The sequence below is a fragment of the Oncorhynchus masou genome, chromosome 32 (genome assembly GCF_036934945.1).
Source record: "Oncorhynchus masou masou isolate Uvic2021 chromosome 32, UVic_Omas_1.1, whole genome shotgun sequence".
Lineage (NCBI taxonomy): Eukaryota > Metazoa > Chordata > Actinopteri > Salmoniformes > Salmonidae > Oncorhynchus > Oncorhynchus masou.
Genome location: NC_088243.1, coordinates 29,876,602 through 29,948,690, shown reverse-complemented (window position 1 = coordinate 29,948,690; position 72,089 = coordinate 29,876,602). Strand labels below are relative to the sequence as shown.

At 41.4% G+C, this 72,089-nt stretch overlaps 3 protein-coding genes and 1 pseudogene across 3 annotated transcripts; all 4 read right to left on the bottom strand.

Moving 5' to 3' along the window:
• LOC135527190 (zinc finger FYVE domain-containing protein 1-like) overlaps positions 1 to 580 on the bottom strand; it is a 10,056-nt pseudogene extending 9,476 nt beyond the window's left edge.
• A 2,583-nt stretch (positions 581 to 3,163) lies between these two features.
• Positions 3,164 to 4,072, bottom strand: LOC135527189 (rho-related GTP-binding protein RhoV-like). Its single transcript, XM_064955811.1, has 3 exons — positions 3,910 to 4,072; positions 3,729 to 3,787; positions 3,164 to 3,610 (listed from the first exon to the last, which is right to left on the bottom strand). The coding sequence occupies exons 1-3, from the start codon at positions 4,070 to 4,072 to the stop codon at positions 3,164 to 3,166; spliced, it is 669 nt and encodes a 222-aa protein (XP_064811883.1).
• A 21,578-nt stretch (positions 4,073 to 25,650) lies between these two features.
• On the bottom strand, positions 25,651 to 26,834 carry LOC135526967 (glutathione-specific gamma-glutamylcyclotransferase 1-like). The gene is made up of 3 exons (XM_064955639.1): positions 26,481 to 26,834; positions 26,211 to 26,246; positions 25,651 to 26,022 (listed from the first exon to the last, which is right to left on the bottom strand). The coding sequence occupies exons 1-3, from the start codon at positions 26,652 to 26,654 to the stop codon at positions 25,657 to 25,659; spliced, it is 576 nt and encodes a 191-aa protein (XP_064811711.1). The 5' UTR covers positions 26,655 to 26,834; the 3' UTR covers positions 25,651 to 25,656.
• A 3,100-nt stretch (positions 26,835 to 29,934) lies between these two features.
• Positions 29,935 to 39,100, bottom strand: LOC135525890 (delta-like protein 4). Its single transcript, XM_064953849.1, has 11 exons — positions 38,623 to 39,100; positions 38,188 to 38,451; positions 37,815 to 37,872; positions 35,374 to 35,637; positions 34,654 to 34,714; positions 34,287 to 34,417; positions 33,333 to 33,502; positions 32,786 to 33,002; positions 31,848 to 32,598; positions 31,509 to 31,617; positions 29,935 to 31,359 (listed from the first exon to the last, which is right to left on the bottom strand). The coding sequence occupies exons 1-11, from the start codon at positions 38,674 to 38,676 to the stop codon at positions 31,354 to 31,356; spliced, it is 2,085 nt and encodes a 694-aa protein (XP_064809921.1). The 5' UTR covers positions 38,677 to 39,100; the 3' UTR covers positions 29,935 to 31,353.
• Between the last annotated feature and the right edge of the window lie 32,989 nt (positions 39,101 to 72,089).

The window sequence follows — 72,089 nt, the reverse complement described above, 5'->3', positions numbered from 1 at the left end:
GGTTTGAACATGTCCATAAGGTAATTCTGGCACAACGAACACACATGCACAGTTTAGTGAATTATACACTGTCAAATAGATTATGCAAATTCTGATATATACACGCTTTACAAATTGGTCTTTTGACCAATCAGATCAGCTCTGAAAGAGATATTTTGTGATTGGTCAAAATACCAATGTGGAAAAATGGAATAGGGCTGCCTGTGTAAACGTAGCCATATTTCTTAACCTTAGTAGCTGTGGTTCCCCTCCAAAATAAAGTAGGCTATGATTAACCCCAAAAAGTGTGTGTGTTCTCTTTTTCATATGGAGGCATCATCTGATTCGCAGACATTTCTAAGATGATTAACTTGTCCTAGATTTTACCACTCCTTCATTCCAAGTCAATTCCACCAGAATCATTTGGATTTGTGCGCAACACAGCCTAAGGGAAACAAAACTGTCAGGAGTATCTCCCATAATCAAATATATATTTACTGATAACTAATATTCCAAAATAATTGTTTTTCCTTTTGCAGATACAGTTTCTAGTCACCACATTATGTTTTATACTAGAGAAGCCTTTGAGTGAGGAAACCATTGTTATCAGAATGCTAATTACTACCTAGGAGAGAAAGCAGTGATTCACTCCACTATACATGTTAATGGTCTCCTTGACGATGTTAAGGAATTGACAGATTGATTGATCCAACAGAAAACATTGGAGATTCATCAAGGGTGTATTCATTACGCCGATTCTGTTGCAAAACATTTTGCCACAGAAAGTTTTCTCCAAACAGAAAATGTTATACAACGAAAACGAGAGTTTGCATTGGACAAATTCAGGTAGGTCCCTCCCAGTTGCGTTTTGTTTTCTCTGTTTGCTTCCGTTTGGTTCTTCAGCAGTAAATGGTTTCAGTTACAAGGCATAATGAATACACCCCAGATCTCAGCAGTGTGCTAGAATAGCAGGCATGTATCTAGTTTGACAGGCTCCAGAGATTGGATATATGAGGTGTCTCGTTAACACAGCAGGCTGAGGAAACACAGAATTCAGAGAAATTACAACTTCAGGCAGCGGCATTACGTCTTTGGTATAATGGCATTCTCACATTTTGTTCGTGCATGCCGCCACCTACTGTGCAGTAGTGTGTGTTCGATCACTTTACAGTTGTTATATAAACATTTTAAAAAGGCAGGGGGATACAAATTTGCACCACACACACGCTATTTCACAAAAATAAAAATCTCAAAACATAACTTCCGCAGTAAAATCTCTTACACCCAGGTACTTATCTGCAGCTGCCACCTATACTCATTAACAACCCACTTCTCCATTCCACTACTTTGATCCTATCTGCTCCTGCCCAAGCAAACGGCCTGGGAGGACAGGAGACACCCCTACTCAACACACCCTGTAACTCTTCTGAAGTCAAATCACATAAACCCAAAATCTTCTCTGCAGCTACCTCCACAACTTCCATGTTATTTATGTTCCATTTCTGCGGTACAGTTGATAACCATTGCTATAAAATGCTAAGAAATCAAACCTAATGAAGAATATACACTATCACTCTTTGGGCTAACCCCCTCTGTGCTGGCACAAATCTACTACTCACTTAGATCCTCTCAGGATCCCTCACCCTTGACCCCTCCTCAAATTTCTTCACTGCCTCAGCATAGGACACCTTCTGCACTACTCTGACCACTTCAACCTGCCTCTCTCGCACCGGACACTGCCGATCCCCAGGAACACAGCCACCCTTACATGACACACAACTTTATCCAGTAGACACATTAGGCCTTGTATGCAGGCTATATAGTATAATCACTCAGTAGTTCAATTGTTAACTCCTTTATAGTACATTCATTTTACCACTTATCATACAAATAAAAAAGATGTTCTGTCTTAAGCAAAGCACTTTGGACTTTTTTCCAGTGCTGTAATCATTACGCCGACTCCGTTGCAAAATGTTTTGCAACAGAAGTTTACTCCAAACGTAAAAGTTTCTATTGGACAAATTCAGGTCGTTCCCTCCATGTTTCCGTTTGGTTCTTAAAGTTTCCATAATGAATACGCACAAGGTTTCTAATACCCAACAACTGTGCACGTTGAGTACTCAGCAATCGATTATATATCTATTATGACTTTCCTCTTTCCAAGGCTTAAACCAATTAACTGTATTACAAAGGCAAAGGGAACAGCTTTAATGGAGAGGCTTTGTCTTGTAAATTGGATCCTCAATGTGACAGCAGGTGACCGTAGTCCCTTGTCGGTGAGCTGGGTAACAAAACCCTGTGGTGAGAATATTCTCAACTCTGTCTTTCCCTCTGTTTTCAATAGACTGTGATCAATAGACCGTACCATAAAATGGAGCTCACATGTTAACAGTAAATTAAAATAAGGTCCAAGGCATTAGTGAATATAATTTTCTACAACTACTCTAATGAGGGCTGATCTACATTATCTTTATATTTGTAAATTGAACCTTCATTTAACTAGGCAAGTCAGTTAAGAATAAATTCTTATTTACAATGGCGGCCTCCCGGGGGACATTGGGTTAACAGCCTTGTTCAGGGGCAGAAAGACAGATTTCTTTACCTTGTCAGCTTGGGGATTCGATCCAGCAACCTTTTGGTTACTGGCCCAACGCTCTAACCACGAGGCTACCTGCTGACACATTCTTGATTTTATATTTTCACATTTACAAACTCCTAATTTCTTAAAATAAACAAAAAATGAACACTTAAAAGTGAAATGTGTAATGAGACAAGTAAACGTGACATAAAACGACAAAGCAAACATTGTTTGAAACGTGGCTTCCACAAGAAGCGTATATGGCTAGACGATATTCACATTTTATAAAGCCGACAAAATACTTGACTATGCAGTATATGCGCTAGAAAAGTGATAATCAGGTCGCAAATAGGCCGTGACACCAACTGCAATACAATGCTGTCTGAATCCTGTGAATAAGAAAGACTTTCCACAGTGCATACAATGGTGAAAGGCTATCACGGGTTGCTGGGGGATCTTTTGGCTTTTGAGCTGCAATAAGCACAACATATGACAACTTTTGTCCAGAATAACTAACTCAGTAATCCAGCCAACTGCTACTGCCACCCCCTAGTATTCAACACCAGAGGGTTTTGTGTCCTGTATTGAGGTAGTGATGCCATTGGATCACATGAAGCAGAAGAACTTCTTCCACCCCCCACTAGAAAAAGTCTTTGCACGACCAAATAGTTTGAGCTTCTTTGCTTTCTCACAGGCCTTGTGCTTGACGGCAGCAAAGATAGCAGAGTCAAATGCTTCTTTTAGATTATTCTGGGTCAGTGCAGAACACTCCACATAGTCGTGAGCTCTGATCTTCTCTGCCAGACGCCTGGCCTGGGAGTTCACCACTGGCTTGACCCTCAGCTGGTCCAGATGGATAAGGATGCCAACATCATGCCGGAGGTCAGACTGGGTCCCCACTAAAATTATGGGTGAAGCAGAATTGAAGGTGCGGATCTGTGGGATCCATTTTGAAGTGATGTTGTGGAAAGACACTGGGTTGACAACACTGAAGCAAATGATGAAGACATCTATTTGATTGTAAAACATGGAGCGAAAATTATCAAACTCCTCCTGCAGAAAATAAGGAAGTGGCAGATTAATTCATGGTATAAATATATTTTCACTGTAGCCAACATTTAGTGTTGCCATAATGCATTTGGTAGGCCTACTCATGCATTGGCCTAGTTACCTGTCCTGCAGTGTCCATCAACTGGATTTGTACTGGAATCCCATCTACTCTAACCAATCCTGTAGAATAGAGCACATTTCACCACATGCATTCTCGAACCCTCTTTCACTCAGCCCAAATTACTGCCAAATGAAAATTGTTAAGGTACAGTATTTAAAGGATGCAAAAAAATGCAACTCACCGGTGAAGACGTCAAATGCCGTCTGACGGTATTCGTTTGGGTATCCATTTGAGATGTAACTTATAATCATGCTGGTTTTCCCCACAGCACCATCCCCAACCAACATACAACTAATGATTGGCTCATTGTGCTTTTCTTGGAAATCATCAGGGGCCTGCATCATCATCTGGTGGAATTTCAGCAAAAGTTTAAATTCTTATCCAACAGAACTATCACTGTCTCATCTTACATCAAAGCGCACATGGTGGAAACAAATGTAGCGGATACTTTGCCACCTCCAGTTTGAACGAACAATGCCGCCCAATCAAGTTACAGCCCTCAATTCAACGCAAATGTATTTCACACGCTTGATTTGCATAGTCACTCCTACAGCAGCCATCGGCCACTTGACAAAATATGGGCCATTGTGGATCGATGGCCTGGATACTGTATGAATTTCAGGGCGAAAGGCTACCTAAATCAAATCAACCTCTCCGACCAAGGTGCAGGAGTTGAGACAAACTTAAGTGAAAAGGTAATTTAGCAACTCTTAGTGGTCAGTGGAAGCTGATGATGGTTTCTTTATTGTTTCGGCTATTTTTAGAAGTTTACAGAGAAAAATTAAGGAGGCTTTTATATATTGCAGAAATAGCCTATGGGTTTAGGGACCAATTATAATCGCAAAACAAAATTATGGTAAATTAGTTACAAGGTCAGGTGAACAAATCAAATTACTGAGAGAGTTCTATTGTATTCTAAAATAAATATGGGTATGTGACCAATACCATTTGATTAATACCTGATACTGATGGTTTTGTCGGGACTGATGGTTTGTTTACATTGCAGGTTAGAAGAATGAACGTAGCCAAAGATGATCTATTATATAAGATAGGCGACTGACCGTTCTAACCATGGAAATACATGTCTGCAAAGGCGGAAGGCAAGCGGGAGGACGCGGATTCATTATAGCCAATAGAGTGGTGAGGAGTAGTTTAGTGTCCGGAAATAATTTAGCCATTCATTGAAGTCGATCTGCGATCTGTAAAGTTTCTATTTTTTCGTGTCATTCCTGGACTACTCATAATTAACAAAGTCAAATTTAATCAACAAGTACGATAGTCAGTTGGGGAAAAAATAAGGGTACAAGACTGTACATATATGGCTGTGTTAGCAAAATCACTACATATCCCATCGAACGAAGCGGGGGAGAGGCTCACAGTTCAAAGACCAGTCAGAAACGTCCTGACGCTAACGTAGAGGCGCAATGACGCAATGATGTCCTTCGCCACCGTTGTCTTACGATAGATACCTCGAATACCTCGAATTAGGCAAGGTTGTCCTATCTCTCCGTACCTGTTTTTATTAATCACCCAACTTCTTGAAAATTCTTTAAATAATAGTCCTGTACAAGGTATTTCCATAGCTGGTAAAGAAATTATTATAAGCCAGCTGGCTGATGATACTACACTTTTTCTGAAAGATCAATGTGATTACAATCCTTTTCCAAAGCGTCTGGTCTATATCTTGACATTAATAAATGTGAACTCCTAGCTGTCAAAGACTGTGTGACACCTTCATATTATGGTATTTCAGTAAAATATTTACATATTTAGGCATGACCATTACAAAGGATTAGAAGTCTAGAGGCGTACTAAATTTTAACCCTCTTAATAAAAAAACCCAGAAGAAGCTAAATCAATGGCTACAAAGGGACTTAACTTTAAAAGGTAGAGTCCTAATAACCAAGGCCGAAGGTATCTCTAGACTAACATATGGTGTTCTATCTTTATATCTTGACAGTAAAATAAGCAAGGAGATAGACCAGATGCTTTTCAACTTTCTTTGGAGAAACCGTACCCATTACATTAGGAAAACTGTTGTAATGAACACTTATGAGAATGGTGGACTGAATTCTCTGGACTTTACTACTTTAAATAATACTTTTAAGATCAATTGGATAAAAAATTCCAAAGAAGACCCACTTCTATCTGTAATTTTATTCCTCATCATGTCTTCTCTACTTTTTGTTGCCTTAATTTCATGTTGTTTTGCAATTATAATATTGACACAGTTCCAGTGAAACTTTCTGCTTTTCATCGGCAGGTTTTCTTGTCATGGTCCTTAATTTCTAAACACAATTTTTCTCCACACAGATATTATATATGGAATAATCGGGATATATTGTATACAAATACTTCTTTGTTTTTAGAATATTGGTTCCGAAATAGAATCCTATTGGTGAGCCAACTGGTAAATGCAGAGGTTATTTTACTCAGTTATAAAGAATTCTTATCACTTTACAAGGTCCCTGTAACACCTAAAGATTTTGCAATTGTTTTAGATGCCATTCCCTCAGGTGTTGCTTTATTATTCAGGAACGTGACCCTCAGAGCCTACCTCAGAGCCTACCTTCTATTGACCCTTTTGACTCATCAGTAGGAAAGATTTATTTCTCTTTTGGTCCATTCAACAACAGAGCGATACGAACCTTGTTTCAGCAGGATGTTGTATTTATGTTGCCTTATTGGAATGGATTTATTGATAATATCTGTTGGAAAAAAGTTTGGATGTTAAGTGTATTTCCAGCGAATTTATTGTTTACATTATTGTTTAACTAACAAAGGCGTTTGACGTTGAGAGTGCAGTATTTATTAAGTTTGACAATAAGCACGAAAACTAGCATAGTTCAGCTAGCCAGCTAGTTTAGCCATGGAAAGATGAGAACGAGTTAGAACATAAATGCGCATGTGGGCCATCACTAGGCTAATTCAGGAGACCGATTGTAGTTTCTATGCCCTGATCTCAGGACCTGGCGGAGAAAAGTTTGATGAAACAATTCAGAGACTGAAACGAATAAATCAGATTACTTCTATTTAAGTAGATAAAATCGATATACATCCCCAAAATCAGCTATAACTGTCAATAGTAAAACAAAGCTTAAAACGATGTTTGAGTACGACCAAAGGGTTTTCTAACTAAACCAAGATAGACAATAGCTTGCCGTTTCAAATGGGAACAAATGAGTCAAAGAGGGCAGAACAAGCAAGGAGATGGGCAGAGCCAAGCACGCTAGAGATATCCTATTGGTGCGTTCTAGTAGATATCTGCATATTTCAACCATCTAGCTACAACCTATGATACTGATGGTTTGTTGGGACAGATGGTTTGTTTACATTTCTATGGTCAACATCCATTGTGCTCTAGTTGCTGAAGTCCTAATAGAACAAACTATAAAAACAACAACCTTTAAAGCTGCAATATGTAACCTTTTGGGTGGCCTGGTCATTCTCATTGAAAGCAAGTCTAAGAAGTGGTAGATCTGTTCTATGTGCGCTATTTCTATGCTTTCCAAGTTTCATTTTTACTTTCGGTTTTGTACACCAGCTTCAAACAGCTGAAAATACAATATTTTTGGTTATGGACAATATATTTCACAGCGCTTTATATTGTACAATTATTCTCTGCACTATACTTGCTTGTTTTGTCACATAAACTGAAATTAGGTGAACTATTTGAATTATATAGCCGGAGCGATTTCCTCATAGGGCATCTTTTAAACAGATATCCCACAGTTATTAAACCAGGCCTACATATTTCACCTTTTAGGTGACCTGTGAATGCAGTTTAAAAGTTTACTGGAAAGGTGCTCGCATGACTCGATGTGCATACTGTCCTGTTACCAGATAATAATGTCAACTGATTTACTTATTGTAGTTTGACTGTGTACTGTGCCATGTAGTCCTATAATGTGTGCCTGTCACCCGTCTCTGTAAAAAGGCAGTGTTGTTCTACTGTCAGACATAATCTGTGCATCTCCAACCCTGTTTGTGTGGCCTGCTCCCTCTGTTCCAGACCTGTTTGTGGTTCCTCTCCTCTCCCAGGTCTGATTGTCCACTGAAAAAAATAGCTCAGTTGTGTGGACATTGTGGCTCTGTCAACAGCTGGACAGTTGCTTTTTGCTCAGCACAGCTGCCAGATGCAGGCGCAGGATCCTCTGCTACAGCAGCATGTGCCAAGTTCCACTGTGGTGGTGGAATTGTCTCTGTTGTGATTGTCTAGTCTGACAGATACATAGAGGGTCACCTGTGTTAGCCTCCACGAATGCCTTCACACTTGTCTCTAACATATACATGCCCGATTCCAGAATGCCGAACAGTCCCTTTACAAGTCAGAACTTCATTTGTACTTACTCTGCTGGGGTTCTACTGAGTCCATCCTTATGCCGTTGGAAATTTGAGACAAAATAGCCACAGGAAAATATTATTAAACAGACTTCAAAATGCTGGTCTCTGTGTGTGACTCTCACGGCCTGTTTGTTCATCACTTGATCCAGGCAAACGCACACAACGTAAATACATGCACCAGATGTACACATAAACCAAGCTCTTGCAGGTGTTTACATGGTCTTGCACTTGCGCCTGGTGATAGAAATGTGTTAGAGCCCTCATGGTTGTGTATGCAATCATGATGAGATGAAAGACTACAATTACAACTTCTTAGTATTTTGATTGACCTGATTCACATCATTTGATGATAAATTAATAAGATTAATGAATAAGATGTATTTTTAATGCACATATTTGATTGAATCTCTACGATGGCTTTTCAGTCTGTGAGGGACACAGTTATGTATTTATGAAGTTGTTTTACCACAATGTCCTAGTATATGCCTACTGTGCAGAAAGCACAATATGTGACTTGGGACAGTAGGGATATATTTAAGGGGGAAATATAGAATTTGATGGACTTCCTTATCTATTGAAGCCTGCAGGAAATTCTGGGAGCATTGTGTTGTAAGTTCTCTATTTCCTGTTTGACATTGTTCCTCACTCTCTCCCCCTCTCTTTCTCCCACCTGCAGTGTGAGTGATAGGGATTGTATTCCCCTCCGTAGCAGGTCAACATCTCTTCATGGTATCACCAGTCTCCTAATCTCAGTTAGCCAGTCTCCATGCTGCACTTTGCCACCAATGACAGGGTCATTCCCACATCCAAGGTAACACTGCCATACACAGGAAACAGACCGTTATCATTGAATTTCCAATTTCCCTTTTCTGAAATAGCTGCTCTTAACATTTTTGACCTGCCCGCAAGTTTAGTGTGATTATATAGCTTGCATGAAGTTGGTGACGAAGAATAGTTTTTGTATAAATGGAGTACACTTATTTATTGCTATTTGCTGCATATACTGACATGTGCTGTAGGGGTCAGCAGCACTCTGTTTTCAGGATGATTTGACAGTTAGGCTTCATTGTACTGCACAGTGTAGAGCTGCTTAGTGTTTATAGTTCCCACGCCTCAGTCACTGTAAACATGTTTTTGATACACAGTACTGACCTTTTCTGTATTCCTCCTGTGTGGTTTAAATTGTTAACTTAATCTATATGTGGATGATACTGCAGAGACTGTATGCTACTGTTGATCTGGCTGTGTAAAAACTACAGTCAGTTTTATAGCTATGCAGGAATCCTTTGCTGATTTAAAACTTGTGCTTAGTTAAATAAAGGTAAAATAAAAAATTAGATGGTTCTCAGATTGAAGTTTTCCCGCATATAAATACTTAGGCATGTTAATTGATGTGGATTTGATGTTTAAAAAACATACAGATGAGCTGGATAAGAATTTAAGATTTAAAGTTGGCTTTTTCTACAGAAACAAATCTTGCCTTTCTCTAAGCGGCAGGAAATGTAGCTGCCTGCTGCTGCTCTTAAACCTTTGGATGCCATCTACCATAGTGCCCTTCGTTTTGTTACCGGCGGCAGCTCCGATACTCATCAATGCATACTGTATCAAAAGGTTGATTGAACTTCGCTAAGGATTTGTAGATCTCTTTGCTGTTGAAGTATAGATATCTGAGTTGCCTAATCCGTTCACAGGATTGGTTCTCCTGAGGTTCCTAGGATCTCCACCAAGCTAGGTAAATCTGCTTTTAGTTTTAATGCATTATATTGCTGGAATAAAATTCAAAATATATTTCATATTTTTATTCTGGTGCTGTTGAGGCAATTTAAAGTATTGATTGGGGATATATTTATTGATGAATGTAACTGTTTTTCTGGGTGATATGTGATGCATTATTTGTGCTTACCATGACTGTGCTTTTGTATTCTTATATGTATATATACAGTATATATTTTGTGTTTAATATGTATTTTATATTGTATTATATAGGGCACATTTGGAAAAGAGACCTAGGTCTTAATATTCCACAGCTCTGTATCAGCATCACCAGACATGAGAACTATGTCCTGACACAGATTTCAAGAAGTAATCTGCTTAGTAATGGTCTCTGAATGGATATCTGCAGGTCACCATAACAGAGTCTACAGTGCAGTAGTGTACAGGGCTCCATTCTCAGGGCTATCCAAGCTGTGGTCTGTGAAGCAGCTTTAGAAAATATATACAACAGTCAGCCAACCTAAATACATTTGAACCAATTCTTTACAATCTGTTAAAGAGTGAACACAGTAACGGAAGTTCACGTCTTAGACCGAATTGGAGCACAATAGAATATCTGTCAGAAAGGTGTTAAAAGATTACATATCGTAAAATGGAGATTAAACATGCCACTGGCATAGATAGGGTCAAATGGGGTAGAAAACAAGCTCTTTGAATATGTGGGGTACATTATCCTGAATAATCTATCAGTGAAAGCAACTGTTCCCTTCAAGCCTGTGCTATGTTGAGTATTTGCAGAGCACACCCCCATCAAATGAGATAGGTTACCATTACAGCTTTTTCTGGGACCCCCTGTGATGATGTTTTTGCGAATCCTCTTTCCGTTTGGGTCCAGTGGCATCCATCTTGTGTCTCTCTAACTAGAGGGGGTGAGTGGAGGAGTGTCGTAGTCTATAGCACTCCTCCAGGGGTGTGTGATCGTGGCAGAACTTTTCATGACCAAATCCAAGGTAGACTTTACACTTGAATAGTCAAAAATTCAAATTTAATTCAGAATATTTCGAGCCAGACTAAATTGTCAGTTAGGGTCTATATCGGTATGTTACTCAGGCCCATTACATCCTGTGTATGGTTAGGCAGAGAGGTACCAGATGTTGACAGTGCCAGAGTGGCTTAGTCTGCCTCTGCACTCTCACTGGAGCCAGGATACAGCCCTTTCCCAGGTCACCTCCCTGGCTCCTTCAATAACGGGTCTGATTCATGGGAATGAAGACCTTTGTGAATCTCCCCTGTTGCTCACATTCTTCACATGTCGCCAGTAATAGCAGAGATGGCAGAAATTATTCATAGTAAATCCCACACACTAGAGTATGATTCCTCCTGGTTTGTTGGCCCAGTTTAAGTAAAGTCCAAGTGTTGATTTGGGGGTCACCCGAGCTTGTGTGTATCTCCATTAAGCCTTGGCAAGGGTCCAAGAGGAGGGGGGTCCCCTAATCCCACTTTGCCCTCAAGAGAAAGCCACAGGGGTCTGTCCCCGAATACAATCCCCTAATCCAAAAAAAACAGTCAAAAAACGAATAGTAAGGTTAATGTTCATCACTCTGCCTGCTGGATGGCCATAGGAGATTTAGGAGGTTGGTAAATGAATGCCTCATTTGCCTACATGCTTGGTCCATATCATAGGTAGCTTCATCCTTAATGTATTAAGGCTGGTGGAGTTAGGTTTCAGATGGGAATATATTGGATCACTTGCTTAATATATCTACAAGCAGTTCGCTACACTCGCATTAACATCTGCTAACCATGTGTATGTGACAAATACGATTTGATTTGATTTGATTTGATATGCTTAGTGAGGGATCATGAAAAACAACTCATCCATCATATTATACTGTACAGAATAAACTGTATCTGAACAAATGAAACAAAACCACAGTAGGCATAAAGTATCTCTGGACCGCAACATTGTCAGTACTCTGTCAGCACTTTGGGAGTTGAGGAGTGTCTTGCTCAGTGGGTCCTGGGGGCTGGTTCCCCTTGTGGGTGCGTCTCCCAGCTCAAGCCTAGCATATCCTAGAACATGACACTCTAGAGCGTCTCTCCTGTCGGACTCTGGGCCCATGAGTCAGCTGGATCTGCTGGAGCAATCCTCTCTTAGCTGAGGGAAGTTGAATCTCTTCCCTCTGTCTGTCAGCACCTCTATGACCACAAGTCTAACAGTGTGAGCTCTGTCTGCTGCACGAGTCATATTAAATGGTGTTGCGCTAGTCAGCTGATTTTGTGTGGTAAAGCCCATTGTGAAATGTAATGTAGTTCTTTCAACAACACCAAAGAGGAAGCAGTTTCATACATGTAAGCACATATAGTCCTTACCTGTCATCACCACAGCATTTGTCCCCATCATGCATGTTCCCTAACATACCTCACCATGTAATTCCATTAGATTCTTCCTATGTTGGGAAATCCTGATTGTTTGGTTTTATCCCTGTCTCCCAGTGGGTCAGATGTCCAGCTCTCTGTGATCCCCCAGTAATCCCCTATCCCACCCCTGTCTGTCTGCCTGTCAGCTCTGGAGAGGAGAGGGACCCTGGTGGCAGGGGGCTGTCTTCAGTCTTCCCCTTCCCTCTATGTACCTATGCAATATGTGTAGAATTGCAGGAAATTAGCTTAAAAATTCAGGATTACTATGGAAAGGCTGTCGGCTATGAAGGAATAAACTGTCATGACTGGTGAAGTGCAGAAATGTTTCAACATTAAATATCTGCAAAGATGAGCCTGGTTTAAATCTAAGAAACTCCATTAATAGTCTGATGTGCCTTGCCTATGCCTAGCTGACAATAAGCTACATTTCCTGGCCTATCCTTTTTTTTTTTTGCATGAGAGGAATTCTGGCCAATATCAAATCTACTGTCTAACCACACCACTTGCAAATTGCAGTGGTTTGACTTTCTATGCTTCCAATGATGTGAGGCTTCATGCTAGATAAATATAAAATGTGCTGTTGAAGAACTGAACCCATGGTATGAATGAAACAATCTGCAGACATAGTGACAGTTAAAGGGCTTTTGTGTTCCTTACCTGTAATTAGGAGGTCAAGAAACCCCGGCACAGAGTCCCTCTCACAATAGATTAGCTTCTCCTTTGTTGTCCTCTGTAAGTACAACATAGAACCGCTGTGGAACGGCATTGAGATCCAACCTCTGCTGGTCTGTGGGAAAACTAGGCTCTGCTTCCTGTTCTTTGAGAGAAAATGGCAGGAAACATCCAGGGCCTTTTGATATTTGCTAAGTAAGTTTTGTACATAAGTGTTTACAGTGTGCATATGTCAGGGACATCTCTATCTATACCAAGAATCTTTGCCCTTTGGTGAACATAATTCAAGGGAAGTCAAACCACATGGATATGAGTTATTACATGTTATTTATTGCTTGTAAATATTACATAGAAGTACAATGTATGTTGCATTTCTCCAAGTTTGAGATTGCCCTTGAAAGGGGAAATGTTCCAGACCTTGTATGTGGCCAGAAAGACCACTGAAGGTAATACTATTTCCTCTCCCAGCGTTCAGTTCTGCTGTGGGATTCGAAGTGGGCAGTGGTCCTCAAAGGGTTGGTACCCAGGAATGTCAGAATGGAGATAGAATGTTCTTGACTTTCAGGAAAGGTCACCCATAATCTGCCCTCTCTTCAATGTACTCTGACAACGTACTATGTCAACCTCTCCTCTTTTTCCATCCTCTTTTCTCTTATTCATCCCTCTTATATCACACAGCCAACAGGGGGAGCTGTTAGCTCATCCTCCCCCAGTTTCAAGTTTTATTAGTCATACAGTATGTACAGGATACACATGGTATACACCTTCCAACCAAATGCTTACTTGCAGCTTCCTTCTCGACAATGCAACAACGAAAATAAATTCTAAAAGATAACAATATGAACATAAAGTAAATGGCTCAGTAGAATAGAATAAACATTTTAGCATAAGTATAATACAGGAAGGCACAATTTATAGTCCAATATTTGCACGTTTTGGGGGGCAATTGTTTAAATTGTGCAGTGTTTAGCAATAATTATAAGAGTATAGTAGCAGCATTTGTGATGTGTGTGTGAGTAACATGAATGTACAGTATATGTGTGTGTGTCTGTGCTACATTTTCCGATGTCTACAATTACAACTCTCAAACCAGCTGTTGTATGGAAAAGCAGACTCAAACTTTTTCCATGCCAGCACTCTGCGGTTTTCTTTGTGTTGACAACCAACATTGCAATATTGATGATAGGGCATCACTCAGTGAGTACCAAATGGTCCAGTAGTCTTTGTAATGTTTACCAACACACAATCAGCCCTCTCTCCAGACTGTTCGATTACTACACATTGATTTGACCCCCCCCCCCATCTATCAGTGAAAGCTAGAAGGCCTCCCAGAGATGATCTCACAATGCTATTTACTAGAAGGCCCCCAAAACACCCCTCAACCAGACGCGGTGATCATGGTGCCCCGGAGTGAAAATTTGATTTGGGGAAATGAAATTAAGAGCAGTAAAAGTGCCATTCCACAGAGGTGGGTCGGGATAATGAAGCAGGGGGAGGCTCTCTGGCTGGTAGGCTAATCAGGTCATTCCTGGTACAGGCCCCAGCCCCCAGAGCCCTGGTCCCCACAGATTGGATTATAACAGCCAGAGGTTGTGCTGTGCTCTGTATGAAGGTGTGATGGATGGGATGGATTGAAGTTTGGGTTTTATCATGTGATGATGGATGATTGTTATTAGGTTGTTGTTTCTGTTTGCAGAATCAGGCATCAATCAGGCATCAACCATCAACAACAACACGTAGGCCTACTGTAAGTTCTGACTCAGACCCTGTTACAAAGGAGAGCTGGACTTTTTTCTGGTGTGCTTGGGCATGTTGTGTACTGTTAGCTAAAAGGTTGATATAGCTTTTCAGTAAGAATGAACACATTAGCTTTGATATGGTGGTTGCATATTTTCTGCCAACCATTAGCCATCATTGTAAGTGTTAGATTAGTCTTTTTTTCTCTCTCATGTCCTGTGGAACCAGGCTGTGGTGTGGTCAGTTGATCCTCAGTGGACACTAGTCTGGACCTTGGGGTTTGGGGTTACCCCAGTATTTGGGGACCAGTAGCTCTTAAGTGCCCAGACTCTATTAGTGCCCTAATCACTTTCTCTTTAAAGCACTCTCAGGGTGACCTTCAATATCCTGCTGACCACAGAAGGTCAAGGCTCAGGGTTCAGCCAGAGTACACATTTGCATGCAGGTGGTGGCAGAGGGGATGATTGGCAAGGAACAATGTTTCTGGAGCATGCCTCCTATCCTGCTTGTTGAGAGACAATGAACCCAACAGACTGTTTTTATCGTCAGTATGTGACCTCGCTCTTTGTTCCTCCTCAGCATTTTTAATGCACACTCTTTGTAATCAACGCACACGCAGGTCAGAGCACGTGTGACATATTTTTCTACGTCAGATGACCATAAAATGGAAAACAGGAGTCATTGGGTGTGAGAGGGGAAACAATTGAACATCAAGCTAGACAAAAAAGGGATTTCAGAACTAGAAATGTCTGCCCCTCATTAAACAATTATTTTTGTATTTTATTTGATTAGGTTTTCACTTTGTCTTAAATGACCACTTACAGTGAGCTAGGGCCATGTGGTTATGTAATGGAGATGGTCAGGGATGATGACATGGCCTGTGCCTGATCCCTATGTTCTAATTGAGTGACCCCTGGGTCATGTTTTCACTCCTTTACCCCTCCAAGTAACCCTCATGGAGGTTTTGTAAGAGCTCTATCGATTGGTAATCCCTTATTATCAGGTCTTCTAAGAGCTGTTAGCTTGACAGCTCAATCAATTCTGGAAAACCAACTGGTCATCATGTAAAGATTCATCAGTGATCTAACAGAGCAATTGCTCTCTGTTTACTGTCCATGAGAATGTACACATTCATGTTGTACTGTATTCCTGTTGTACTAGCCCTTTTAGTGTCCTGTTTTGACTAGAACAGATGCATAAAGGTACTAAATACTAGGAAAAAACTCTCATATTTTAGTGTAGTGCATTTATTTTGCCTTTAGTAGGTACATTTAGCAATGTTGTAAAGTACTGAAGTAGAAATACTTCGAAGTATTACTTAAGTAGATTTTTGTCGTATCTGTATTTTACTTTACTATTTATATTTTTGACAATTTTTACTGTTACTTCACTACATTCCTAATGAAAGTAATGTACTTTTTACTCCTTACATTTACCTTTTCACCCAAAAGTTACAAGTTGAATGCTTAGCAGGACAGGAAAATGGTCAAATTCATGCACTTATCAAGATAATATGTGGTCATCCCTACTGCTTCTGATCTGGCAGACTCACTAAACACACATGCATTGTTTGTAAATTATGTCTGAATATTGGAGTGGGCCTCTGGCTATCCATACATTTTAAAAACAAGAAAATGGTGCCATCTGCTTTGCTTAATATAAGGAATTTGAAATGATTTATACTTTTACTTTTGATACTTGAGTATATTTAGAACTAAATACTTTTAGACTTTTACTCAAGAAGTATTTTAATAATTTATTTTATTTTTTCTTACCTTTTTTTGTGGTATCCAACTGGTAGTTACAGTCTTGTCTCATTGCTGCCAGTCCCGTACGGACTTGGGAGAGGCGAAGGTCAAGAGCCGTGCGTCCTCCAAAACACAACCCAACCAAGCCGCACTGCTTCTTGACACAATGCCCACTTAACCCAGCCGCACAAATGTGTCGGAGGAAACACCGTACACTTGGCTACTGTGTCAGCGTGCACTGTGCCTGGCTTATGCACTAGTTTCTAGTGCACGATGGGACAAGGACATCGCTGCCAGCCAAACCCTCCCCTACCCCGGACAACGCTGGGCTAATTGTGCATCACCCCATGGGTCACCCGGTCGTGGAAGGCTACAACAGAGCCTGGACTCAAACCCAGAATCAATAGGGTACTCTTTTCACCACTGCATATTAGTAAATCATGAGTAGGTTATTGAGTACACAAGTAGGTTATTGAGGACACATTATATTTTACAATAGCAACATGGAAGTATCACATACATCCAGGTTTTCAAACTGATTATTTTATTTCCAAAGCCAATTGAAGTGTTTTGACTACAGAGGATATTTTCAAAACAGTTTAGAACTATGGTGGGGATTTACGCGTCAACTCGACTGCATTTTGCACTTAGTAAATGGAGCCCAAATGGTTTTCATGTCATGCTTTGTTGTTTCCTGAGTCATCTGATAGATATGCCTTATGATTGAAAATAGTGCAGAGGATTTCATACTCTGATATGAATACGCTGTTGGCCTCTGTTTTGAAGTGTGTCGGCCTATTGGTACGCAGAGGGGTCCAGTCACATAAGGTTCTTATCAGACGCTGCTGCTGACTGAGTTTCCATTTGTCCAATTCTTCATACAGGCCTATACTTAAGCAATAAGGTCCAAGGGGGTGTGGTGTATGGCCAATATAACACGGCTAAGGGCTGTTCTTATGCACGACACAATGTGGAGTGCCTGGATACAGTCCATAACCGTGGTATATTGGCCATGTACCACAGAGGTGCCTTATTGCTATTATAAACTGGTTACCAATGTAATTAGAGCAGTAAAAATGAATGTTTTGTCATACCCGTGGTATACGGTTTGATATATCACGGCTGTAAGCCAATCAGCATTCAGCGCTCGAACCACCCAGTTTATAATTCCCAGTTTATAATTCCATTTATACTATCTTAACTGCCTTTGCCTTTCCTAAAAGAGAGCACATTTTTTTACGGCTCTATAACCTTTCTCCCAGTTAGTGAGGGCTTTCTTGGAATCTGGACCAGAGTGCCACTGAAGGCGCTCAGCCCAAAATATATATGTACTGCCGAGACCTCTCTCTGTTGGTTGTGCACGTGTTCTAACAACATGATCAAACTGAACATGCAGGGAAAGGGAACCCATCTGCCCCCTGTGTCTCACTTTCAACACACAGACAGCACTTCTCGAGTGAGTGTAGTGGCTCTCCCAGGAACAGAATGTACTGACTAACACTGCCGGCATGGTGTGTATTTGTATAGCACCCTGGTAGCCACTGACACCTCACAAAGCTAGAGCATATGAAAAAGGGCAGGTCTGTTTTGGTAACTGTAATGCTGTGCTCCAAATGTTAAAGCTACAGTCTGTGATCTGGGAATCTGTACAGTGGTCTTTGCAATTCTTGATATACACACTGATTCTTGAAGAATATACTGTAACTTATAAATCCCTCATGCGCTAACCCTATTATATTACTCTGTTGTTCAAAAAGACTTTTAACAAACAATATCTTCATGTGGCATGTGGACATCACTCTCAGTCCTTGCATCTGGAGTGCTGTCTGAATTTGAGAAGGGTTACATTTCCGTAGCCCCATCTGCCTTGTCGTTGTTTTTCGTCGCTTTAAGACCATGTTTACATACTGTGCAAGACTGGTTAGTGTGCCATGTAGATCTTAGTATTCTTGCCAACCCCGGTACTCTGGGCATCCATTTAACGGCTGATTAATGGACCTACAATACGACACCTACATTTAACCTATTACATAACCTTGAGTATGCTGTTGAAGTTAATGGTTCAGGTCACAAGACAGAGTGATCTAAGCTGCAACTCCATTAAACCTGCACTGCAGGATTGTCAGGATGTGCATTCACATAACAAAATACATGGTTTCTGGACCAAAAATGACAACAATATGTGACTGACAGAACATGTTCTGTGGATGAAACTAATATAGATTTTTTTGTGAAAATGTGCTTTTCCTCCATGCAGTTTGACTTTGTTGTGCATTGTGGGTTTGATTGAATGAAGTCCAAAGGCACTCTAATGGACCTGTGAGCTGACTATTTCCTGGAATAATAGAAATAAAGAATACCTCACATTTCTCTCCTTTCCTACAGAATGGTCTAGACCAGGGCTCTCCAAGCCTGTCCCTGGAGTGCCCCCCTCCTGTAGGTTTTCAATCCAACCCCAATTGTAACTAACCTGATTCACCTTATCAATTAGCTAATTATTAGAATCAGATGCACTGCATCACGGTTGGAGTGAAAACCTACAGGGCGGTAGCTCTCCAGGAACAGGGTTGGAGAGCCCTGGTCTAGACCATTGACAACTATGTGTATATCTGCATATGGCCAAGTTATATAAAAGTGTGCTAGGGTAAAAAAGTTTATGAGCTTTGGCACATGACCAGGAAACATACTCTTGAGGAATTCATAAACCTTCAGGCATTGGGGTGTCTTTATATATTGAAAATCAGGAGAGAAAAAGGGATTATTTGTAACCCAACCCACTATCCTTTAACAGCACATGATCTACATAGTTGGAATAGATTTTGAATAAGCAGCCTTTACCATTAGAATGAAACACGTGAGACACAATCACATACTCATACTGAATTGGAAAGAACCAGGGTGTCTTGGTAAGAATTCAAGTTAAATGCTATTTAGTTCAGTTGATTAAAAAAGCAAAAGCATTAAAAATCCCTGCTCCTTCAACAACAAAGGCAAATAGACTTCATATAGAAATAGAAAGGATATAGTATATCCATGACTCAGACCAGAAACAGGTAAAGGTTAAATATTCTGTTTTTTATTCATATTTTCTTCAATCAGCCAGCCTCTGTCTTCATAGTAAGAAGCCCTAGGAGTAACATTATCTACTTTGTAATCAAAGTATACATTAAAGCTGCAACATGTAGCTTTTTGGGTGACCCAACCAAATTCACATAGAAATGTGACTTATAGATACGTAATTCTCCTTGAAAGAAAGTCTAAGAAGCGGTAGATCTTTTCTATGTGCGCAATTTCTATGCTTCCCGATCTTAAGTTGAGTTTTTGCGTCTTGTACTTTAGGTTTTGGACACCAGCTTCAAACAGCTGAAAATACCATATTTTTGGTTAATGAAAAGATATTTCACAGTAGCTTAGATGGTACAATGATTCTCTACACTATACTGTACATTGCTTGCTTTGTCACCTAAACTAAAAATAGGCAAACTGAAAAATAAGGGTAGGGTTGTAAAGAATCGAAGGACCATGAATGTAATAAGAAATCTTAGATGCTGGCTTATTAAGGCCGGGAGCAATCACTACAGAATGTCCGGTCACGACAAGGTTGAGATGGATATCCAGGTTAAGGTGAATTTAATGGAAGAAGATGTCCACATTCACACACACATCTGACCACTCACAGTTCAGATAACTGAGAATCATGTCCAGTGAGAACTGACATTAACTATGTGGTCCTGAAAGGAAAGAGGATTAAAAAAAATATATGAATGACATGGCTATATAAGCGAGCACAGGTCAGTATATAACAAATGTGCTCAAATAGACATTACAGTAATGTTGAAATGTATACATGTATATAATTACAATGAGCATGAGTGATATACAGTACCAGTCAAAAGTTTGGACAGCCCTATTCATTCAATGGTTATTCTTTATTTGTCAAACCTATGAAATAGCATATGGAATCATGTAGTAACCAAAAAAGTGTTAAACAAATCAAAATATATTTTATATTTGAGATTCTTCAAAGTAGCCACCCTTTGCCTTGATGACAACTTTTTACATTCTTGGCATTCTCTCAACCAGCTAATCTTGGAATTATTTTCCAACCATCTTGAAGGAGTTCCCACATATACTGAGCACTTGTTGGCTGCGTTTCCTTCACTCTGCGGTTCAACTCATCCCAAACCATCTCAATCGGGTTGAGTTCGGGTGATTAAGGCTAGGTAATCTGATGCAGCACTCCATCACTCTCATTCTAAGTCAAATAGCCCATACAAAGCCTGAAGGTGTTTTGGGTCATTGTCCTGTTGAAAAACAAATGATAGTCCCACGAAGCGCAATCCAGATGGGATGGCGTAATGCTACAGAATGCTGTGTTTATTAAGCCATGTTTACTAAGTGTGCCTTGAATTCTAAATAAATCACTGACAGTGTCACCAGAAAAGCACCCCCACACCATCACACCTCCTCCTCCATGCTTCACGGTGTGAATGGACTAAACATTCGTTCACCCACACCGCGTTTCACAAAGGCACAGAGGTTGGAAACAAAAATCTCCAATTTGGACTCCAGACCAAAGGACAAATTTCCACCGGTCTAAAGTCCATTGCTCTTGTTTCTTGGCCCAAGGAAGTCTCTTCTTATTATTGATGTCCTTTAGTAGTGGTTTCTTTGCAGCAATTTGACCATGAATGCCTGATTCATGCAGTCTTCTCTGAACAGTTGATGTTGAGATGTGTCTGTTACTTGAACTCTGTGAAGCATATATTTGGGCTGCAAATTCTGAGGCTGGTAACTCTAATGAACTTATCCTCTGCAGCAGAGGTAACTCTGGGTCTTCCTTTCCTGTGGCGGTCCTCATGAGAGCCAGTTTCATCATAGCGCTTGATGGTATGTATTTATATAGCCCTTCATACATCAGCTGATATCTCAAAGTGTTGTACAGAAACCCAGCCTAAAACCCTAAACAGCAAGCAATGCAGGTGTAAAAGATCTTGAAATGTTCCATATTGACTGATCTTCATGTCTTAAAGTAATGATGGACTATCATTTCTCTTTGCTTATATGAGCTGTTCTTGCCATAATATGGACTTGGTCTTTTACCAAATAGGGCTATCTTCTGTATACCACCCCTACCTTGTCATAACCCAACTGACTGGATCAAACGCATTATGAAGGAAAACATTTCCACAAATTAACCTTTAACAAGGATCACCTGTTAATTGAAATGCATTCCAAGTGACTACCTCATGAAGCTGTTTGTTAGAATGCCAGTGTGTGCAAAGCTGTCATCATGTCAAAGGATGGCTACTTTGAAGAATCTCAAATATAAAATATATTTTGATTTGATTAACACTTTTTAGGTTACTACATGATTCCATATGTGTTATTTCAAAGTGTTGATGTCTTCACTATTATTTGACAATCTAGAAAATAGTAAAAATACAGAAAAACCCTAGACTGAGTAGGTGTGTCCAAACTTTTGACTGGTACTGTGTGTTGAATAGAAAATAGCCTAGCACCATAAATTAGCAATGGTATTAAATGGCTAATCACTAACAGTCATGCTTCAGGAAACAGCAGAGGGAGCACCCCCCTATCCACATCGATGGGACCGCAGTGGAGAAGGTGGAAAGCTTCAAGTTCCTCGGCGTACACATCACGCCTCTTCAACTTTGGGAGGCTGAAGAAATTTGGCTTGGCACCGAAAACCCTCACACATTTTACAGATGCACAATTGAGAGCATTCTGTCGGAATGTATCACTGCCTGGTACGGCAACTGCACCGCCCGCAACCGCAGGGCTCTGCAGAGGATGGTGCGGTCTGCCCAACACATCACCGTGGGCAAACTACCTACCCTCCAGGACACCTACAGCACCCGCTGTCACAGAAAGGCCAAACAGATCATCAAGGACAACAACCACCCGAGCCACTGCATGTTCACCCCACTATCATCCAGAAAGCGAGGTCAGTACAGGTACATCAAAGCTGGGACCGAGAGACTGAAAAACAGCTTCTATCTCAAGGTCATCAAGCTGCTAAATAGCCTATGTATGTAGATGCCCTATATACATAGACTTGAAATCACTGGACACCTTATTAATGGAACTCTAGTCACTTTAATAATGTTTTGCATTACTCATCTCAGATGTACAGTGCCTTGCGAAAGTATTCGGCCCCCTTGAACTTTGCGACCTTTTGCCACATTTCAGGCTTCAAACATAAAGATATAAAACTGTATTTTTTTGTGAAGAATCAACAACAAGTGGGACACAATCATGAAGTGGAACGACATTTATTGGATATTTCAAACTTTTTTAACAAATCAAAAACTGAAAAATTGGGCGTGCAAAATTATTCAGCCCCCTTAAGTTAATACTTTGTAGTGCCACCTTTTGCTGCGATTACAGCTGTAAGTCGCTTGGGGTATGTCTCTATCAGTTTTGCACATCGAGAGACTGACATTTTTTCCCATTCCTCCTTGCAAAACAGCTCGAGCTCAGTGAGGTTGGATGGAGAGCATTTGTGAACAGTAGTTTTCAGTTCTTTCCACAGAAACTCGATTGGATTCAGGTCTGGACTTTGACTTGGCCATTCTAACACCTGGATATGTTTATTTTTGAACCATTCCATTGTAGATTTTGCTTTATGTTTTGGATCATTGTCTTGTTGGAAGACAAATCTCCGTCCCAGTCTCAGGTCTTTTGCAGACTCCATCAGGTTTTCTTCCAGAATGGTCCTGTATTTGGCTCCATCCATCTTCCCATCAATTTTAACCATCTTCCCTGTCCCTGCTGAAGAAAAGCGGGCCCAAACCATGATGCTGCCACCACCATGTTTGACAGTGGGGATGGTGTGGTCAGGGTGATGAGCTGTGTTGCTTTTACGCCAAACATAACATTTTGCATTGTTGCCAAAAAGTTCAATTTTGGTTTAATCTGACCAGAGCACCTTCTTCCACATGTTTGGTGTGTCTCCCAGGTGGCTTGTGGCAAACTTTAAACGACACTTTTTATGGATATCTTTAAGAAATGGCGTTCTTCTTGCCACTCTTCCATAAAGGCCAGATTTGTGCAATATACGACTGATTGTTGTCCTATGGACAGAGTCTCCCACCTCAGCTGTAGATCTCTGCAGTTCATCCAGAGTGATCATGGGCCTCTTGGCTGCATCTCTGATCAATCTTCTCCTTGTATGAGCTGAAAGTTTAGAGGGACGGCCATGTCTTGGTAGATTTGCAGTGGTCTGATACTCCTTCCATTTCAATATTATCGCTTGCACAGTGCTCCTTGGGATGTTTAAAGCTTGGGAAATCTTTTTGTATCCAAATCCGGCTTTAAACTTCTTCACAACAGTATCTCGACCTGCCTGGTGTGTTCCTTGTTCTTCATGATGCTCTCAGCGCTTTTAACGGACCTCTGAGACTATCACAGTGCAGGTGCATTTATACGGAGACTTGATTACACACAGGTGGATTGTATTTATCATCATTAGTCATTTAGGTCAACATTGGATCATTCAGAGATCCTCACTGAACTTCTGGAGAGAGTTTGCTGCACTGAAAGTAAAGCGGCTGAATAATTTTGCTCGCCCAATTTTTCAGTTTTTGATTTGTTAAAAAAGTTTGAAATATCCAATAAATGTCGTTCCACTTCATGATTGTGTCCCACTTGTTGTTGATTCTTCACAAAAAAATACAGTTTTATATCTTTATGTTTGAAGCCTGAAATGTGGCAAAAGGTCGCAAAGTTCAAGCGGGCCGAATACTTTCGCAAGGCACTGTAGGTCAACATAGGATCATTCAGAGATCCTCACTGAACTTCTGGAGAGAATTTGCTGCACTGAAAGTAAAGGGGCTGAATAATTTTGCACGCCCAATTTTTCAGTTTTTGATTTGTTAAAAAAGTTTGAAATATCCAATAAATTTCGTTCCACTTCATGATTGTGTCCCACTTGTTGTTGATTCTTCACAAAAAATACAGTTTTATATCTTTATGTTTGAAGCCTGAAATGTGTCAAAAGTTCGCAAAGTTCAAGGGGGCCGAATACTTTCACAAGGCACTGTATATACTGTATTCTATGCTATTCTACTGTATCTTAGTCTATGGCACGTCCAAATGTCTATGGCTCGTCCATATATTTATATATTCTTAATTCCTTTACTTTACATGTGTGTGTATTGTGTGTATTGTGAATTGTTAGATATTACTTGTTAGATATTATTGCACTGTTGGATCTAGAAACACAAGCATTTTGCTACATCCACAGTAACATCCACTAAACACGTATATGTGACAAATAAAATGTGATTTGATTTAAAATGTCATGCATTCCAATGCAAAATGCTAACGGTAGTGCTAACGCTAGCAGGAGCACGAGCTAGCACACAAGCTCAACACAGAGTAAATTATAAACAACAAGGCCACAAAACCTCAAATCCTCCTACAGCGTCACATGCAGGTAAGAGCACATTATGAGGTTTCCAATGCCAAATAACACTTCAAATTTAAGAGATGCACTCTATTTCAAATTGTAAACTGGGTGGTTTGAGCCCTGAATGCTGATTGGCTGACAGCCGTGGTATATCAGACCGTATACCACGGGTCTGAAAAAACATTTATTTTTACTGTTCTAATTACATTGGCAACCAGATTATAATAGCAATAAGGCACCTCGGTGGTTTGTGGTATATGGCCAATATAACACAGCTAAGGACTGTATCCAGGCCTTAAGAACAGCCCTTAGGCATGGTATATTGGCCATATACCACAACCACTCGGGCCTTATTGCATAAATAACCACTGTTTCATGAGCGCCACACTTGAGCATGAGGCAACAGATAGCCTACAGTAACACAAACTAATTTAAATGCTATTTTGTTATTTTATATAATGACTTTTTCATATTCTAATGTTACCCAGGACCTTCATAAACACAACGAAAATATTATTTATTCATCTGATACCATATATGAAATATATTTATTGGACAGTTAGAGTGTTTACACACCTTGCAGAGAAGCATACTGCACCTTGATTCTAATCACATTGCCCTTTCAGCTTAAAAAAATGTCAATGTCATGGGCGTTTACTGACAATTGACAACTAAAACAGTGATCATGACATGTTGACCCTTTTTATGAGGTGGAGTGACTCTCACTGTCTTCACATTGTCAGTGTATTCACATTGTCATTGTCTTCACGTTGTTCACATTAGCAAGTAACGTAGCGAGTGTCGTAAGAATTTAGTGTCGTACCGGTGGTCAGATGTGAGTATCCCTGGCCCTGGTAGTTCAGATGACCAGAGCCAGGGCGGCTGCCTCTATGGAGAAGAGATGGTCGTCCTCTACCTCGGGACAGTACAGCCTCATGAACTCAGCCAGGCGGAGGAGGTACTCTATGTTGTGGCCCGTGTTGCCTCTGCAGATGGTAATCTGAGCAGCTATCTCTGTGGAAGTGGCAGGCCCGAGGTATATGGGGTTGTCAGAGGTGGCAATGTAGACCAGGGCGAGCAGGGACCCTTGGTACTTCTCTCTGGGAATGAACTCCACCATCTTGGTGACGTAGCCCCCCAGCACAGCCTCTCTCACATTCAGGTACTGCAGAGACTCCTCCAACTGGGAGTCAGTGACCTCGTAGGCTACCCCCCAAGTGCAAGCCTGCAGCGAGAAGAAGAGGTGGATGTTAGACTGGGACAGGATTTCAAGTTCTGTTTATCAACATGATGGACTATGCCAGTGTCAATATATTTTGCAACATACAGTACAGGACTTATTCGTGGTAGACAGGATCAAATCAAATGTAAGCTGTAGGTGTGTTGTGGGTTGTTTGAAATAAGGCCACTCACATCTTGATCTTCCACCAAAGTTACCACTCTACCTGGCTGTGGACATGAGGATAAATGCAGTCAGCATTTTTAACCATTTCATTTCCAGTTAGACTACACTGACATTTCCATATCCAAAATGTTTGACTTACAAATCAAACTTTTTTATTTGACTTTCATTGGACTTCCCACTTTCTGAAGCACCACAGTTTGATCTGAGATAAGATCATATTTTGTCAATCTACAGCAGCAGCAAATACATTAATTGCATTTCTGAAGGAAAAGGCTTACCACGTCTTTGTCTCCTCGATGGAAATTGTCCCCATGCCAGAAGCGTCGACTATATCCATCAATATAACCGACTTTGCTCCTCTTGTATTTGAAGTCTGGTTTCCAGACTAAGGAGCCATAGCCAAATATCCACAGGTTGGGTTTTTCTGATGTGGTAATAGCCAGAAGCTTCATTATGGTTCGTTAGAATTGAGGTACGATGTAGATGTAAAGTGTTGTCTATATTCTTCTGTCAATAAATAACTGTTCTAAGATGTTACCGATGCAGCTCATAGGTTTTGCAGATGCATTCTGAAGCATGAGACTTTTCAAACCTATTCGCTATAAAAGCCTATCATCGCCTTTGACGTTTCTTCTTAGGAGTCTTGACTAGTCTTGCTGATGCGTAATAAGCCTATTATAGCCTACCCCTAGGTGTCGATAACATGTGAAAAAAGTGATGCATAGGCCTACAATACGTTTTGGTGTGTCGGACAATGTAACGTTAAAGTACTAGCCTACTGCTACATTATCTTGGTTTACTGACACGTGTATTTGTTGTGTCCGGACGTCAGACCAAGACGTTTCTGACCAATGATATCATATAATAGATCGTACTATAAGTACAAGCCGACCAAATCCGAATCCTTTACGGGAGCAAAACATTTATAGGAATCCAACTTTCGAATTAATGTTACAATGTTGCGACATTGTATCTCACGATTGAACAGACTCTGACAACCACAACCACCACTTGAAGTAATATACAATATGAGAGCTCTGTACTGTCTGAACATATGCCAACTTTGATTTTGAGCATCAACTGTTCTAACAAGAAAGGGGATTTATTAAGTGTGTAATTTAGTCTTCACTTGAGGTGCCACTTGAAGTAATGTACAATGTACTGTAAATGCAATCTTGAAGGTATTTGATTTACTGAAAATGGTGTCTAATAATAATGAGTCACATAAAAGAAACAGAAAAATAGATTAGTTAATTCATTCATCCCTTCTTCCATCCATTCATTGTATGTCAGAAGATATTGTATGTACCACATTATCACAAATGACAAGTTATTTTTGCCCCATTCACAGGATTTTGAAACCTTATGTTTGAACATTATGCTCGCTGGTTAGACGTAGATTGACAGTTTCACTGGCTGTCCAATGTCCAAACCTGTGAGTTGAAATAAGTATATCCTTTAAAAATGCTTTGCTTGAGATCTTGCAATTCCTCCATGGACGTTGTTGGTGATAGTAGTAGTGTATGTGAAAAATCAGTGTTTACTCACTTTGAAGTACTGGTGGTATATCCTTTCTTGCCTTGTTGCTCTGCACAGTCAGGAAAGTAAGGAAAGCAGCAATCCTGTCTATTTTTAATCCTGTGTGAAAATTGATCTCCCTTTATTTCAATTAGAGTCATATAGTCTGATATTGCAGCAGCAGCTAACGAAATTGGATATACATAGAAGCATTAGTTTTCAGAATAAGATCCAAGCATTGTATTTTTTTAAATCATATTTTTATTCATTTTTATTCTTACTCCACATACAAATGTATACACATACTAGCAACAATTTACAGACGCACACACAATGACTACCTCTCATCTGCCCAGACCCGCATATGCTCACCCCCCCCCAACCTTAGTGCCTGCATCATTGCTTTCCACTTGGCCTTAAATTGTGTCAATTAGTTTTTCTCAGTCTTTATTTTGTTATGTAACTTTTATTACATTTAATGATTGAACCTTTATTTAACTAGGCCGCCCATTGCTATTTCAATAATAAATCATTTGATTTTTCCATTATGTTTATTGATTTCCACGTTTTTAGTGTACGTTTTCTCAAGATGAGAAGAGAACCGTCCAGCCCATCGGGTATCTCACTACACCACCATATGCCTTGAAATGTGCAGACAGACGGATTAAAGGTACATTTACATTGTTATACTTCTGACAGCCAATTGTATTGCTCCGCCCACAGATGACGGGCTTTATAGTGCCCCCATGTGGACTGTATAGGGTTGCCATAAAGATCCAAGCATCGTAAAGCCCACTAAATGTCTGTTCTCTTCATAGGTGCCTCTCTTGCACCATATACATTTGTATCAAACATGGTCAATGAATGACTCTTAAGCAGGCGATTTACCTTCAGTCTCATTGGCCTCTGGCTAGGACAATTATGTTTTGGTCCTTTGGTCCAATGACAACACAGTCTGATAATGGTATTCAATGTACTATATTTGATATCATCACAAAATATAGAATACTTCCTTCTCATGCTTTGCAGATGCCATTATTATTTGACAAAATTGTTTGTTATGACATTGTGATTCTTAAAGTCTCTAGTTATCAATTGTCATTGTAAGTATTTAAAGACATTTTGGAAGTAACTTTAAATGTTTTGTTAAGTGTGTAAAAATTTAAATTTCAGTCTGTCTCATTTTGAATTTCCTTCCATGTATGCTGTAATGCCCCCAAGTGTTAATTAAGAACATTACAAAGGGAAAGGAAACTGGCATGTATTTTTTTACACAATTCAAGGTATAATTTAGATTTCATTCTCATTGCTTGAGCTTTGTAAAGCAGTCATTCACTATGTTTGTTCTTTATAGACCTTCTAAGATTTTTTTGATGAATAAATACCTTTTACAGTCAAGCATCGGATACTTGTGAAATACATAGCAATTGATCATGTTTGTAACCGTGAAGACTTTTCATAACAGATGCGTGAGACAAGTTTGCCGTTATCCTGTGCATTATAATCCGACGGGAAGCAGGAAATGATGTCACTTGGCCACAAACAGGATGCTTTTATTATAACACAATGAAAATACATGACTATGTGGTAGATGTCTGAAAAGGTTGTAAAATGGGACAGAATATGTGGAAAAGACAAACGTGTGGGTGTTAGTTGTTGTGACAAAATAATGAATCAAACTAATAAATACAATACTAGAAATGGATAATCAGGTGGTTTTCCAGTAGATATGTTATAGTCATTTAATGTGTGTGTGTGTGTGTGTGTGTGTGTGTGTGTGTGTGTGTGTGTGTGTGTGTGTGTGTGTGTGTGTGTGTGTGTGTGTGTGTGTGTGTGTGTGTGTGTATAAAAGCAAGCATGTGATAGCCCACATGTCTTGTTGGGGAGATCAGGACTGGCCAAGGTGTTGTGTTGGCTTTAACACCCCTTCAAGGCTGCTGGTAACTTGCCACTGGACTCTTGGGGCCTTATTTTCTGCATTCATGCTTACAGTAGTTAGAGAGGAGGCATATGATGATTTTCCCAGTGGTGTAGGGTCACACCCTAAAGTATCTGCCTGGTTGGTTAAGTAGCCTCTTTTCTAGATTGTGCCTCCTCCTTGTCTCAGTATTGTAGCTTATGGGGCAGACATCAAAGGAAACAGCTTGAAATGTGAAGTCAGTTGAAAGCGACATGGATGCTTAATGACAAGGGGCATAGTGCGATTGGTGTTCTTTTTGAGGAAAAACTTGCATACAAATACTGACCAATCTGTGTACCGTACTTTAACATGACATGTTTTAATATATAACTTTGTCCATATTTCTCACATTGCTGTCACATACAAAACTGTCCACTGAATGATTGTGAGCACATTGATTTAACATCACATTGACACGTATGCCTCTCACTACTGCGATTGTTATAACTGCTACAAGGTCATACATCATCTAGACAATGAAGCCATTTCCACAACAGGTGGTGGATTTCAACTGAAGGTTCTTGATCATTCCAACATCTAGGCAAATTTATAGCTTTATAGTTGACCAATTATACTCAACATGAAACCAACAAACAACAGTGTACCAGATATTTTTTCATTGTTTTAAAAAACAACAATCACAACAACATTAAAAAATAAATTCTACTTTTTGGGCATCAAATAAAAAAACAGTTGTACAGAGACTTCTACATTTATAAATATACACTATATACAAAATAATCTTATAAAACATAGAAAGACCAGTGCTTCAAAATATTTAAATAACTAGTGAAATACTCATCTTAAAAATAACATTATTGGTTCAGTGAAGTCAATTCTAATTAAAGGCGTCCTTGGTATGATAGTCACTTTTGTTTTTCTTTGTCTTAATTTCTGGGCAATGCTGCATAATAACAAGTAAATATTGCTTCTTCTTGAATACCCCTGGCACTGCATCGTGTATCGCATCAGTTTTTTTCTCGTAAATTTTCCCTTCATTTTTTTGTTGTGCACTGGATCCAAGAAGAAGCTGGGCACCAATTTAGCTCTTTAACCCATACTTACGGCTCTATGATTCGGGATGCATACATTATTTATCAACGTTTTTATTTATTTTTTCAAACAATTCATTTACAAAATTGGCATTGGCCTTGGGTCTCAAATATTCTCATAAAATGAACCGTTTCCAGACGTTTTTATTCTCTCCTTGAAAGTTTATGAAACAAAGTCTGCCTTATTATATAGCACTTCACCAGGGTAGAGAAATGGAAGTAGCTGGCTCCTTCCATAGGCTTGTTGGCAGTAAGTTGATTGGGTGGTTGCTGATTATCACAATAAGTTGGAGTATCTCCAGACAGAGCCCTCTCATCCTGCAGATGGGCATGCTGGTATTAACACAGGCCTGTTTCCCATGGATATAGTGGGACGTTCTGTCAACGGGCTGAATCTGTCAGTACACACTGAGGGTGAAATGTCCAAAAGCCCACATTATTTCTCTATTACAGTGTGTTCAGTCCTTACATTTTATTGCATTCATAGAGCACACAGGATCGGTCCAGTTGTCAAGTTTTCAAGAGCAGCAATTTGCAGTTAAATTAAATCCCATCTATTTCTACACCTGTAAACAGTCCAGAAGATATCCATTCTTCAGAATGTCTGATACCATCCATGTATTATACCTAGGAGAAGAAAAAAAGGAAACCAGTTGAATCATTGAAGCAATGTAATGGAAACCTCAACTTTTGCATTGCTGATTGATGACTGTTAATGACATGGTGTCAAGAGTTGCAGGAACATGTTCAGACGAAATGTGAAAATAAAAGCTTACCTCAGTTGCTATGACGCATTCATTCTTCTCCTCTGCTATCACAAACACAGACTGGTACATTGAATCTCTTGGAGAACATATCGTTGATATCCTACACTCTGGCCTTTCGCTGTAAATGAAAAGTAAAACATGTCAACACTCAAGCACAAATCCAAACCACTGTCATTTATCAAACACTGGAGAATAGGAAGTAGGACCAAATCTATCCAGGTTGTCATCTGCATGCAGCATTTCAACCCACTAGGCACATACTGGTTTGAATCAACGTTGTTTCCATGTCATTTCAGTACAAACTTGGAATAGACGTTGAATTGTCGTCTGTCCCCAATGGGAACTTACCTGTACTTTCTAGTCAATGGCATTTTCTCCTCTATCATCTTTTTACAGTTCTCATCTTTATCCTCTTCTGATGGTTCATCCTTGTACTCCTTGGAGGTTTTGTAGTCCAAGTGGTAGTTGATGTGTTTATGGTTTTGGGACTTCTCCCTGAGACAATCCACCTCCACCTCCAGGTCCACCTTTTTGTTGGTGTTCTTCAGCTGCAGGTCAGATATGAGGTTCTCCTTCTGGACGTCTGATAGGTTGTTCATGGACTCTGAGTCCTTCTTCCTCTTCCTCTGCTGCTGGATGTGGCGCAGGACCATGGCCACCATGCAGATCAGCACCAGGAGCACCACCATGCCCACACCCAGACAGATGGCTGCCCAGTGGAGCCTGTCCAGGGGCTCTCTGACGCGGCTGGGGCTGGGGCTCGGGGGGATGAGTAAAGGCACATCGTAGTACTGGCACTGGGGGCCACTGAAGTGGGCTGGGCAGATGCAGGCAGCAGGCTGGCCTTTGGCCCCGTCGGTACAGGTCCCACTGTTCAGGCAGGGTTTGGGGGCACAGCGGTCAGTGGGCTTGTCACAGTTGCGGCCGGTGTAGCCCAGGGGGCAGATACAGGTGTAGTCGTTGATGCGGTCCATGCAGCTGGCTCCGTTGGCGCAGGGGTTCATGGAACACTCGTTGATGTTGATCTCACAGCGTGGGCCAGTGAAGCCTGAGCGGCAGCTGCACCAGCGGGTGGTGCCGTGGATAACACAACGTCCACCTGAATAGAGCAGACCAGTGTTATCAGCGCACATCACAACCACTTTAAGTTAGCTCTAATGTAGATGTCTCTAGAGAGAACATTCCAAATGGATCTGTTTGAGTAAGTGCTCTTAACTGACAGTGTACAAAATAAATCAAAGACAGTTCTTGTTATTGAGATACAGAGAGTGGAAACTATCACATACCATTTGTACAGGGCAGGGAGGTGCATTTGTCCACTTTCTTCTCACAATTGAGTCCAGTGAAGCCCCCTGGGCACTCGCACATGTAGCTCCGCCCGTTGTCCCTTTCTCTGCAATTCCCATGGAAGCAGGGTGAATCGGCACAAGTTAGCATTCTGTGCTCGCAGTGCGTCCCCTCGTACCCCTGCGTGCATGCACACCTATAGCCGTTCTCAAGGTCCTGTGGGCCACAGAGAGTCAGAGGTTATCACAGCCCACTGTCATAGGAAACAATTCCAGCAAAGATCACTGTACTGTAGGTTTGTTGCTGTGCTTCTCATTTCGATGCCTTTGCGACTCCACGTTATTATCTCATCATGCCACCTTTGCCCCAGTTTGAATGACATTCATTAACAGAAGAGAGAGTATGAACTGGGTCAACGATCTGGCTATTGCTCTGTCTGTTGCATTTTTCTATACTGGCCCAGAGACATGGATAGAGGAAAAACAAAAACAGGAAAGCCTGTGTGTGCTGTATGTTGTGGGAAACGGATAGGCTTTCCGGGCTTACCAAGCACAGGCCTCCATTCCGACAAGGCTGGCTGTCGCACTCCCTGACCTCCCTGTCACACGTGTCCCCTGTGAAGCCCGGCTGGCAGGTACAGGTGTAGCTCCCCTGGCCCGTGTTCATACAGGTGGCCCCGTTACGACACGGCTTGTGATGGGTACAATAGTTCAGATCTGTGGACAAATGCAGTGATGGAAAAAGGACCCAATTGTCATACTTGAGTAAAAGTAAAGATACCTTAATAAAAAATTACTGAAGTAAAAGTGAGTCACCCAGCAAAATACTACTTGGTTTTAAATATACTTAAGTATCACAAGTAAATGGAATTGCTAAAATGTGCTTATGTATCAAAAGTAAACATAAAAGTATAAACCATTTCAAATTCCTTATATTAAGCAAGCCAGACAGCACATTTAAAAAAAATGTATTGGCGGATAGCCAGGGGTACACTCCAACACTCAGACATAATTTACAAATGACGCATTTGTGTTTAGTGAGTCCGCCAGATCAGGGGCAGTAGGGATGACCAGGGATGTTCTCTTGATAAGTGTATGAAATTGACAATTTTCCTGTCAAAATGTAACAAGTACTTTTGGGTGTCAGGAAAAATGTATGGAGTAAAAAGTACATTCTTTTCTTTAGGAATGTTGTGAAGTAAAAGTAAAAGTTGTAAAAATATAAATAGTAAAGTAAAGTACAGATACCCCAAAGAAGTACTTAAATAGTACTTCAAAGTATTTTTACTTAAGTACTTTACACCACTGGACAAATGTTTATATGAAAAACAGTTACTCCCCGCCACTCTTCTCCATTCATAATCAGAATGCCTGATGACTCTTGTTCTTGCAATATCATAGGAACATGTCATATTTCTACCGTCATAAAGGATGTCCTGTGTTTTCTGCTGTACTTCTGTATTGTTTCACGGCAGAACCCAGAGGAGCCTGAGACACTGACCTTGGTCACAGAGGAGGCCCCCCCAGCCCTCTTTGCAGGTGCACTGCCAGGGCTGCTGACAGGTGCCGTGTTTACAGGACGGATGTCTCTTACACTCATCGCAGAAGGTTCCCTGCCAGCCCTCTCTGCATCTGTCACAGAAAAAACACAATACTTTCAGCACTGTGTGCATACACACATGCAGGCATATACACATGCAGGCAAGCATGCATGTAAACACACACACACACACACACACACACACACACACACACACACACACACACACACACACACACACACACACACACACACACACACACACACACACACACACACACACACACACACACACACACACACACTAAAATGACTATTGTATACTTACACACAGTCTCCTGGCCTTGAGCAATTTCCATTGTTTTTGCTGCACCCTTTGAGGCAAATTGCTGCATATAAAATTGAGACAAAACATGAACTTCATTTTTTTGTCAACTCATTCAACAATACATCAAAAACTTCTGGTTTGGATTAGGAATTACATGTCCACTGTTGTAGCATCAAACCTGTTACCTGTCTATTTATAAAGAAACCTTAATTTGCTACTTCTGTGTTGTGTTGTATGTGACATTGATTTTGCATGGTTACAAGACTAGTGTTTAATGGCTGGTTAAGCCTGAGCAGATGCTTGCTCTCAAAAGAGGACAGCTGCCCCATTGTTGTCCGTAGGCTGTTAGAACCCTGTTTGCAGCTGCTGCCCTCCCGCTCAACAAAATAGACCTCAATTTAGTGGCGCGTGGCAGATAATAATGCTGCGATTAACTCGGCGCGTGCTGCTCTTCCAGAACGCTACCCAGGATTATTCTACCCACGTGGCCAAAATGGTAAGATATCTAGGGATGAAGGGGTTGGGTTGGGAGGGAGCTAGTTTTTATTCGCTCATCCTTGCCACTCCAAAATACAAATATGATCCAAGCCTTTCTACAGCAGCAGCATCTTGACACGATAGAACCCATTTTGCAAATAGGTCTAATTTGAGAAATATAATTTTACTACATAATGTGAAAACTCTTCAGAAACCCAGAACATTTCACTCTTGATTGCTTACGTTCTTCGCAGTATTCTCCCTTCCAGCCCGGTAGACATGATATTTGCCCTTCAGGGTTGCAGGTGTAGTGTCCAAAGCGGTCATCTCTTGGAGCACATATTTTGGAACAACTGTCCCCGTAGTAATTTTCAATGCAGATGAACCGGTATGAGTACCTTAACTCCGTCTGACCCCCACTCTGCACATCCTGGGACCACTCATTCCCTACTTCCAACTTTCTTTGGATGGAAAAATAACTAATCAATAAGGCAGGGTTGTTTGTATCTGCGGGATAGAGAACAAAACAAATCCGTCAAGATAGTGTGGCCTAACGTTCTTTTTTCATTGCCTTATCAAATAGGTATCATTGCATGCATACAGTCTATGCTTGTTAAAAAGGTCTAAACTAACAATGCACATTGTTGTCTTGAATTATTTATCTCTATAAGATATACAGAAAGTAAATTTAATGCAAGTTTTCAGTTTATGATATACACTACATGACCAAAAGTATGTGGACACCTGTTCCTCAAACATCGCATTACAAAATCATGGGCCTTGATATGGAGTTGGTCCCCTCTTTGCTGCTATAACAACCTCCACTCTTCTGGGAAGGACTTCCACTAGATGTTGGAACATTGCTGTGTGGACTTACTTCCATTAAGCCACGAGATTTACTGAGGTCGAGCACTGATGTTGGGCGATTAGGCCTGGCTCGCAGTCAGCGTTCCAATTCATCCCAAAGGTGCTAGATGGGGTTGAGGTCAGGGCTCTGGGCAGGCCAGTCAAGTTCTTCCACACCGATCTCAACAAACCATTTCTGTATGGACCTCGCTTTGTGCACGGGGGCATTGTCATGCTGGAACAGGAAAGGGCCTTCCCCAAGCTGTACCACAGAGCTGGAAGCACAGCATCGTCTAGAATGTCATTGTATGCTGTAGCGTTAAGATTTCCCTTCACTGGAACTAAGGGGCCTAGACAAAACCATGAAAAACAGCCCCCGACCATTATTCCTCCTCCATCACTTTACAGTTGGCATTATGCATTGGTGCAGGTAGCGTTCTAATGGCATGCACCAAACCCAGATTCATCCGTCGGACTGCCAGGTCCAGAGAACAGGTTTCCACTGCTCCAGAGTCCAATGGCGGCGAACATTACACCACTACAGCCGATGCTTGGCATTGCGCATGGTGATCTCAGGCTTGTGTTCGGCTGCTCAGCCATGGAAACCCATTCCATGAAGCTCCTGACGAACAGTTCTTGTGCTGACATTGCTTCCAGAGGCAGTTTGGGACTCAGTAGTGAGTGTTGCAACCGAGGACAAGTGGTCCCGTTCTGTGAGCTTGTGTGACCTACCATTTCGCAGCTGAGCCATTGTTGCTTCTCAATGATTCCACTTCACAATAACAGCACTTGCAGTTGACCGGGGTAACTCTAGCAGGGCAGAAATTTGACGAACTGACTTGTTGGAAAGGTGGCATCCCATGACGATGCCATGTTGAAAGTCACTGAGCTCTTCAGTAAGGCCATTCTTCTGTCAATGTTTGTCTATGGAGACTGCATGGCTGTGTGCTTGATTGTATACAACTGTCAGCAACGGGTGTGGCTGAAATAGCCGAATCCACTAATTTGAAGGTGTGTCCACATACTTTGTATATATGGTTCATCAAGGCCTGTGCGCTATTCTTCCAAATGGTTTAAGTGTACTGTGATTGAAATGTCCTATTCCTTTTTGTCAGCAAAACATTTTCAACCCATTATTCCCCTTCCAAAGGGAGCAAAAAGGTGTAAAATACAGGAAAGGCCGTCAGAGGCTTTTGGCAAGGTTTAGATATCCTCACTTAAGACTTGCACACTTTCCCACGCTTAAAATAAACCAAAGGAAGTGCGATTGTGTTGAAGACAGAGCATAAAAGAAGTGCTCTGTTGCACGTAACTCATCCTGACACATGGACATCAACACGTTCACATTTCCAAGTTTTATGTAACTGCAAAATGTCTGTATAAATTGCATGTATTTATACTACTTAATTATATAATTCTAGTGCGTAGGGCAGGGGTAGGCAACTAGATCCAGCCGTGGGGCGATTTTTGTCGGTCTCAGCCCAAAAAGAGATTGTATTTAAAAATAACAATCATTTTATACCTTGATTACATTGAGACACTTTCACATATGTCTCTTTTTTTATTTGTAGGAACACTTGGGAACATATTTCCTAAATTAAACTAATTCTAGCTGAATTCCTGGTGATTTTACAGTATTTGTTTTACCAAAAACTAAAATAATAGTCCTATTTTAATTTTTTTTTTTTACAAAGAACTTTGGGGAGCAAAACAAATTGATTAGCGGGCTGGTTTTGGCACGAAGGTCGCCTGTTGTCGACCCATGGCATAAAGAGCATTTTTCAAACATCTGTAACAGTGCTTCCTAGCGGTGGTCATGTATGGCGCGCACTACTCACCTTCAGGTAGATCCGCTGAAGGAGAATACCATGCTTCAATGATTAGAGAAAACGAACCCTAGAAGGACATGTGGAAAAAAATAAGGGTCTACCTTTTAAACTATTTAATGTGTACAGATGCACATCTTTTTGTTACTTAAAAAATATATCAATTGAACGATATGTGTAGACTAGGCTAATAACATGTTATGAAATCTAATATACTCTTGTTTCATATTATACACATCCATATCGGATAGTGCAGTCCTTGGATTTATGCTTATGGACGCTCTTCACCACCTATCTCATTGCAAACACCGTTGTTCCATGCATCAATAGGCAGATACTGTATATTCTCAACCACTTCAATTATAGGCAGTGCATAACGTCTTACCGGCCATGCAAAGTGGGTGAGTGGCAGGCGAATAGGTTTAGTGAACGTGCCGTCCTCCATGACGCTGAACGAGTTGTTGCCTAGTACAGGTGTAACGACACTGCCGAAGTAGCAGTCACCTGGTGACACTACGGTCTGGTAGTTCTTCAAGCAAACTCGGAAAAAAGTTCTACAGGCTGGACTGCAAGCTACGCCGTTTGCCAGCAAACTTCTATTATTCTGAAACTGATGAAGATCAAGCTCGAATACACCAGATCCCAGAACCTAAAGGAGGATAATCAATTAATGCATATAAAACAATATTACTTTGCAAACATTTAAATTATTAATTATTCTAGGCGTATTATATGATATTGTATTGTGCATTTACAACCCTATTGCTGTGTCAACATTCAGGCATGAACGATTCCAAAAATAGTTTAACTGTAAAATTACCTGCGTAAAAATCGTTATAACAATTGCGATGATAAAGGTAAACCAAGTTGCCATTCTTTTCCACAGATCGGTTCGTATCCTTTGAAAAATAACCTGTTCTCATCAGAGAGCTGCTATTCCAAGCAGTGATGGGATGATGAGGAAATATTAAATTAGGAAAAGGGAAATAAATCCTTCTTCAAAACCCTTTTGGACTAAACCCAGCTCCGCAATCCAATACGCGCAGAAGTTGAGAAACCTTTTCATCCAGACAGTGAGATGCAGGTTAAACGCATAACAGTAACGTCAATATCCACAGTTTAGTCATCCTTCTGTCTTTACCATGACCTTCCATCATGATCCTGCTGAAAAAGTGCTTTCTCTTGGCGTGTTGATGCAACTCTTGCGCTTTGCTTATACAGAAACACGCTTCTGGTGGCGCCAATATTGTTGTGAAAATGTGGCAGTACATCAGTCACAAAGCAGACTGTTTCTTAATGAAGGGTGTTTGATGTCTCGCTTACATTATATACTTGTGTACTTATTATGAATACTGTTAATCAATAAACGCCGCCCCTTTCCTTCCGAGCCTATTGCAAACCAACCCTCATGTCACATTTTGCAACATCATATCATAGGAAAACGTCATCATGACACGTTTTTCCAAAATATATTTCAATTGGTCATGCTCCCAGCAGGCTTTGTGGTGCCAATGGGAAGAGATGAGCATCTACCAATTGATACTTATTTCAATACATGGAATTCAATGGGAAAAGCTGTGTCACATGGTTGATGCTTTTGTCAATACATTACGTTCAATGGGAAAAGATGAGTGTCACACAGTTGACTTGTCAATGGTAAAATATGAGTGTCAACCAATGAACGCTTATGTCAATACATTTCAAGTCAATTGGAAAAGATGAGCATTAACAAATTGATGCTTATGTCAATACATTGCATTCAATGTGAAAATACAAGTGTCACATGGTTTATGCTTGTGTCATTACATTGTAGTCAATTGGAAAAGATGGGTGTCAACCATTTTTACATTTATAAAGGTACAGACTCAGAGCTTCAGAATTGTATATCATACACACTGCAATTAGGGGAAACATGGGGGAATTATGTTTCTTTGAAATTTGATAAACTTGTTATCCCACTTTGGAGAAAAGTAGGATAAAATGCCCTTGAATGATTTTCACACTTTCTCGAGCACTCTTCTTTGTTTACACCCCTATTCATTATTGTTCACAACCTCTTATGCCTCAGCCACACCAATCTCTTTAAGAATTTACATGTGGACTACTAATCAAAAGTTTTGGGTCACTTAGAAAGGTCCTTGTTTTTGAAAGAAAAGCAAAAAAAAAATTGTGCATTAAAATAACATCAAATTGATCAGAAATACAGTGTAGACATTGTCAATGTTGTAAATGACTATTGTAGCTGGAAATGGATGATTTTTAATGGAATATCAACATAGGCGTACAGAGGCACATTATCAGCAACCATCAATCCTGTGTTCCAATGGCACATTGTGTTAACTAATCCAAGTTTATAATTTTAAAAGGCTAATTGATCATTAGAAAACCCTTTTGAACTGATTTCAGTACAGCTGAAAACTGTTGTCTGATTAAAGAAGCAATAAAACTGGCCTTCCTTAGACTAGTTGAGTGTCTGGAGCATCAGCATTTGTGGGTTCGATTACAGGCTCAAAATGGCCAGAAACAAAGATCTTTCTTCTGAAACTCGTCAGGCTATTCTTGTTCTGAGAAATGAAGGCTATTCCATGCGAGAAATATTTTAATGGACAAAAAGTGTGCTGTTCTTTCAAAACAAGGTCACAAAACTTTTGAATGGTAGTGTATATATACAGTATATTTACTATATATATATATATATATATATATATATATATTGTTATATTGTTATTTTGGTGTGTAGAGGGAACATCAGTTACTCTTAAAGTATTTGGTTGTCCAATATATGAATGTGGCTCAAGGTCTCAGTTGGTCAACCCTTTAAGCCCAATGTTATGTTTTTGCAACACTTACAAAACTACCTCTAGCTCTGACACAGAATATTTGTTTCTCAATTACATTTTTTCTACATCTTAAAGAAGACAGGAAAACATATTTACTTGTATGGATGGCCTACAACAAATAATTTTGCACGCCCAATTTTTCTGTTTTTGATTTGTTAAAAACGTTTGAAATATCCAATAAATGTCGTTCCACTTCATGATTGTGTCCCACTTGTTGTTGATTCTTCACAAAAAAATACAGTTTTATATCTTTATGTTTGAAGCCTGAAATGTGGCAAAAGGTCGCAAAGTTCAAGGGGGCCGAATACTTTCGCAAGGCACTGTACATAAGTATTCAGACCCTTTAATCAATACTTTGTTGAAGCACCTTTGGCAGTGATTACAGCTTCGAGTCTTCTTGGGTCTGACGGTACAAGCTTGGCACACATGTATTTGGGTAGTTTATCCTGTAATTCTCTGCAGATCCTCTCAAGCGCTGTCAGGTTGGATGGGGAGCGTTGCTGCACAGCTAGTTTTAGGTCTCTCCAGAGATGTTCGATCGGGTTCAAGTCCAAGCTCTGGCTGGGTCACTCAAAGACATTCAGAGACTTGTCCCGAAGCCACTCCTGTGTTTCCTTGGCTGTGTGATCAGGGTCATTGTCCTGTAAGAAGGTGAACCTTCATCCAAGTCTGAGGTCCTGAGAGCTCTGGAGCAGGTTTTTATCAAGGAACTCTCTGTACTCTACCATGAAGGCCTGATTGGTGGTGCTGCAGAGATGATTGTCCTTCTGGAAGGTTCTGCCATCTCCACAGAAGAACTTTGGAGCTCTGTCAGAGTGACCATTGGGTTCTTCATCACCTCCCTGACCAAGGCCCTTCTCCCCCGATTGCTCAGTTTGGCCAGGTGGCCATCTTTAGGAAGAGTCTTGGTGGTTCCAAACTTCTTCCATTTAAGAATGATGGAGGCCACTGTGTTCTTGGGGACCTTCAATGCTGCAGAAACGTTTTGGTACCCTTCTCCAGATCTGTGCTTCGACACAATCCTGTTTTGGAGCTCTACGGACAATTCCTTCGACCTCATGGCTTGGTTTTTGCTGTGACATGCATTGTCAACTGTGGGACCTTGCATTGATAGGTGTGTGCCTTTCTTAATCATGTCCAATAAATTGAATTTACCACACATGGTAACCACACAAGTTGTAGAAACATCTCAATGATGATCAATTGGAACAGGATTTACCTGAGCTCATATCAAGTCTCATATCAAAGGGTCTGAATACTTATGTACATTAGTTATTTCTATTCTTTATTTTTAATAAATTAGAAAAAACACACGAGCAATGGACATTAGACCAGTGGAAAATTGTCCATTGGTCTGATGAGTCCAAATTTGAGATGTTTGGTTCCAACCGGCGTGTCTTTGTGAGACGTAGACAAGGTGAACGGATGATCTCCGCATATGTAGTTCCCACCGTGAAGCATGGAGGAGGAGGTGTGATGGTGTGGGGGTGCTTTGCTGGTGACACTGTCTGTGATTTATTTAAAATTTAAGGCACACTTAACCAGCAACGCTACCACAGCATTCTGCAGCAATACACCATCCCATCTGGTTTACGCTTAGTGGAACTATCATTTGTTTTTCAACAGGACAATGACCCCACACACTTCCAGGCTGTGTATGGGCTATTTGACCAAGATGGAGAGTGATGGAGTGCTGCATCAGATGACCTAGCCTCCACAACCATCCAACCTCAAACCAATTGAGATGGTTTGGGATGAGTTGGACCGCAGAGTGAAGGAAAAGCATCCAACAAGTGCTCAGCATATGTGGGAACTCCTTCAAGACTGTTGGGAAAGCATTCCAGGTCAATCTGGTTGAGAGAATGCCAAAAGTGTGCAAAGCTGTCATCAAGGCAAAGGGTGGATACTTTGAAGAATCTCAAGTATAACATATATATATATTTGTTTAACACTTGGCTACTGCATGATTCCATATGTGTTATTTCATCATTTTGATGTCTTCACTATTATTCTACAATGTAGAAAATAGCAAAAAGATAAATAAAAACCCTAGAATGAGTAGGTGTGTCCAAACGTTTGACTGGTCCTGTATATATGTTGTTTTTTTAAACTTTACGCATGTTTTTGTTTTTGCATTTGATTATGGTTGTGTGTTTCATGTAAACTGAGTGTTAATTACCCTGTTCGTGTTTTGTTTATTTCTATTAAATAAATGCCCTGTAAAATACCCCAGCCCCCTGCTCAACCATCTAATAGCCCCATTACATGACCTTCACTGGAAGACAGCCAATTCTGGAAATTGAAGTGGAGGTAAACTGTAGCCCTACTCATTGTATATTAGTTGAACCAAAACAGCTATGTTAATTGATCTTATAGTATCCTTTCTCTCTTTCGTTTTTTAAGATCAAATGATTGTTCAGAGACAGAAACTAAAATGAACCCAATGAAGTAAATGTAGGACTTAAACAAATAATTGAAACCCTTTATACAGTTTTATCACACATAGACTAATGCTGGGTAACAGCATTGTTGGCTGTATCACTTATTGAGCAGATTGCCCTGTCCAGCAGGATTTCTCTTACAAATAAGTCCTACAGGAATCCTGCAGCAATTAAACTTTTTGTGTCCTGTAGTAATCCTGTAGCATTGACACAATTCTGCAGGAAAAGTCCCCGGCGTTCCTGCAGGAGTCCTGCAGAAATGTTGAAAATCCTGCACAAACATGACAATTACTGCAGGAATCCCGCAGGACCGAAACCTGCAGGATTTTGACATTTCTGCAGGATAATACAATTCCTGCAGGACCAAGTAAATTCCAGGTCGAATTCTGCAGTACCAAAACCTGCAGGATTTTAATATTCCTGCCAGATTCACGGCAGACTCACGGCAGAACACTCCTGCAGAGATGACCAGAGATGATCTACACCCCCCACCTTTGACTTATTAATGGATGGCGATTCTGTTGAGCACAGAGACATTGTACTAATCCTGCACATCTCACATTCCACTGCACTGGAGCCCTTTTCCCACCATTCACCGTGGCAAACTGGACTGGTCCTGTGGAGAATTGCTGGAGTCCCTCAAACTGGTTGGTGTGGAGGACAGGTTAACTCAACACGTACATACAGTAGTAGTGATGCTCAGAATGTAATGAGATCAGAGTCATAGTCCCTGAGCTCAGCCAGACTACTGTAGCGTTATGTTACTGATTTCTAACTACAGTAATAGCATGTGGATGCAATCAGTAAAAAGCCTGTTGGTTCTGACTGAATGAAGGAAACTGGTGAGCTTCAGTATTGTGCTAACAAGTCTTACCCAAGACCCCATACGCATTTCCAAACATCTATACACATGAATAATTGAAGAGGTGGTAAATGAATACCTCTGGATTTACCTGCCATCCCTTTGCGATCCATTGTAAAGGCATAGCAGCACAAGTTAAGCTGCCTGGGTTTGTAACCTACACCATCTAAATATCACAAACAAAACCAGACAGCATCAGATATGGAGCTGAATCTCCCGTATTTACACTTTCTCAATATTCACCCATCACCTCCTAACCCAATCACATTTTATCACTCTTTTTGTGCCCTTACTAATTTTTGCATTTTAAGATTCAAAACCTCGCCTGAAATAATATGACATTTCAGCCTCCACCCCTAGTTTATCTACACTCGGCCAATGCAAACAATAACCGAACTGGCTCTATTCTCTTCCCTCTTTGCAGGCCTTGTGTAAACACAGCTTTGGAAACGAGACATAGGCCGTCCATAATTCCATCTGCAGTAACCCTTCTTTGTGGCAGTGTTTTGTAAAGCTGCCCCCCCCCCCCCCCCTTGGATCTGAAACCTTTAGAAATAACATTTTCATTGGGAAACAGAAGGTATGAAAGTGCATTTGGATTTAGCTTTAAGCGCTGCTGCTACTAATAGTTTCTACTAATGATAAATTGCTTGATGTAATCTTTTTTCTGGCCAGACTATCTTATATAGTCTTTAGGTCAGAATGGGCAGTGTGTCATGTCTACATGAGCAGAATTCATCATTAATTAATATAACTCCCTTGACATCTCATTACAAATATCTAACCTAAATCATCATCTTCCCACTGGGCACAGACAACAGTTCCACGTCTATTCCACGTTAGTTCAACTTAATTTCATTGAGATGACATGGAAACAATATTGATTCAACCAGTGTGTGCCCAGTGGGTTATTACATTGATGTTAAGTTTTACATGATTCTTAACTGTCATGTGTGAGTGTACTAGCACAACACTGACATTACACGTCTCTATAAGCCTCTATCAATGCTAATATATTTACAAAACATATAAGGAAGATGAAGGTACACTTCAACACCTGTCAAGTCAATGGGGATCGACGGATTTTCATAACTGAATTTCTTTCATCTGTGTCCACTTTTTTTTTTTTTACTGTAAATCTGTTTTTGGCATCAGGTCAATGACAAATACAATGACATGGGACATGGCTCAAATGACTAGGCTACTCAAATTACTTTTTAAATGTCAGATTATGACAGGCAGCTGCTCAAAGCAAATAATGTCAGCCACAGGTAAAGGACAAATAACCAATATATCTTGCTGCTCAATATTTCAGTTTTTTATGTAGGCTTGTAGTTTGAGGATATAGTTGGTTTACATAGACAATCCAATATAAATTAATTAATAAACAGTGCATTTACATTATTGTGGTGTCTTTGAAATAGATTTTTTGAAATTATATAGCCCTTGATTGTATCTCCTTCTTCAATTGTCTCATTGCCAGTGTCAGTACTGTGTCATGTCTGATGTGTGCCTATTAGGTTCACTGTTCCAACAGTATCAACACACTGGGCATGTGCAATGGGAAATTAGCTACTGTGTTAACAGGTGGCCCCTTTTGTCCAAAAAACCTGCCCTTGTTTGAGTCACATCAGTTTAACACTTCTTAACAGCACATTTGATCTCTATGCTCCAATCCAACGAATCAATTGAGCTTTTGATGTGCTCTGCCAATGGTTCTGAGGTATCTAACCATTTCGCCCTATACGAAGAGAAATCCCCTGCTGTCACGACTAGAGAACCCAATGCTGTTTGTCCACTGCACTCTACTGCCTCTACTGCCTTATTTCATCTGAAACTGGAGCTACACGTGTAGCTATTCAATGCTAATCCTCTGCAGAGTAAAGTTTTAATGTTGGTGTTGTTTGTATAAAATATTTAAATCCAGAAGTTAACCTCAATTAGTTAGAATTTTCAAAGTAGTAATGGCATTATTTTTAAGAACATAGCGTATTTGCCAGTGAATATGAATGCAGTGCAGACTCCATTGATTGACACGTTTACAGCACCAAGCACAGTTACCTGATAAACCCTTAAACTGGACAGACAGCAGGGTTTATACCTACAGTATATCAGGGAGCGGTGGGTGAGATGAACTAACACATGGATGTGCTACAGCGTAATGGAATCAGATGATGGATTGTTCTCCACTTGGTTCCAAGGGAGCATGTGGAGATGCACTGAAGCTGCAGTTATAGAAATACACAAATATACAGTTTCTATATTCAGTAGTTCCCATTTTGTTTGTCACTCTCCTGTCATGAGATTTGTAATCTTGATCTTTATCAACTTCATAGTAACCCGTAAACTTAGACTATCCCGTAGGTGAGTTCAGAGCACCTTCAAATGGCTGCTGACTCGGTCAGACATATTACAAAACAGAGCCCAAGGCTGTTTTGGAACTCTCCAACCACCCTTTTGGTGTAGTGTTGACTAAACAGTGTCCTGCCAGCACTTTGCTACCCCTACGACAGTACTGACAACACTCTTTAATCACTAGTGATGTTTAGTTCTACCTGGGCTGCATGGGATTTAGATGACACTGGAACAAAGAGGATATGGCCTATTAAGTAACTAAATGTTGTCTGGACACACACTTTAAATGCCAGTTGGTTAGCATGTTGAGTCGTGTTTACAATGTGATACATCAGAATTGAGCCATTCAGAGCTGTTAGGAATAATAATAACACAAAATGTGTACAGTGACGTATGGAAGGTTGATGCATAAACAGTAGTGTATGTACTGTAAAGCAATGTTTGTCAGGTTTAGTAGGGCCCTAGCGTTTTGGGGGCCTTAAGCAAGATTAGGCTAGGGGGCACCCCACCTTATGAACAAAACATTTTAGTGGCCCCCTTCTTAATGGCAGAGAGAAAAACAATAATTTTTCAAGTTCATTTCCTGCAATTCTACACATTTTGCCATGGGTCGTAGAGAATACGTTGTCGTTTTAAAGCAAGTTAGATAGCTGGTTAGACTAATTTACCAATCTAAAAAATGTTAGCTTAAATGTGCTAATTGAACGACAGTTGGTGACTGACATAACAAGAGGAAAACTGCTGACGCACAACCACATTTCAAAATTGCACTTTGTGTATTCTACAATTCTAACTCTCAACATTAAGTTGAGAACCTGACTGAGCCCCCCCACCACCACCAAATAAGTGACCACTTATGCCCAGGGCTGGCCTAAATGACCGGCCCTGGGATGGAGAAGGTAAATCAGTTTGTGGTGTCTGAGACCAGTGGGTGTGTGACAGCTGCATGTGTGCCAGCCCACAGAGCCCCATGGCCCAGGGCCAGCCTGGGAAGAGTGATCCATCCACAAGGACAACAGGACAGGGACAGCACACATCACTCCTACCTCCCACCCAGGGAACATTACCCCAGCCAGCAGTTCCAGGGCATGGCCCTTCAATGAACACTATTGATCACCCCAACTCTGCTCTGTTCAGCTCTGCTCTAGGTTTTACAAATGGTGGGGCAGCAGGGGCAGACATACGGCCATCAGGGCATCTGTCACTGTAGGACCATGTCTCCTCCTACTCACTTAGAGGAAGTATATTTCTGTGTCAAGTTGAAAAAAGTCAAATATAGTATGTGTATTAGACACTGTCATCCAATTGCAGGTGTTACTACATGTGTATTTATTTCTGTGTCGAAGTGACACTTGAAAGACAACTATGAAAGCTGCATGTGTTATTTTCACGATAATGTTTTTTTGGTGTGAGGTCTGACTGCAGAGCTAATTGTGTGGAAGTTGTGGACCTTGAGGAAATCCTTCCCCACAGCGTTCAAGGCATTGCCTAACAGAAGACAAAACCATCCGACAGGAAAAGGAAATAGAAAAATGGAGGACAGGGAAGAAGTGTGACTGTGTGAAGAGGGCCATTAAAGATGTCCTCCAGTGATTTTGGACTTTTACTTTTGAAAAGCGATATCCCAAGTATATATTGTTTGGCAAAATAGTGTTTTGTAGACACAAGTGATAACTTTGCGGAGTTCTTTGCGGAGCGTTTTGATCTGAAGAACGTCTTTCGGAAGACAATGGTTAATTTTAAGGCAAAGGGTTAAACCTTTGGAAGAAAGGGTTCTTTGATGACTCTTAGGAATGCAAGAAGGGTTCTACATAGAACCATATATCATGTTTCCCAGCATGCTCTATTGCAAGGTGATTTTCAGAATTGTTTATTTTAGTATGTTTTTATTGATACATTTTATGCTACACAAAGATAAATAGCATACATTAACTAAACTCATCCAATCAGTAAGTAGTTGGACTTATTGCACCTGTTACTGAGATGGTTGTTCCCTACCCTGGCAGTCATTCTGAATGCAGGTTGTGGGTGATAAATAAGTCCTATTGTTGGATATCCTAACTCTAGCTGGATTCCAATAGGAATTAAACATCCCTTTTGCAAGCCAAGATGTGGCCTGTAAACCAGGACTTTCCTTACACGACTGTGTGAGGGTATAATTAGGCCCTCAAAGAAAGAACTTATGGTATACAGTTGAAGTCAGATGTTTACATACACCTAGGTTGGAGTCATTAAAACTCGTTTTTCAACCACTCCACAAATTCCTTGTTAACAAACTATACTTTTGGCAAGTCAGTTAGGACATCTACTTCTAATACATTTTCCCAACAATTGTTTACAGACTGATTATTTCACTTACAATTTACTGTATCACAATTCCTGTGGGTCAGAAGTTACACTAAGTTGACTGTGCCTTTAAACAGCTTGGAAAATTCCAGAAAATGTTGTCATGGCTTAGAAGCTTCTGATAGGCTAATTGACATGATTTGATTATATTTGAGGTGCACCTGTGGATGTATTTCAAGGCCTACTTAGTGCCTCTGCTTGACATCATGTGAAAATCAGAAGAAATCAGCCAAGACCTCAGAAAAAAAATTGTAGATCTCCACAAGTCTGGTTCATCCTTGGGAGTAATTTCCAAAGCCTGAAGGTACCACGTTCATCTGTACAAACAATAGTATGCAAGTATAACCACCATGGGACCACGCAGCCGTCATACCGTAAGGTGAATTCACCAATTTGTAAGTCGCTCTGGATAAGAGCGTCTGCCAAATGACTTAAATGTAATGTAAATGTAATGTAAATGTAATACCGCTCCGGAAGGAGATGCCTTCTGTCTCCTAGATGAACGTACTTTGGTGCGAAAAGTGAAAATCAATCCCAGAACAGCAGCAAAGGACCTTGTGAAGATGCTGGAGGAAACAGGTACAAAAGTATCTCTATCCACAGTAAAACGAGTCCTATATCGACATAACCTGAAATGCCGCTCAGCAAGGAAGAAGCCACTGCTCCAAAACCGCATAAAAAAGCCAGACTATGATTTGCAACTGCACATGGGGACAACGATCATACTTTTTGGTGAAATGTCCTCTGGTCTGAAAAAACAAAAATATAACTGTTTGGCCATAATGACCATTGTCATGTTTGGAGGAAAAAGGGGGAGGCTTGCAAGCCGAAGAACTCCATCCCAGCTGTGAAGCACAGGGGTGGCAACATCATGTGGGGGTGCTTTGCTGCAGGAGGGCCCGGTGCACTTCACAAAATAGATGGCATCATGAGGTAAGAAAATTATGTGGATATATTGAAGCAACATCTCAAGACATCAGTCAGGAAGTTAAAGCTAGGTCACAAATGGGTCTTCCAAATGGACAATGACCCCAAGCATACTTCCAAAGTTGTGACAAAATGGCTTAAGGACAACAAATTCAAGGTATTGGAGTGGCCATCACAAACCCTGGCCTCAATCCTATAGATCATTTGTGGGCAGAACTGAAAAAGTGTGTGCGAGCAAGCAGGCCTACAAACCTGACTCAGTTACACCAGCTCTGTCAGGAGGAATGGGCCAAAATTCACCCAACTTATTGTGGGAAGCTTGTGGAAGGCTCCCCGAAACGTTTGACCCAAGTTAAACAATTTAAAGGCAATGCTACCAAATACTAATTGAGTGTATGTAAACTTCTGACCCACTGGGAATGTGATGAAATAAAAGCTGAAATAAATCACTCTGTACTATTATTCTGACATTTCACATTCTAAAAATAAAGTGGTGATCCTAATTGACCTAAAACTGGGAATTTTTTCTAGGATTAAATGTCAGGAATTGTGAAAACTGAGTTTAAATGTATTGGGCAAAGGTGTATTTAAACTTCCGACTTCAACTGTATGTAATGTATTGTCATAGTCAATTTTAAAGGCTAATAAGGCTGATGGAACCGTTCACAGAAGGCTCAGGAAGAACCCTCCAAAGATAAAAGGGTTCTCGGTGTATGGTTGGTCTGACGTGAATCTGATGTCGTCGGCCACCCCCTTGCTTTAGGAACAATAGAGGTACAATAGAGAATAAAAGAAGGCCCACCCCCCTACTTGACCCCTCCTTTCTCAGCCCCCAGTATTTATGTTGCAGTAGTTTGTGTCGGGGGGCTAGGGTCAGTCTGTTATATCTGGAGTATTTCTCCTGTCTTATCCGGTGTCCTGTGTGAATTTACGTATGCTCTCTCTAATTCTCTCTCTCTTTGTCACGGCCGCTGAACGAACTGGACCGAGGCGCAGCGTGGTGAGCATACATTTTATTTTGGAAAGACGCCGAACAAAACAATAAACACTACAAAACAAACCTTGAAGCTAAAGGCTAAGTGCCATAAACAAAGTCAACTTCTCACAAAGACAGGTGGGAAAAGGGCTACCTAAGTATGGTTCTCAATCAGAGACAACGATAGACAGCTGTCCCTGATTGAGAACCCTACCAGGCCAAAACATAGAAATACAAATAATAGAACATAGAATACCCACCCCAAATCACACCCTGACCAAACCCGATAGAGTCATAAAAAGGATCTCTAAGGTCAGGGCGTGACATTCTTTCATTCTTTCTTTCTTTTTTTCTCTCAGAGGACCTGAGTCCTAGGACCATAACTCAGGACTACCTGGCATGATGACTCCTTGCTGTCCCCAGTCCACATGGCCGTGCTGCTGCTCCAGTTTCAACTGTTCAGCCTGCGGCTATGAAACCCAGACCTTTTCACCGGACGTGCTACCTGTCCGAGACCTGCTGTTTTCAACTCTCTAGCGACAGCAGGAGCGGTAGAGATACTCTGAGTGTCAGTTATTTGACACTGCTGGTCATCTATGAACATTTGAACATCTTGGCCATGTTCTGTTATAATCTCCACCCGGCACAGCCAGAAGTGGACTGGCCATCCCTCATAGCCTGGTTCCTCTCTAGGTTTCTTCCTAGGTTCTGGCCTTTCTAGGGAGTTTTTCTTAGCCACCGTGCTTCTACACCTGCATTGCTTGCTGTTTGGGGTTTTAGGCTGGGTTTCTGTACAGCACTTTGTGACATCAGCTGATGTAAGAAGGGCTTTATAAATACATTTGATTTAATTTGATTGATTGTACTATGTCATGACTTACCTTGACCACCTATGTCATGACTTATCTTGACCATGGTGTAAAAAAAAGGTTAAAAGGAGACTGGAGTGCCACTTTAAGATGAGCCCAGGCAGCTTCTCAGATTTACATCCTGTCAGAACACAGGCCCGTCAGGCTTGCTGGACTGCAGGTTACAGTCAAACTGACCAGTTTATGTGATACTGAAACAGGTGTGTTCCCTTCATGTGCTGCAGGGTAGAGGTCTCTCTGTCCCCAAGTTGCCATGTTCCATTGGCAGTAAGGCCGTGCAGATACATACTGAGTGGACAAAACATTAGGAACACTACTATTGAGTTGCATCCCCTTTTGTTCTCAGAACAGCCTCAATTCGTCTGAGCATGAAAAACTCAGCAGTGTTGCAGTTCTTGACACACTCAAACCAGTGTGCATGGCACCATACCCTGTGCCTAATGTTTTGTACACTCAGTGTATATTGCTAAGAATGTGAGTAGGGTGACTCCCCTAGTGGGTCTCTAACCCAGGCCACCAACACCAATGATCAACACCCTAACCACTGTGCCAATAAGGGATATCTCTAGGGCATGTGCTTATTGGCCCAGGATAGTTAGGCCCTGTCCAGCAGAAACCCCAATCCTCCTCCATCAGCATCAGTGTGTTGATCTGAAACAACTTGATAGTTGTAAGCAATAGGGTGCATGCACTTTGAAGTAAATCTCAGCTCTGTTAAATCAAATCCAAACAAATGTTATTTGTCTCATGCGCCAAATACAATGGGTGTAGACTTTACTGTGAAAGGCTTGCTTACGAGCCCTTCCCAACAATGCAGAGTTAAAAAATAAATAACAAATAATAAATACACTCAAGAAAAACATTTATGGATCATAGTGATTCAGGAATATCATTAAAACAGGTTAATATGCCCCACCAACATAAGGCAAATATACAGAAACACTTCAATGGTTTAAATAAGTCAAACGAATGATGAGAGAATAGTCAGATTAACTAATAACTGACACAGACATGGTGGTGTAGCAGGAGGATCTGAATGCTGTGAGAGGTTGTTTGCTCCAATCCCAGGTGAAGACATGTTGAATAATAATTACTGTATAAATGAACATGCATAATGCAATCATATACTGTGTGTCAAATATGTAAGTTAAAAGCACTGTGTGTGTGAGCATCCCTAACCTTGCCAACAGATTTTAAAAAGAGTTGTGAATGGATCAGTCGTTCACCAAGTAGGTTTATGGAGAATGTTTCTTTGGGATCATCAGGCAACTTCCTGACAACTGATACCCAGAAATGTTCTTGCAACGTTCTCATGAAACGCATCTAGAACATTAATATATTTTATTCTGCATGGCAACCATGTTCTGTGTATGTTTGATGTGAAGTAGATGGAATGTTCTCCGAACCCTCAGAAAACTGGACACATGAATGTTCTCGCAGCGTCCCATAAAACACGTCCAGAACATTAATGTTGTATGTTCTGAAAAAATTGTAACCACATAAGTTTTGCTTGACATTAACCTCTTGAACCTCTGGGGGCAGTATTTCATTTTTGGATGAAAAACGTTCCCGTTTTAAACAAGATATTTTGTCACGAAAATATGCTCGACTATGCATATAATTGACAGCTTTGGAAAGAAAACACTCTGACGTTTCCAAAACTGCAAAGATATTATCTGTGAGTGCCACAGAACTGCAGGCGAAACCAAGATGAAATTTCAAACAGGAAATGCCCCAGATTTTGAATGTGCTGTGTTCCAATGTCTCCTTATATGGCTGTGAATGCGCAAGGAATGAGCCTACACTTTCTGTCGTTTCCCCAAGGTGTCTGCAGCATTGTGACGTATTTGTAGGCATATCATTGGAAGCTTGACCATAAGAGACTACATTTACCAGGTGTCCGCCTGGTGTCCTCCGTCGAAATTATTGCGTAATCTCCAGCTGCATGCATGTTTCCATTTGGTTCAGAAGAGAAAGACAACTGCCACGAATGATTTACCATCGAATAGATATGTGAAAAACACCTTGAGGATTGATTCTAAACAACGTTTGCCATGTTTCTGTCGATATTATGGCGTTAATTTGGAAAAAAGTTTGGCGTTGTAATGACTGAATTTTCTGTGATTTTTTTCTTAGCCAAACGTGTTGAACAAAACGGAGCGATTTCTCCTACACAAATAATCTTTTTGGAAAAACTGAACATTTGCTATCTAACTGAGAGTCTCCTCGTTGAAAACATCCGAAGTTCTTCAAAGGTAAATAATTTTATTTGAATGCTTTTCTTGTTTTTGTGAAAATGTTGCCTGCTGAATGCTAGGCTTAATGCTATGCTACCTATCAATACTCTTACACAAATGCTTGTGTAGCTATGGTTGAAAAGCATATTTTGAAAATCTGAGATGACAGTGTTGTTAACAAAAGGCTAAGCATGTGAGCCAATATATTTATTTCATTTAATTTGCGATTTTCAAAAATAGTTGCGTTATGGTAATGAGCTTGAGGCTATAATTACGGTCCCGGATACGGGATTGCTCGTCGCAAGAGGTTAAGGGAATGTTCTCCGAACTTTAACATCAAAACATGCTAAAAAGGTTCTCAGAAGGTTTTTCTAACAAATATAAAATGTTCCCCTAACTAATGGAATCTGGACACCCAAACATTACAGAAATATTTTGTTATCATTACAAAAATCTCCTCTCTCCCTAAAATTGCTAAACTGGACGGTGTGTATGTTTTTAGCCCTTTTCTAAACTGTGGTGTTTTTCGGGCAAGTCTAGAGGATGTACAAGGATACTGACAATCTGTAAGAGTGGACTTGTATCAACAAGCTCATTCTCAATCTCTCTTTATAGGAATCCATCAAAGTACTTAAATACAGATAACACCCACATCATATTTCATTAGTTTACTGTAACTTGTGTTGCGTTGGAGTGTGTGGGTGAACTTGGTTCACTTACATAGAGCCCTAAAAGGAGACATTTGTTGTCCGTGACACATAGTTTCCCACAAGCTCTCTGCCTCTATTCCCTGTCACAGCAGGGCCAGATCACTTTCCCATTATTATGAGGAGGAGAGAGGGAAATAGGAAGGCAAAGGATTTCCAGGTAGTACTTCAATCACGCTGGAGGCACAGTGAGAGGCAGGCCCATCTGAATTGGAGTGACATGGGACTGTGGGAAAACGGGGAACACAGTGGAAACACAGGGGGAGAGGGAACTGGGACCCAGCAGGGGTGGGCCGTGACAAAATAACATCACACAGAATGAGCTCTTCCTTGCTTTTTCCTGCACGAACACACACGAAGGGACACATGGACTCATGCATGCACACACACACTCCCACAAGCACAGGTTGAAGTAAGTCTCAAATTAAATAAATGTGTAACTATTTACAATGCCGATGTCATTTTGTAATTGCCATAAAATGGAAATAAAGAATAGTTCCCATTAAAATGTAATAGTGATCTTAAATTGTAGTCCATTTGGATCTGGTTGTCAGCCAGGGTCACCAATGAGAACAAAGGACATTGCCCAGATGAATTGATTGTGTCATGGTGAACACAGGAGCACAGGCGCTCAGAGATTGGTCAGTGTGTTTCATGCCATGTGGTCCTGTTGGTCAAGGTAGGGGGTTTGCCATCTGACAGAGTTGTGTTACAATGATGTGAAAACCTTTGTCATTCAATTAATGATGACATTTGAAATACCAAATAGCTTTAGACAATCAACCAAGCTGACAATGTGAACTGAACTTCTGATTTTAAAGTAAGCTGCTTTACTCATCAGTCCATAGTGTATAGGCTCCCACCCTGTACGCTCCTTCTAGCAGCAAACCCACATTGTCTAAGCAGGCCCCACGCACTCAGAGGACAGCCTTACTGTCTGATGAGGAGCCATGTTCTCTAGTGAAGGTCCCAATCTCCTGTAGTACACAATATGTATCCTAATAGGTTAAACAGCAGCACAGAGCCACCATAATATTGCGATAAGTATATATTGGACACTGGTCAAATGAAAGTAAGTTCGTTTGACTTAGTTAAAAATGGCCAATATCTTCAAATGGAAATAATTTAAGATGGGCGGGTGTTCTCAATCTAAATGGTCAAACCTGGATTTTAAATTGTTATTCTGAAAAAGAACCAAGAAAAAAACTATCAAAGCTTTTGTTGATGTGATTCTTTCCTCGTCCTTAATTGCCTTGTCTTTTAATGTCCATCCACATTTGCATGTGCAGTGTTTCTGTTATTTGGCCAGATCTGAGGCAGACCGACGACAGTCCACATAACATGCACAGGCTGTTCAGCATTTACCAACCCAAGCTCACGCTCCCAATTCATTTGAATCTGTTTGTCATCCCCGAGACACACCTGCAGAACAAGGAGAGGAGTCAGAAAACATCTAGAGCTTCCAACATCACACACAAACAACTCCCCTTTAATATTTTCCACTTGCCATCATTCCCCCTCCCAAAATATATGGCGCCATGGTAACTGTGCACTCATGGTTCCAATAAGCAGACGGTCGGGAACAATACTGGCCAGTAGGACCCAGGCCTGCTCTTGGGTAGTAGCCATATCCTGCTCTACTCTGCATTAGCACCCCAATGTAGGACACTGCTCCACTCTTCATCATGGCCAACACTGAGTCTATCTGTACAGTCCCTGTTTACCACAAAGTAGGAGACCCGAGCTAAGGATATTAGATAGGTAAGAGGTACAGGTGCAGGAACTGAGAGACTCATTGACCCCTCACATGTATTTATTATGGCAAATGGGAATGTATACTGCTGTACAAAGGCAGGAAGAACAAACCTTGTGTGCTTGACAAAATCTTTGTGAAAAACAACAATGGTTGAGGTCAAAATGAGCCATTGTAATTTATTCAGTCAGATGTATAGATGTATTGTGTTTCAACGTGTCTCAGTTTATAATTGCCCCGAGTCTGCTTGTGTTTGGCTGTGCTCCTCAGGAAATCAACCAAGAGATGCTTGACTAAACAAATACGCACTCATTCTTAATGACATATATTATTGCTGCAATAAACCAAACAGACATTGTGACATAATTTAAAGCAAACACACGCTTGGCTTTCTATAAACAATCCATGCTAGGAAACAATCCCGTCTCTTATTGGAGAGGAACTTACTTTTGATTTCCTCTACAGTTGCGGGGATACAGACATTTTTATGATGGGGGAAGTTGTTTTCTTAGTGAATCAGAGCCATATTTCATGTTCCTGACATTGGCCAAAGTCATTTTCCCTGGCACTGCAACCTTTCCTTATCAAAGCAATTATAGAAAATGGCTGCTCCAACTGTTATTTATTTGGCCTCTAATCAAAAGTGAGGCAGAGTATTGATGGACGTTCATATACTGTATATATCAGAGCCAATCTCAAGGTTCAGGGCTCAACTTAGGCCATTCCCAGCCCTGTTTTACATGGCATGAGGTAGCTAGCAGCAGAGAGAGATCCAGCTGGCTCAGCTCTATAGTGGGCCTGAGCTGGGGCCCACGTGTGACCTGTGAACTCTGTCCAGGGAGTACAGGCCAGGGCCAGTTTGTCCTGGCATAGAGGGGAGGGGGGTTCCCATGTCAGAGCCATTCTAATGTTGTTGGCATGCTTTACAGCATGTTCTCCTTTTTGCTCCTCTGTCAGGTCCCATAGATGTTTGGAGACCTTTATTTTCTCGTCACACCCTGACTCCAAGGGGTCAGCCCCATCCATGGGAACACTGGATGAGATCACATTGGAAACCCAGTGGACGTACACGGCCCAGGGAAGAGGAGAGGCTGACAGAAAAGCAGAGAAAGGCACAAGTTACTTTTCAAATGAAGAATGTTCTGTAGCAGTCCAGAGAGGACATGTGGGGTGCAGACACTAAACCTGGGCCCCAATATGTCAAGGCCATGTGTTGCTGTTTCTTTAGGAGGAATGGGGAGGCGTGTCTCAGAAGGATGTGCGACCCCCACTCTAAATGTGACGTTCCACAGCGAAGGTGAGACTCCCTGCCTGCACTGATTAAGGGCCAGGATGTGCGTGGACATCCTCTGATGTTTCAGGAATTCTCTCATTAAAGAAGGTCATGTTGAGGGTCAATATGAATCAGTGACGGAATTAACAGAGGAGAGGTCCTCACTGAAGCTAAATAAACATGGGACTCATTCATCATGTGACATGGATGAAGCCATGACAATGGTAGAAAAGGTGAGAAATAAACAGTCACCAATCAGAAGTGTAAATTCAAAATACATGAAAGGAATGTTCTGTGAGATGTTTGAGGGAAATAGTAATCTGTCAAAAATGCTTATCATTCAGTAGTACTATGCATTAATTCAAAGTGCCGTTGTAAAAATTACTATGCAGTATTTCAGCTGCCTGGACTGGGCTAGTGGACTGAACAGCAGTTGAAACATGGCATAATTTCAGCCAGTGTCTCAGGGGATGACAAATATAGAAAATGCCAACCATATGGCATTCACAACAAGTAACAGTTTCAAACGTTCTCATGGAGGCATAAAATGAGAAAATGATATCAAATTGGCCTATATTTGGGGGCTCTGGATAATGTTTTTCTTAATGCCCTGAATTACAGCAATTAGGGAGTACCATTACCATATCTGAGAGGTACGGTTCAACGGCAGGGGTACATCAGGGCTTTTCTATCTCTCTCCTCAACCCCATTCTCATGTCTGACAAATCCTTTCCAGCTCATTTACAATGCTTAGAGTGCGGGAGAACAACACCCCTCGGACGTAACACAGCGCAAGCTCCATGCCATGTCCCACAGAGGAGAGTGGTGCTCTCAGGAAACACTTGCTGAGATAACAAGATAGTAAGGAAAGCAGGGCCTCTGAAAGGCCACGGAACGCCCCACATAGAGGAAGAGGGAGAGAGGGGTGGGCTAGGGGGAGGGGGAGTGTGCATGCTGAGGGGACCGAGAGGGGGGGTCTGTTCGTGACAGTATGCTCAGCTGTGTTCCGTACTGGCTACAGAGGGGCTATATGAGCAGCTGTAGACCAATCATAAGGACAGTTTAACTGTCTATCAGCCTGACCTCAGATTTGACAAAGCTAGTGCAGCCTAAATGGGGTCAGGATAAGGAAAGGTACAGTAGGTACAGTACAGAGGATGCAGGCCCTGCGCTGCGAGCAAGCGTCATCTCGGGTCCCGTGACATCACTGGCTCTCTGGCCCTGCCAGGATAAATAGATCTCCTCTGACATGTAGGGCAGAGCAGGACCCTCGCAAGCACACTCACAGATACTGTATTCTCGCTCTCTCACACGCACACACACACGCACGCACACACACACGCACGCACACACAGAAAATGCATGCGCACACAAAAAGAGACACATGCAAATCCCAATGCACATTTATATGCACATAGTCAACTGCACTATACAAATACACACAGTATCACATCTGCAGAGGTTGCTTTACATAGTTAATGATTTTTGGCTCCTGATTCCCTTGATCCTTTTTCCAATTACCAGTGGCACCTGTAATCTACATGAGAGACAACAATCAGCAATTTGCCATCATCAAGTACACTAAAGGGACTACAAGACTGACTAACAGCTCTATAAATACTATTCCATTACCTTTCCCATAAATGGCGCTACTGTTCATTGAGAGAAAATAGACATCAGACATCAATGGTATTACTACTGCCACGAAACCATTCAGATTTTGGGACACAAAGCCTCATCACCATTTAAATCACTGCAACTGGGTTGAGCAGTACAGCTGACAAGTGGAGGCACACAGAGATCAGGGCTATCAGTCAGTCTGATTGATTGTTTTCACTAAGCCAAAGTATAGGGAAGAAGCGGAAAAGGGAAGCCGTCCTTAAGGCCATTGTGTTAACTTTCTGAGGACAGAGGTGAGAGGTCGTGTGGGGCTTTGGGAGATGAGCAGAGATCCATTAGCCAGTGGAAAGAGAGCCAAGGGATTTGGAGAGGAGGTGTAGGGGCATGGGGTTCAAATAAGACCTCTTCTACTCTCTCTCTAAACCTTTCTCCCTACAGTCAGTACAGTGGGAAAGGAGAAGCAGGGAAGTGCAGAACTCTCTTAAGATCAATGAATATGGTGGGAAAAGGAGTGGCCCAGGGCAGCCAATGAGGGCTGGGCCACTGGGAGCAGTGGGGGGGGGGGCTAATGTAAACAAGGAAACCCCCTGATGTGAGCGGGGTCAGATAAACGCACAGGCCGCCACACAGACAGGTGCTTCCTGAGTCCTGCACTCTCAATCAGTTCAACCTCTCTCGTTCTCTGTCTCTCTCGTATCTGTAGCTCCTCTATCACTCTCTCACCAGAATTTCCAGGAGAAGGCCTCTGTGTAATGGCACGTTACAATCAAATTCCTAGTGTTCTCAGGCAAACAATAACCTGCATCCACTTTTTGTTTTTCCAACTTTCTATCATTGATGCAAACTTTTCTAAACAGCAGGATAATGTTGAAAACATTGGGTTACTATGAAAAGCAAAGTGCATCAGCCAGATGGTTGGAGGTGAAAGGTGAGATTTCTGGAAGGCAAATTGTGATCGCTATACAATCCTCTGAGCATTGACATCATGTGGTGTGTTTTCCTACCACCAGTAGAGATAAGAACCGCTTGCCGCTGCCTGCTGGTCACTAGGGTGGCTTACAGCACTATAATGGAACACTGTGTTTGTTGGGGTCTGTGCTGACTGATAAAGGGCTAATTCCCCTCTACCTTTGTGGTGTCAGTATCAGGTGTATCCAATAGATTACAGAGGTGCTTTGTGTGTTTTCAGCTACTGATAAACTGTCTGCCCAAACTGATAGCAAACATCTCTATCTCTCCACCTTTCTCTCTATCCCTCCACCTCTCTTTCTCTCTCTCTCTGCTCGGTTGGACAGTCTGGGATTGTTTTGTGCTGTCCAATGAGGAAGGAAGCTGGTGTGAGAAAGTGGCTGTTTTTTTTGGGACCAACAGGAATTGGCCTCATCACAAGCGGTTCCTTTTCGCTGCTCGAACAATGCAGCGGCGTCACACCCCTCCAATGGACCTCGGCATTTCACATGGAAAAATGTTCCCAGAATTCCGCTCCCAGGCTCGGGGTAAGGCTGAGGATGGGGTGAGGGCGAGGGGGCGTTGAGGGGGGGGGGTTGGGTGGTTGGTAGGGGAGAGGGTGACACGAGCTGACCAATGAGCACTTGTTACCACAAGTACTGTGTTGTGTCTACAGAAACACATTTACCCTAAACACCATTTTTAGAGGGCAAAGTCTAACTTTTCGTGGCCATCTTAATGCACTGCAGATTTTAAAGTTATGAATCCCTAGTAAAGCCTTTATAGTTTTTTTTATTCGAGTTTAATGTTGAGGAGCTAACACACCTGTAGGGCATTCACGTTCTCACTGCTGTGTACTATATATGGGGAACTCATGGAAGCGACTCACCATGACATAGTAATGATTGAGGGAGCTAAAGCAGTACAGTGACTACAAACACTAGTTCCATGCCATGTCAGTTGTACAGTTCTGCATGTACCACTGTGGAACTAGCCATGGTCTGGCCAGCCAGCCTGACCAGATGAAAGAGTGTTTGAGTGGAGCAGTCCGCGCGCAACAGCTGGGATTACATAATCGGAGCATTGCTCTGTGTTTGTAATTACCGTGAGAGGGTAGGCACTGCTGTTCTCTCAGAGCCTTATCAGCATCAACATATCATACAGAGTTTGAACTACAGCACACAGCTCTGCCCACAGCTCACGCTTGTTTGTTCTAACAAACACTCCCAGGACATCACAGTGCAGCACCCAAATTACACTGCCACATTTGGATTGAGCAAAATGCATTCTTCCCCCACAAAGGTGATGTTATGCTAATTATGCATTCTGTTGATGGTGGGTGTATGTTAGGGCAGGGGGAAGTCCTGGTGTCAAAGTGACCTGAAGAAAAAAGATGAGAAGAAAAACAGTAAATAAAAGTCATAAGGGCCCTTGGTTAGGGAACTAATATTGTCAAATAAAAACACTGCACTAAACACACTGCACTGCACAGGCAATTCTATGACTTCCTAGGAGACTTCTAGAACACCCCCCTTTTCAGCTCCTTTTGATTTATTTGATTTATTTTTTATTTCACCTTTATTTAACCAGGTAGGCCAGTTGAGAACAAGTTCTCATTTACAACCGCGACCTGGCCAAGATAAAGCAAAGCAGTGCGACAAAAACAACACAGAGTTACACATAAACAGTCAATAACACAAAAGAAAGAAAGATTTTTCTACGTATGTACAGTGTGTGCAAATGTAGAAGAGTAGGGAGAGAAAGCAATAAATAGGCCCTAGAAGAGAAAATAATTACAATTTAGCATTAACACCGGAGTGATAGATGTGCAGATGATGATGTGCAAGTAGAGATACTGGGGTGCAAAAGAGCAAGAGGGTAAGAAATAATATGGGGGATGAGGTAGTTGGGTGTGCTATTTACAGATTGGCTGTGTACAGGTACAGCGATCGTTAAGCTTCTAGACAGCTGATGCTTAAAGTTAGAGAGGTTAGAGACTCCAGCTTCAGAGATTTTTGCAATTCGTTCCAGTCATTGGCAGCAGAGAACTGGAAGGAAAGACGGCCAAAGGAAGTGTTGGCTTTGGGGATGACCAGGTGATGCTATGGTGACCAGTGAGCTGAGATAAGGCGGGGCTTTACCTAGCAAAGACTTATAGATGACCTGGAGCCAGTGGGTTTGGCGACGGATATGTAGTTAGGGCCAGCCAACGAGAGCATACAGGTCGCAGTGGTGGGTAGTATATGGGGCTTTGGTGACAAAACAGATGGCACTGTGATAGACTACATCCAGTTTACTGAGTAGAGTGTTGGAGGCTTTTTGTAAATGACATTGCCAAAGTCAAGGATTCCCTGCAGTTGCAGAACCCTGTAAGTTTAGTGCAGACAGTCAACCAGTGCAGATACAGTGCCTTGCGAAAGTATTCGGCCCCCTTGAACTTTGCGACCTTTTGCCACATTTCAGGCTTCAAACATAAAGATATAAAACTGTATTTTTTTGTGAAGAATCAACAACAAGTGGGACACAATCATGAAGTGGAACAACATTAATTGGATATTTCAAACTTTTTTAACAAATGAAAAACAGAAAGATTGGGCGTGCAAAATTATTCAGCCCCTTTACTTTCAGTGCAGAAAACTCTCTCCAGAAGTTCAGTGAGGATCTCTGAATGATCCAATGTTGACCTAAATGACTAATGATGATAAATACAATCCACCTGTGTGTAATCAAGTCTCCGTATAAATGCACCTGCACTGTGATAGTCTCAGAGGTCCGTTAAAAGCGCAGAGAGCATCATGAAGAACAAGGAACACACCAGGCAGGTCCGAGATACTGTTGTGAAGAAGTTTAAAGCCAGATTTGGATACAAAAGGATTTCCCAAGCTTTAAACATCCCAAGGAGCACTGTGCAAGCGATAATATTGAAATGGAAGGAGTATCAGACCACTGCAAATCTACCAAGACCTGGCTGTCCCTCTAAACTTTCAGCTCATACAAGGAGAAGACTGATCAGAGATGCAGCCAAGAGGCCCATGATCACTCTGGATGAACTGCAGAGATCTACAGCTGAGGGGGGAGACTCTGTCCATAGGACAACAATCAGTTGTATATTGCACAAATCTGGCCTTTATGGAAGAGTGGCAAGAAGAAAGCCATTTCTTAAAGATATCCATAAAAAGTGTCGTTTAAAGTTTGCCACAAGCCACCTGGGAGACACACCAAACATGTGGAAGAAGGTGCTCTGGTCAGATGAAACCAAAATTGAACTTTTTGGCAACAATGCAAAATGTTATGTTTGGCGTAAAAGCAACACAGTTCATCACCCTGAACACACCATCCCCACTGTCAAACATGGTGGTGGCAGCATCATGGTTTGGGCCTGCTTTTCTTCAGCAGGGACAGGGAAGATGGTTAAAATTGATGGGAAGATGGATGGAGCCAAATACAGGACCATTCTGGAAGAAAACCTGATGGAGTCTGCAAAAGACCTGAGACTGGGACGGAGATTTGTCTTCCAACAAGACAATGATCCAAAACATAAAGCAAAATCTACAATGGAATGGTTCAAAAATAAACATATCCAGGTGTTAGAATGGCCAAGTCAAAGTCCAGACCTGAATCCAATCGAGAATCTGTGGAAAGAACTGAAAACAGCTGTTCACAAATGCTCTCCATCCAACCTCACTGAGCTCGAGCTGTTTTGCAAGGAGGAATGGGAAAAAATTTCAGTCTCTCGATGTGCAAAACTGATAGAGACATACCCCAAGTGACTTGCAGCTGTAATCGCAGCAAAAGGTGGCGCTACAAAGTATTAACTTAAGGGGGCTGAATAATTTTGATTTGTTAAAAAAGTTTGAAATATCCAATAAATGTCGTTCCACTTCATGATTGTGTCCCACTTGTTGTTGATTCTTCACAAAAAAATACAGTTTTATATCTTTATGTTTGAAGCCTGAAATGTGGCAAAAGGTCGCAAAGTTCAAGGGGGCCGAATACTTTCGCAAGGCACTGTATGGTTTCCTCCCTGGGTAAAATCCTCCCAGGCCTGCCTTACATAACAGAGTCCACCTCCTCTAGAGAGGTCAGGAAAGAGGAAGTGGAACTGCATAGAGCTGCTTCTCCTAGGTAAGGGAACTACATGGCTGACTGGTGGATGGGATAGGGGTTCAATGTGCTCGGTCTACACTGACAGTATATTTGTATGTCATTCATCACTAGGGACAATAAATCACCTGGGGTGTGTGAGAAAGAGCCTGCATGAAGATGAATTAGCACTGTGTGGTTTACATTGTAACTCCAGCCATAAGAAATAGTTACATTTAGTGAGAAAACATCATCAATGCACATTTTAAGAGTAGGCACCCTGCCTTCACAGCTAATTATTTGGATGTGTGGTTCTCAACGGTGTAGCTTGGCGGGTAGAGACATGGTAAAGTGCCCTAGAGGGAAAGGTGGATAATCTAAGAATAACACACCGTAGCCTTCAACCTTGTCATTGAGTGAACTCTGGGCCAGGGTCTCCAAAGTGGTGCAAATGCATCAGTCCTCCAGTCACAGAGGCCCTGCGAGGAGCCATTTATCATCATGAAGCCTCGCTCCCTCCACCCACCCCTCATCAGAGACCGCTCAGTTTCATATAGGCCTCGTTACACAAACACCCTGGGTCGCAGCTAACCCATCTCTGCCTCTCCACTGACGTCCCACTGAGACGTCCCACAGAGATGTCCCATAGAGAGCATTTATCAGGTGAGAGTCAGACTGCTCATGTTGTCTTAATGTGCGGCTGAGAAAGCACCAACATACAGCATGAATGATAGCAAACTCAGCATGAAGTCTGCCTATTGGACAGGGACTCAGCATGAAGCCTGCCTATTGGACAGGGACTCTAATTGACTGTGAAAATCTGCCGTGTTACATTTCGTCAGCAGTGTATTGTATTTGCTAGGCTTAATGCATGATGGGGTTCGAGTTGAAGCATATTGTACTTAACAAAGGCCCACGACCTATTGCATCCTGCACTGTATACGTGTGTATGCACACTAACTAGCTCTCATGAGGTCAATCCTAGAGCAGATAACATTTGATTGAGAACAAACAACTAAGTCAATATTAATTGTGATGCATAAGGCATAGGTGCTTGATGACAGAAAACTCTTTACACACATCTAACTAAACAGCTGTGGACATAGGGCATGTTCCCTTTCATATGCAGTCAGAGTAGGATTTCCAGTGAACCTTCCTGTGGAGGACTACAACAGAGCTCTAACAAAGATGCATTTTTTTGTACGTAGAGTGTGTACAGTAAGTAATAAAAGAAAACCTTGGAGCTTGGGAACTGTCAGAACATCAGGTCAACCAAACAAACTGTAAAAACACAAAAAAGGTTTAGTGCACAGGGATCAAATGCACTGAGTGTACAAAACATTACACTCTGCTCTTTCCATGACATAGACTGACCAGGTGAATCCAGGTGAAAGTTATGATCCCTCACTGATGTCACTTGTAAAATCCACTTCAATCAGTGTAGATGAAGTGAAGACAGGTTAAAGAAGTCGAGACAATCAAGACATGGTTTGCGGCCTCCTAAGTGGCGCAGCGGTCTAAGGCATTGTATCACAGTGCTAGAGGCATCACTATAGTCCCGAGTTCAATCCCAGGCTGTATCACAACTGGCTGTGATTGGGAGGTGCACAATTGGACCAGCATCATCCGGGTTAGGGGAGGGTTGGCTGTGGGGGCTTTACAAGTAGGCCGTCATTGTAAATAAGAATTTGTTCTTAACATTCACCATCTGTGCTGTTCAGAGGGTGAATGGGCAAGACAAACGATTTAAGTGCCTTTGAATGAGGTATGGTAGTAGGTGCCAGATGCACTGGTTTGAGTGTGTCAAGAACTACAACGCTGCTGGCTTTTTTTACGCTCAACAGTTTCCCTTTTGTATCAAGAATGGTCCACCACACAAAGGACATCCAGCCAACTTGACACAACTGTGGGAAACATTGGAGTCAAAATGGGCCAGCATCCCTGTGGAACACTTTCGGCAGCTTGTAGAGTCCATGCCCTGACAAATGTAGGTTTTTCTGAGGGCAAAAGGGGGTGAAAATCAATATTAGGGAGGTGTTCCTAATGTTTTGTACACTCAGTCAACGTCATTATTTGGCAACATTTACAATACACCTATCTTATACAATTGAAATTAATTTCTCATTGAAAGACGGCAATGAGTAGAATTCTAGATAGCTGAGCATCGCCTTTTTGAAATCCACATCACATATACCATGCAGAAAAAACATGTCTCTGATAAGGAATCACAACACCTCTCGTCGTTGCATTTCTGTCTGTACCATTCCTAATCTGTTGCCGAAACACGGTCCAAGTGGTAGTGTTGCTTCTGATAGAAACATACCCAGAACATGGTTGCTATAATCTCAGAATATCAGAAATATATATAGTATATTTATGCCTGTACTTTCTCACATTTGCCATTTAAGCAATGAGGATGCCAGGAATACCAAAAAAATGCACAACACATAGTTCCATCTCCAAGTTGTAATGTGGAAAAATAGATGAATTGCAACAGAATCATTCGGGACCAGTGATATATTACAGAAATATATTTATTGTACAAGTAACAGAGTAATATAAAGAGTTACTGTATTCAAATATGGTAATATCATTAGTTTATTTTTCAAGAAACCTGTATATTACTTTCAGAATCAAGAGGTTCTGTATTTTTTTCAAAATTTGCCTTGTTCTGTTCTCTCTATATACAGTTGAAGTCAGGAGTTTACATACACCTTAGCCAAATACATTTAAACTCAGTTTTCACAATTCCTGACATTTAATCCTAGTAAAAATTCCCTGTCTTAGGTCAGTTAGGATCACCACTTTATTTTAAGAATTCTCTCCAATAGTAGAGAGAATGATTCATTTCAGCTTTAATTTCTTTCATCACATCCCCAATGGGTCAGAAGTTTACATACACTCAATTAGTATTTGGTAGCATTGCCATTAAATTGTTGAACTTGGGTCAAACGTTTCGGTTGGCCTTCCACAAGCTTCCCACAATAAGTTGGGTGAATGTTGGCCCATTCCTCCTGACGGAGCTGGTGTAACTGAGTTAGGTTTGTAGGGCTCATTGCTCGCACATGCTTTTTCAATTCTGCCCACAAATTATCTATACGATTGAGGTCAGGGCTTTGTGATGGCCACTCCAATACCTTGACTTTGTTGCCCTTAAGCCATTTTGACACAACTTTGGAAGTATGCTTGGGGTCATTGTGCATTTGGAAGACCCATTTGCCAACAAGCTTTAACTGATTGACTGATGACTTGCTTGAGATGTTGCTTCAATATATCCACATAATTTTCCTACCTCATGATGCCATCTATTTTGTGAAGTGCACCAGTCCCTCCTGCAGCAAAGCACCCCTACAACATGATGCTGCCACCCCGTGCTTCACGGGTGGGATGGTGTTCTTCGGCTTGCAAGCCTCCCCCTTTTTCCTCCAAACATAACGATAGGCATTATGGCTAAACAGTTATATTTTTGTTTCATCAGACCAGACGACATTTCTCCAAAAAGTACAATCTTTGTCCCCATGTGCAGTTGCAAACCGTAGTCTGGCTTTTTTTTAATGGCGGTTTTGGAGCAGTTGCTTCTTCCTCGCTGAGCGGCCTTTCAGGTTATGTCGATATAGGGCTCTTTTTTACTGTGGATATAGATACTTTTGTACCTGTTTCCTCCAGCATCTTTACAAGGTCCTTTGCTGTTGTTCTGGGATTGATTTGCAATTTTCACACCAAAGTACATTCATCTCTAGGAGACAGAAGGTGTCTCCTTCCTGAGCGGTATGATGGCTGCGTGGTCCCATGGTGTTTATACTTGCGTACTATTGCTTGTACAGATGAACGTGGTACCTTCAGGCATTTGGAAATTGCTCCCAAGGATGAACCAGACTTGTGGAGGTCTACAATTCTTTTTCTAAGGTCTTGGCTGATTTCTTTTGATTTTCCCATGATGTCAAGCAAAGAGGCACTGAGTTTGAAGGTTTGAAATACATCCACAGGTACACCTCAAATTGACTCAAATTATATCAATTAGCCTATCAGAAGCTTCTAAGCCATGACATCATTTTCTGGAATTTTCCAAGCTGTTTAAAGGTACAGTCAACTTAGTGTATGTAAACATCTGACCCACTGGAATTGTGATACAGTAAACTATAAGTGAAATAATCTGTCTGTAAACAATTGTTGGAAGAATTACTTGTGTCATACACAAAGTAGATGTCCTAACCGACAATCCCCAAACAATTCGAGCTTCTACTTTTAAAAAGCAAATTAATTACTTAAAAATCATAGAATGTGATTTTCTGGATTTTTGTTTTAGATTCCGTCTCTCACAGTTGAAGTGTATCTATGATAAAAAATTACAGATCTCTACATGCTTTGTAAGCAGGAAAACCTGAAAAATCGTCAGTGTATCAAATACTTGTTCTCCCCACTGTATATAGTAACCAAAAAAGTGTTAAACAAATCTAAATATATTTTATATTTGAGATTCTTCAAAGTAGCCAGTCTTTGCCTTGATGACAGCTTTGCACACTCTTGGCATTCCCTCATCCAGCTTCATGAGGTAGTCACCTGGAATGGAATGCATTTCAATTATCAGCGGTGCCTGTTAATTTACTATTTGGTAAAAGACCAATTACATATTATGGCAAGAACAGCTAAAATAAGCTACTTTACTTTAAGGTCAGTCAATGCAGAAAATTTGAAAGAATTTTGAAAGTTTCTTCAAGTGCAGTCGCAAAAACCATCAAGTTCATCAAGTGATGAAATTGGCTCTCATGAGGACCTCCACAGGAAAGGAAGACCCAGGATTACCTCTGCCTAACAGGCCAAGTACATTAGTTAACTGCACCTCAGATTGCAGCCCAAATAAATGCTTCACAGAGTTATATATACAGTATATACACCTGAGGCATGCAACGTATTAGCATAGCCTATGTGCATGTTATGTTGGCTATGACAAGCTGTGGCTGTGGTTTTTGAGTTTCTTATTGCCTATTGGTCCACATATTTCATTATAGTGATTGTGTTCCCCATACTCTATATAATATACACTGCTCAAAAAAATAAAGGGAACACTTAAACAACACAATGTAACTCCAAGTCAATCACACTTCTGTGAAATCAAACTGTCCACTTCGGAAGCAACACTGATTGACAATACATTTCACATGCTGTTATGCAAATGGTATAGACAACAGGTGGAAATTATAGGCAATTAGCAAGACACCCCCAATAAAGGAGTGGTTCTGCAGGTGGTGACCACAGACCACTTCTCAGTTCCTATGCTTCCTGGCTGATGTTTTGGTCACTTTTGAATGCTGGCGGTGCTTTCACTCTAGTGGTAGCATGAGACAGAGTCTACAACCCACACAAGTGGCTCAGGTAGTGCAGCTCATCCAGGATGGCACATCAATGCGAGCTGTGGCAAGAAGGTTTGCTGTGTCTGTCAGCGTAGTGTCCAGAGTATGGAGGCACTACCAGGAGACAGGCCAGAAAACATCAGGAGATTTGGTGGAGGAGGCCGTAGGAGGGCAACAACCCAGCAGCAGGACCGCTATCTCCGCCTTTGTGCAAGGAGGAGCAGGAGGAGCACTGCCAGAGCCCTGCAAAATGACCTCCAGCAGGCCACAAATGTGCATGTGTCTGCTCAAACGGTCAGAAACAGACTCCATGAGGATGGTATAAGGGCCCGACGTCCACAGGTGGGGGTTGTGCTTACAGCCCAACACCGTGCAGGACGTTTGGCATTTGCCAGAGAACACAAAGATTAGCAAATTTGCCACTGGCGCCCTGTGCTCTTCACAGATGAGAGCAGGTTCACACTGTGCACGTGACAGATGTGACAGAGTCTGGAGAAGCCGTGGAGAACATTCTGCTGCCTGCAACATCCTCCAGCATGACCAGTTTGGCGGTGGGTCAGTCATGGTGTGGGGTGGCATTTCTTTGGGGGGCCGCACAGCCCTCCATGTGCTCGCCAGAAGTAGCCTGACTGCCATTAGGTACAGAGATGAGATCCTCAGACCCCTTGTGAGACCATATGCTGGTGCATATGTCACCCCGCTCTCACGTCACCCCGCTCCTCCGCTCTCTCCACTGGCTTCCAGTTGAAGCTCGCATCCGCTACAAGACCATGGTGCTTGCCTACAGAGCTGTGAGCCCAACACCGTGGGGAACGGCACCGCAGTACCTCCAGGCTCTGATCAGGCCCTACACCCAAACAAGGGCACTGCGTTCATCCACCTCTGGCCTGCTCGCCTCCCTACCACTGAGGAAGTAGTTAGTTCCCGCTCAGCCCAGTCAAAACTGTTCGCTGCTCTGGCCCCCAATGGTGGAACAAACTCCCTCACGACGCCAGGACAGCGGAGTCAATCACCACCTTCCGGAGACACCTGAAACCCCACCTCTTTAAGGAATACCTAGGATAGGATAAAGTAATCCTTCTCACCCCCCCCTTAAATGATTTAGATGCACTATTGTAAAGTGGCTGTTCCACTGGATGTCATAAGGTGAATTCACCAATTTGTAAGTCGCTCTGGATAAGAGCGTCTGCCAAATGACTTAAATGTAAATGTAATGTAAATGTGCGGTTGGCCCTGGGTTCCTCCTAATGCAAGACAATGCTAGACCTCATGTGGCTGGAGTGTGTCAGCAGCTCCTGCAAGAGGAAGGCATTGATGCTATGGACTGGCCCGCCCGTTCCCCAGACCTGAATCCAATTGAGCAAATCTGGGACATCATGTCTCGCTCCATCCACCAACGCCACGTTGCACCACAGACTGTCCAGGAGTTGGCGGATGCTTTAGTCCAGGTCTGGGAGGAGATCCCTCAGGAGACCATCCGCCACCTCATCAGGAGCATGCCCAGGCATTGTAGGGAGGTCATACAGGCACGTGGAGGCCACACACACACTACTGAGCCTCATTTTGACTTGTTTTAAGGACATTACATCAAAGTTGGATCAGCCTGTAGTGTGGTTTTCCACTTTAATTTTGAGTGTGACTCCAAATCCAGACCTCCATGGGTTGATAAATTTGATTTACATTGATAATTTTTGTGTGATTTTGTTGTCAGCACAATCAACTATGTAAAGAAAAAAGTATTTAATGAGAATATTTCATTCATTCAGATCTAGGATGTGTTATTTTAGTGTTCCCTTTATTGTTTTGAGCAGTGTATATGTTTATAGATATGTATTGATGCAGGGCTCACCCACTGCTAAAATAAAAGGTTATATAAAATAAGTAAGCTTGAGTTCTAACTGATTATTATTATTATTTTAATTAAAAATATCTCAATAGTGGTAGAGATGACCTCTGGGAGACAACTCAAAAGAGACCATATTCAAGTCCTCCAGCCCCCACTCATTCAAACGTAGGAACTGGTTCCTCCAGTATGACCCCTGCTGCAGTATCTGGCTCCACACCCACCTCCGCCCGGCCATCTAGAAGTGTGAAGAGGCCAGCCCAGAAGCGGAGGAGGGCCAGTGCACTAGCGGCAACTACCACCGAGGGAGAGGACAGTTGGCACATTGTGCTAGAGAGGATGATGTGGAGCCACTTCCACCAACATTTCAACCTAAAAGGTAGCCAGGACCTGAGCTGGACATGACTGGAAAGTATAGCCCCCTTCATCTTTGTGTGTAAACTTTAATATTTTTTACCATAGCATTTTTTATGCTTTCTTTCGTTATATACTTGAAAATTGATCAATTGACCCCAATTCGGCCACTTGGAGGCCACTTGGGTACATTTGGGGAAACTAGTGAGGGACACTTGTTTGACTTCATATTAAATATTATGTGGCTCTCTCATTCTTGAATGTATCCGTTTGAAACTTTGCACACACACACACTGTTGCCCTGTTGTGGACAGCTTCCTATCTCAATGTATGGCCAGTCTTTGCATTTCAAAGATAATACAAATATATTTTTATTTTATTTTACCAGATCTATTGTTATATTCTCCTACATTAATTTCACATCCCCATACATTTCAAAGTGTTTCCTTTCAAATACTATCAAGAATATGTATATCCTTGCTTCAGGTCCTGAGCTACAGAC

Excerpts from the sequence above, each read along its gene's own strand:
- LOC135525890 (XM_064953849.1), bottom strand. The coding sequence starts at position 38,676 with ATGGCAACTTGGTTTACCTTTATCATCGCAATTGTTATAACGATTTTT. Across the intron at positions 37,873-38,187 it reads TCACCCACTTTGCATGGCCG|GGTTCGTTTTCTCTAATCAT; the intron begins GTAAGACGTTAT and ends ATGTCCTTCTAG. Across the intron at positions 32,599-32,785 it reads CTCCCTGCCCTGTACAAATG|GTGGACGTTGTGTTATCCAC; the intron begins GTATGTGATAGT and ends TGCTCTATTCAG.
- LOC135527189 (XM_064955811.1), bottom strand. The coding sequence starts at position 4,072 with ATGATGCAGGCCCCTGATGATTTCCAAGAAAAGCACAATGAGCCAATC. Across the intron at positions 3,788-3,909 it reads GGCATTTGACGTCTTCACCG|GATTGGTTAGAGTAGATGGG; the intron begins GTGAGTTGCATT and ends TCTATTCTACAG. Across the intron at positions 3,611-3,728 it reads TGATGGACACTGCAGGACAG|GAGGAGTTTGATAATTTTCG; the intron begins GTAACTAGGCCA and ends TATTTTCTGCAG.
- LOC135526967 (XM_064955639.1), bottom strand. The coding sequence starts at position 26,654 with ATGAAGCTTCTGGCTATTACCACATCAGAAAAACCCAACCTGTGGATA. Across the intron at positions 26,247-26,480 it reads ATCGAGGAGACAAAGACGTG|CCAGGTAGAGTGGTAACTTT; the intron begins GTAAGCCTTTTC and ends TCATGTCCACAG. Across the intron at positions 26,023-26,210 it reads CTTTGGTGGAAGATCAAGAT|GCTTGCACTTGGGGGGTAGC; the intron begins GTGAGTGGCCTT and ends TTCTCGCTGCAG.